Source organism: Sylvia atricapilla, chromosome 16 (assembly GCF_009819655.1).
Source record: "Sylvia atricapilla isolate bSylAtr1 chromosome 16, bSylAtr1.pri, whole genome shotgun sequence".
Lineage (NCBI taxonomy): Eukaryota > Metazoa > Chordata > Aves > Passeriformes > Sylviidae > Sylvia > Sylvia atricapilla.
The window spans coordinates 314,293-382,666 of NC_089155.1; the positions used below are offsets into that span (position 1 = coordinate 314,293).

The 68,374-nt window shown below is 53.7% G+C and overlaps 4 protein-coding genes and 1 long non-coding RNA gene across 5 annotated transcripts; 2 read left to right on the forward strand and 3 right to left on the reverse strand.

The window, feature by feature from the left end:
* Positions 1-1,846: 1,846 nt before the first annotated feature.
* On the reverse strand, positions 1,847-16,163 carry LOC136368338 (sacsin-like). Its single transcript, XM_066330469.1, has 7 exons — positions 16,102-16,163; positions 15,310-15,397; positions 15,020-15,122; positions 14,616-14,762; positions 12,906-14,238; positions 12,613-12,701; positions 1,847-12,134 (listed from the first exon to the last, which is right to left on the reverse strand). The coding sequence occupies exons 1-7, from the start codon at positions 16,122-16,124 to the stop codon at positions 2,092-2,094; spliced, it is 11,826 nt and encodes a 3,941-aa protein (XP_066186566.1). The 5' UTR covers positions 16,125-16,163; the 3' UTR covers positions 1,847-2,091.
* A 432-nt stretch (positions 16,164-16,595) lies between these two features.
* LOC136368342 (uncharacterized) lies at positions 16,596-19,387 on the forward strand. The gene is made up of 3 exons (XR_010744834.1): positions 16,596-16,747; positions 18,225-18,273; positions 19,250-19,387. It is a non-coding gene; the product is annotated as an uncharacterized lncRNA (long non-coding RNA).
* Positions 19,388-22,334: 2,947 nt separating this feature from the next.
* On the forward strand, positions 22,335-24,403 carry LOC136368341 (osteoclast-associated immunoglobulin-like receptor). The gene is made up of 5 exons (XM_066330473.1): positions 22,335-22,465; positions 22,556-22,591; positions 22,788-23,057; positions 23,302-23,583; positions 24,201-24,403. The coding sequence occupies exons 1-5, from the start codon at positions 22,435-22,437 to the stop codon at positions 24,383-24,385; spliced, it is 804 nt and encodes a 267-aa protein (XP_066186570.1). The 5' UTR covers positions 22,335-22,434; the 3' UTR covers positions 24,386-24,403.
* Positions 24,404-25,313: 910 nt separating this feature from the next.
* L3MBTL1 (L3MBTL histone methyl-lysine binding protein 1) lies at positions 25,314-59,242 on the reverse strand. The gene is made up of 23 exons (XM_066330471.1): positions 58,483-59,242; positions 46,177-46,365; positions 45,795-45,957; positions 43,524-43,747; positions 42,694-42,838; positions 42,417-42,555; positions 41,654-41,777; positions 40,966-41,053; positions 38,836-38,927; positions 38,146-38,250; positions 37,260-37,395; positions 36,720-36,811; positions 35,542-35,693; positions 35,378-35,454; positions 34,910-34,995; positions 34,249-34,359; positions 33,886-34,000; positions 33,546-33,645; positions 32,461-32,658; positions 32,127-32,173; positions 31,269-31,426; positions 30,598-30,660; positions 25,314-29,694 (listed from the first exon to the last, which is right to left on the reverse strand). Exons 3-23 carry the CDS (start codon positions 45,928-45,930, stop codon positions 29,560-29,562), a joined length of 2,523 nt encoding a protein of 840 aa, XP_066186568.1. The 5' UTR covers positions 45,931-45,957; positions 46,177-46,365; positions 58,483-59,242; the 3' UTR covers positions 25,314-29,559.
* Positions 59,243-60,204: 962 nt separating this feature from the next.
* Positions 60,205-64,067, reverse strand: SRSF6 (serine and arginine rich splicing factor 6). Its single transcript, XM_066330472.1, has 6 exons — positions 63,757-64,067; positions 63,413-63,561; positions 62,014-62,141; positions 61,640-61,848; positions 61,015-61,104; positions 60,205-60,899 (listed from the first exon to the last, which is right to left on the reverse strand). The coding sequence occupies exons 1-6, from the start codon at positions 63,861-63,863 to the stop codon at positions 60,536-60,538; spliced, it is 1,047 nt and encodes a 348-aa protein (XP_066186569.1). The 5' UTR covers positions 63,864-64,067; the 3' UTR covers positions 60,205-60,535.
* Between the last annotated feature and the right edge of the window lie 4,307 nt (positions 64,068-68,374).

The following is a 68,374-nucleotide window of genomic DNA, read 5'->3' on the forward strand; positions in this document are numbered from 1 at the left end:
CTACACTAAATTTGGCAAACAGAGATAGGTGAACGTGAAACCACTACACACAGCCAAGTCTGGGTAGCAGGGAGGACCCTCTCTGAGAAGACACCAGAAGCTGCCCCCATGTGGGGCAGTCCAGAGGTCTGGGATGGACCCACCACTGGCTAAGGCTGAGCCAACCAGTGATGCCAGGAGGGTCTCCGTGATGAGGTATTAAAAAAGGGGTAAACACTGCTGTGCAACAGCAGCTGGAAGGGAGGAGGAAGAAGATGTGAGAGCAATAGGCCTGCAGGCACCAAGGCCAGGGAAGGAGGAGGTGCTGGACCAGATTCCCCTGCAGCCCATGGTGCAGTCCATAGGCAGGAGGTTTTTAATCCATAGCCTGTGGAGGTGAGTAGAGAAGCAGATCCGCACTGCAGCACTGCACCCCATGTAAGGACCACACAGGACAGCAGTGGATGCCCTGAAGGGAGCTGCAGCCTGGGAGAAGCCCACGCTCAAGCAGGCTCCTGGCAGGGGCTATACTCTGTGGAGAGGAGTCCATGCAGGAGCATCCTAGGGTGACTTTATGGTGCTTGTATCTCCAATCGTCTGTTGTGTTTGGACTGTTCTGACTGTGTTAGATATTATGTCCTGTAGTTTTAAGACTGGTTCTGAGACCAAAGCAGGGAGAAGTGTGCAGTTTCTTTTCACAGACAGTGTTCACTCCTCTGCATTCCTGCTCCTGGACTGTTCATCTGAAGCACATCTGAAGCACAGAGAGACAGCAGGACAGAGATCTCTTTGCTTTTAGTTAGTTAAGCTGACTGAGACAGAGAAGCTCCCTGAACTGTTTGTTTGGGGTTTTTTTCCCTTTTTCTTAGAACTGTTTAAACCTGTCCTAAACTAAAAACTTCAAAAAGACACCAAGAGCTCACACCTGTGGCCCACTGGGGCCTGGACCTCAGCATTCTCCAGCACCAGAGGGACTAAGGCTGATAAAAGACTAAGAGAACCAAGCTACACCCAAGGCAAAGATTTTCCAAATCTGCCATCTCATTTCAGAATGATGAGAGCTTTTTGTGTTTCATGTTATTCATTCTTTGTGCTTGTGGGCACTTCGTTAAATAAATAGTTTTTTCCACTTTTCTCTGAAGAAATTTTCTCCCAGACTAGTTAGAAAAAGAGCCATTTAGGTTTGCTTCCCAGAGAGACCCTACTCAGAAGTTTCATCCCAAATTTGCCCTAAACCAGGACAAGGAGTCGGCAGGACACTAGAGCAGTCTGTTTCTTAAGGACTGTATCCTATGGGAAGGGACCTTGCTGGAGCAGTTCTTAAAGGGAACTTTAATGTGGGGAAAGACCCACATTGGAAAAGTTGGTGCAGGACTGTCTCCCATGGAGAGGGTGAAACTGTGATGAGAAAGGAGCAGCAGAGACAAGTGTTATGAGCTGACAGCAATCCACATTCCCCAACTCACACAGTGCTCAAGGGGAGGAGGTAAAAGAGTTGGGAGTGAAGCTGAGCCTGGGAAGAAGGGAGGGTAAGGGGAAATGTTTTCAGGTTTTTTCTTATTTTTTATTTTTCTATTCTGTTTAATTGGTTATAAAATAAATTAATTTCCCCAAGGTGAGTCTGTTTTGACAGCGATGGTAATTGATGAGTGATCTGACCCATGTGATTTTTATCACATTTTCTCCTCCTTTTCAGTCAAAGGGGGGAAGTGATAGAGTGGCTCAGTGGGCACCCAGCTAGCCAAAACTGACCCACCGCAGTTCTCCAAACTCCTTCATCACCACCTCCACCTTCCACACCTATTGCCCATGGCTTCTCTATGCCCCTAGCTCCACTGTCAGTGAAGGATCTACCAGCACTGCAGCATTTATTTTGCACTTTATTTGCTGCATACTCAAAACATGCCAATGGCACAGATTACCCTGTGATATTCATTGGTATGGGCCATCATCTGCCACCAAAACTCCCCTACCAGTGCTGGACAGTCTGGAATTGCCTGTGGCAGTTCTGTGGCAAGTCCGTGGTGAGTGCATAACAGGTCCATGGTGGGTCCCTGATGGCAGCATGGTGATCCCTTGGCCCAGGTGCTGTGCCCCACAGTAAAGACCTCCTCAGTCTCTGCCCACATGCTTCTTCAATGTCATCAGCACTTTTTGTGCCTGCTTCAGCACCGCCTCCTCATCCACACTGGGGAAGGCCTCACTGGGGATCATGGGGAAGGGATGGTAACTTGGGTACTGTGTGGCCTTGCCATCCATGCCGTGGTCACACAATGACTGCACATCCAGGACAAGGCCCCTCAGCTCTGGCTCCTCCGCCTCCAGCCTTTGGGCCATACCCATCAGCTCCCCATGGCCCTCAAAGGCTTCACCACGGCGAAGTACAGCTGCCACCAGCGCCTTCTCCAGGGCCTGGTGCACTTTGAAGAGCACCCAGTTGGGGCAGCAGTGCTGGATGTCATTGTGGGCTGCCTCCAGGTCCCTCATGGCCTGACGCAGCCAACGCAGGGCCTCGGGCATGGATGGAGTCAGGGCCATGAGCTCCTCATGGCTCAGCCAGGAGCCATGACCTCCCTGTCTGTGGTGCTGGGCAGTGCTTGCAGGTTTGTTTTGGACACCAAACTGCAGCCACACCTTTGGCTGCCTGATACCACACCTCAAGGTTGCCAGGCTGGGATCTTTCCGCGGCCCCTCTTCTGCCACAGCCTCCTCCTGAAGCATCTTTTCTAGCTCTGGTGCAGCAACCGCCAGAGCCACATTGTTCTCCTCCAGAACCAAGGCCACTTCCTGTGGCTCCTTGCAGACCAGCATCTGACGCAGCACAGACAAAGTGCGTTCCTCCAGCTGCCCACGCAGGATGTTATTGATCTCCTGTGCCAATGTCTCCACAACCCTCACCTGGTGCCGGTTCAGCATCATCTCTGTGTGCCGGATGTAGAGGAGCCGCTGGGCGCCACCAGACAGGCCCACATGGATAACCTGTGACTGGGAGCTGCCCTCAACCTTTGCCCCACCATGCACCAGCACAGTGCGGATGTCCTTGCAGCACTGCACCTTCAGCTGCTCCACTGCAAAGCCACCATCCCCCTCCACTCCTGTCATAGCCTTGGGGTTCTGCCACTGCAGCAGGGACTCCAGCCCTAGTTTAAACCACGGAGATACCAGCAGGGTCTGCAGACGCCTCTGCACAGGGCACTGGGAGCCATAGTGACATGGCTGTGGACCACCCTCCTCCAGCTGCTGCTCTGTCACCTCTGAGAGCACTCGTGGCCGCAGGTTCGGTGGCAATCTTTGCAGCAGCCACTTGACATTACAGCCAGACACCGGTAGTGCAGCCATGAACACAAAGGTCTTCTCCAGGGCCCGAGTGGTCTCTGAGGGAATGCAGTCATTGAAGCACAGTCTGTGGGACAGCTCCAGGCAGTTAGCAGTGCTCAGCAGGTACAGCTCACCCACAGGAGAGCAATCTGGGGGCTCTGGCTCCTCCTGCAGCAGCTGGAAGAAATGCCGTGTGGCCAGAAGGACTGTCTTCTTCTGGCGACTGGTAAGGGTGCCACTGCCATGGCTCTCCTGGTAGATTTGGGCCAGGACATGGCTGTAGTGACTCAGTGTGGGTTCCAGGACGACCCCAAGGTGTTGCAGGAGATCTCCAAAGGCAGCCACCTGGGGGTGAGGCGTGAGGAGGTAGGGGTAAAAGTCAGCCTTGTGTGGGAGTGATGTCACCACCTGCCGTGGCCTGGCCATGTCCCCTGACTTGGCCAGCACCACGGGCAGCTCAGCGAGGTGCTCGGCATCCAGCTCATTCAAATGGGTCTGCAGGAAGCTGTACATGCTATGGAGCACACTGGCCCGGGTGCTAATCTCCAGTTCTGTCAAGCAGGCTGCCCTGCACACATGCTCCAGGTTGGCAACCACCAGGGCAGTGGGTATCTCTACAAGGACTCCCATGGCCTTCAGAGACCTCTCCTCAAGGGCAAGGGATTTTGGCAGGATGGTGGCTGATGTCCACAGCAGCTCAGCCACATTTTCCAGGTAGGAAACACTGCCTTTTGGAGCAACGGCCTTAGTGCAGTTTGCAAAAGGAGGGTGGAGGTTCATCAAATTTGGGGAGATATCCATTGGAGGCAGGAATTGGATTGAGGCAATTTTCCTCAGGAAACCCTCTGACACAGAGTTTTCCAACAGGACAAGTTGCTGGAGCATCTCCTGCTGTCGCTTCAACAGTTCTGAAGCACGGCAGGTAGCCCGAATGGCTTCACACTCTATCTCCTCAGCCAGTGCCACAAAATCTTTTTCAGAGAGGCTGGTGCGGACACCTACGTCAATGAGGAAATCCACAGTGTTCCAGTTTGGATTTAGCTGCTTAAAGAAAGATTTAGGCACAAAGCGGTTTTGGAGCCGCAGGGTGCGGAAGGAGGGCATGTCATGGTAGAAGTAGGAGGCCAGATGCAGTGTTCCATGGGCATCTGGTATAAAGGCCACCTTCTGAAAAGCTGCCACTATGGTATTCTTGCTCTCAGCGTCCCAGAAGGATTGCAGGGCAAAGAACAAGCGTAAAGCTTCCATGAGATTTTGTCGTGTGAGCTGGGACAGCCGGGGAAGCACCACACTCATGAAGAGCTTTCGGTCATCTGTGAACGTCCACTTCAAATCCTTGGCCAGCTGTTCATGGATCGAGCTTGGTCTGAGAAGCAGCATGTCTTTGTCTAGGTTATACAGGGCTTGGGCACGCAAGGGCACTTCCAGATATTGCCTGCAGAGCAGCAGCACCTTGCTGTAGGGAGCCACAGCTACAAAGCCCCCCTCAAACTTCTGGAAGAGAGGCAAGTGCCGGAGCTGCTCCAGTGCATGTGAATCCAGCTTTCCACAGACCGAGTTCAGCAGAGCTGTCACATCCTGCTCCTCTAAATCCCCCCAGCAGAGATCAGCTTTTCTGTCTGCCAGATAGGCCACTACAGCCTTGGAATCTTTGGTCTGCAGTGCCCTTCGCTCCAGGAAACAGCGGGCAGCAAAGGGCAGCAGGGAATGCTGGAGCACAGGGATGCCCAGTTTGTGCAGCATCTTTTCCACTTCAGAGTGGCACGCAAACAGAACCCTGGAGATGGAGGACAATGGCAGTAGGTGCTTCGAGTCTCTCTCACTCCCCTGAACAGGCAGCACTGCCATATCCTGGAGATGATCCATTATTGACTCCTTGTTCACATCTGAGAGTGTGGTGGGCACAAAGAAGGTCCATAGCTCCTTGATCCACTTTTCCCCCTCTGGGGTCCACTCCAACTGACTCAATGCCTCCTGGATGAGTGGTATGGCCTCCGGGAGGCTAAGCTTCTTTACAAAGCAAGATGGTATCCATGTAGGAATACAGCTTTGAGCAAAACGGTGACTGTGCTTGGGGAAGAGGGAGGCATAGGAATTCTCAAAGACAGGGTGGTGGATGCTGAAAGCATTTAGAAACCCATCTTCTGTGGCCAGCAAGGGCAAGCCTTCCAGTTCTGTCTCGTCCCCATCCTTGTGAGCACCTTGGGAGTGCCCACTCCCTCTTAAGTATTGCAGCAGGTAGAAGCAGCTCTTTGGGGTCCTTAGGGGTGTCTCAGCCAGCTTGCAGGGCACAGGCAGAGCCAGGGCCTTGAGGAAGCACCGGAGAGAGTCTGGCTCTAAGACAACAGCATTCACCTGGGCTTCAATGAACTCCTCATGGATCTGCATGGATCTGAATGGTGGAACCAGTTTCATGTTCAGTTGCTGCAGCACTTCCTGCACTTTTGGGTCAGGCATCTCCTTGAGGAAGTACGGCTCTGTCAGCATGTCCCCTCCACCTGGAGATGCCCAGTTTATTGTCACCCTGCTGCAAGGTGACTCCTTGTGATACACAGGCACCAGGGGCAGGCGTGCATGACTGAGGTGCTTGTAGACCTCTTTTACCATGTCCTGAAAGATAGGTAGCACTCTTTTCACACTAGGGAAAAATCGGAGGAAATGGGAGTCCAGGTGGTGCTGGCAGAGTTCCAGGGATTTATACTGGAGCTTTTCCGGCTCCAAGGCTTTCCACTGCCTGGTGAGAAAGTCACAGTATAGCGGAACCACCAAGCTCTGGAGCAAGAATTCATTCCAGGTTGCCTCTGGGCAGCCTTTGTCCCAGCGGAGACTGCGCCTGGCTGCATCCACTGAGAAGTTGGCGTTGATGTGCACAGGCAGCCCAGTGATCAAGGGCAGTGGGAGGGTGCAGAAGGCTCTGCCTGTGACTCGGTTCAGAGGCTCCAGGCAGGCAGCCACAGACCCATAGGGGAGCCATTTCAACATGGGAGACTCCTCAGCCCCGCCCTGCACCCCAATTTGGGAGACCACCCTCCACACATTTCTGGTCTCAACACTGCTATTTTTGATTTTCATGGTATAGGAGAGAGAGGTGGGGCTGTTCCCATCCAGTGCTTGGCTTAATCTTGCTTGAAAATCCCGTCTCAGTTCTGCATCAGTGTCCGTGAGCTCTGTGGTCACCCGCAGCTTCTCCATCAACTCTTTCCCGCCTGGGGGGATTATGGAGAAGACCACAGTGTGGACATGCCGGAGGAAGAGCATCAAGTCCTCACCTTCCTTAGCCAGTGTTTCTTCCATGTTCTTAAGGTCTTGGTCTCGCACAACCATGTCAGACACCCTGGACTCATGAGCCCCAGCTGCAGTGCGGAGTGGTAGCCGGAAAAGGACACCCTCTTTCAGGTTGAAGAAGGATGGTAGGAAGGTGTCATAAATGTCTGGAAAATTCTCCTTGAATTCAGTGTTTACAGCAAACATGCTACCAGGCTTCTCAGTTGTGGCTGTGGGCATGTAGTAGAGATGGGGATCAGAGACACACAGGGTACTGTCTCCGGTCAGGAAGGCTGGGCAGTCAGTAAAGTGGTAGACAGTGTTGAAGCCAAGGCCATATTTGCCTGTGACATCCTGCTGGCCTTGCTTGGCACCCACCCCCAGACGCTGAATGCCGTCAATGTCCTGCTGCTGGAAGGGACGGTCATTGTAGATGCAGAGGGCAGGGCCCTGCAGGATGTTCCATTTCTCACTAAAAGTGGCCTTGGCTGGGTGCTGCCGGCGGTCCCACACAAAGTGCACAAGCCCTGCACCAGCATCGTCTGCATTCTGGAGCACCTCCTTCACCATATCAGGAGCGGATGCCGAGTACTCCTTCAAGATGTTCTTCAGCCGTGTTGGCAAATCTTCATGGGCACCAAATGGCTGCGCCCAGAGGCTAAGGTGATCAGTGATGAGTTCACTCCTCTCCAGTGCTCGGTGGCGTGTGGTGGCCACCCCACAGCGCAGGGCTGCCTCTCGGGACAGCTTTTTATGGCATAGCAGAACATTTCTGTCCAACGGCATCCACGGTGCATCATTGAAGTAGAGCTTGTCTTGTGGGTGCAAAATGCCCTCCTCATCAGGCAGAAAGAGTTTCTGAGTCTGGCAGCCATCTGGCTGGTTGCCATCTTCCATCAAGCCACAAGACACCAGCCGCAGGGCCAGATCCAGCTCTGCGGCAGGCAGCGGCTCTCCAGCATGTGTCTCTGCCAGGGTGCAGAGCACTCGGGCATAATCATCCCAGGTGAACGTGTGGCGCAGCCCCACACACTCCCAGAGCTTGCTGTAGGGCTTGTACTGCTCTGGGAGCTGGTGAAGGTATGGGACAGCCTCAAATGACAGTGTCTCAGCCATAGCTGTGACTGGCACAAAACGGGAGCCCACCAAGATGAAGAATTCCCCTTTGGCCACTGCAGAAGCCACCTCATCCCAGCTGGAACGATGCTTCTGGAGCAGCATGTCCAGGTGCTTGTAGCAACAGTTGGTGCTGTTCTGCAGTGTCTCCAAAGGGAGACTGTTGGAGCTACGACTGAGTGCCTGCAGCTGCTCAAGGACTCGAGCTGATGGTATCTGCTTGTCCAGCCCCAAGAAGGATGTTACCTCCTTGGAGAGGCTGAAGTTTTCCCCCAGCACTTTAGGAGCCAAGATAGGGCAAATGAGTCCCACTAGTGGGTCATGGAGGTGATCGTAGAGCTGGGCAGCTGGCAGCAGCACATGGTCACCAGTGGGCAATGCAGCAGGGAGGAAGGGCACAGTCTTGAAAGCAGCCTGCAGGGTATTTTCTGCTCCCTTCTTCACTGCATTCTCAAGTAACTCAAGGATGCAGGCAGCCCTCTGGCAGCCTTGGGCACGATTCTTGGTCCAGACATGCTGCACAGTCTTTGCCCTCTCCAGCAGCTCTGGCAGGTCCAGAGTGTTCTTCGCCATGCCCAGCCTCTCCAGGTGGCTTAGTCTCTCCAGGGAAAGGAAGGCATTCCCAGTGGGGAAGCGCTCATCCTCAGGGTTGTATAAAGAGGCAGCACGGCCTCTGGGATGTACCAGGCGATTAATGAGCTGCAGGTGGCCATGAGGGGTGACAGGGATGCAAGGCACTGTCTGCAGCACTTTGTCCACATCCTCATGAGATATATCCAGTGCATGCAGAACAAGCAAGTTCCGGTCAACAGCAGGGAGGTTTTTCAAGTTGGGAAGCACAAGCTCACAGAGAAAGCGGTTCCAGTCATAGGTTGCAGCATCCAGTGCCTTCCCGAGGCCCTCCTGCACCTTCCTAGGCAAGGCCACAGCCAACAGGGGAGGGGGCACGGTGGTGGAAAAGACTCGCTGCGCCACAATACCCAGCTTAGGGTGTGTCTCCACAGCCTTATGCAGGAAGCGGGCGTCCTGCAGCGAGCACCAGGAGTGGCCATCAGAAAAGAGCCTGAGGCCCCTCCTGGCTGCCACAGCCTGGTAGAAACCAGTCACAGCGTTTGTAAAGGGGTAACGGGCAGTGTTAATGTCTGGCCAGAAGAGATGATATTCATAGTTCTTCAACTCACCTGCCTCGTGCATGGCACGGAGATGGTCCAGGGCTCGGAGCCAGGCCATTGGCACAGCATTGTGGAGCAGCACCTGGTTCCACTTGCCTCGCTCTGCTGTGTCCCACAGCCCCTTGCGATTTGAGAGGATGCTAAAGGCCCCATGCAGATGGACTGGCAGCCCTGAGATGACCGGCATGGGAAGGTGACAGAAAACTTGCCCCTTCTCAGCATCCAGACGTGGCACCCACTTGCCATCTTCAGTAGGGGCAAGGGGAAGGGCCACACCAGCCATGGGAGGTGGAGGATGGAGTCCTGCCTGTGTGTTCTGGTGAAACAGTTCCAGCAACACCTCATCACCCTGACACACCAAAACCAGGTAGTGCCACGCAGTCCTGGATTCCTCCTCACAGGCTGAGAGCTGCTCGATGGCTGCCCAGCTTGGGGGATCCCCAGGGGCCCCCAAGTCTCGGATCTCCTTTCGCTGCAGTGTGGCCCGAGGCGTGGTATCCTCTGCAGAGGTGGCCGTGTCTGGCAGCATCTCCAGAGACAGCTCTCTCACGTTCTTCAGGAAGAGCAGCAGGAGCCGGTTAGAGCCAAGGAAAGCAGTCCCAAGGGACTGGATGCGCTCTGTATCAAAGGCCTCAGAGCAAATCTGCGATGTCGCAGCTTCCTCTTCAGTGCGAAAAGGCAAGCGGAAAAGGCTCCCTGGAAAGGATCCTGGCTCAGGCAGGCAGCACCCAAAGACACCATGGTAGGGCTGGAACTGCTCAGCAAAGACACGAAGGATGCGTGGTCGGCTGGAGAAGTCCAGGCGGATGCCAGGGGAGGCAGCCCTGGGGATGTGTTTGCCCAGATGGGTGCCATTGGGATCAAAAATGAGTAGTGTCTCCCCACTCAGCACTGCTGGCACATCCGTGACACGGTAGACAGAGCTGAAGCCCAGCCCAAAGCGCCCAATCCGACCTGCCTGACCCTCCTTTGTGGCAGCCCCAACCCGGGTGATGTTCTGGAGGTCATCCTCTGTGAACAGGGCGTTGTTGTAGGCCCAGAGGGCTGGGCCATGGCACGCAGCCATGCCTGGGTCTAGCAGCCCAGAAGTGGTCTTTCTGCAGCACCGCAGGTCCAGGAGGAAGCGGCACACAGTAGCGCCGGCATCCTCTGCGTTCTGAACCATCTCTGTGAAGAGGTCGCTCTCCTCGCCGTACTCCCGGAGGATGTTGCGGAGGCGGAGGGTGATGGGCTCCGAGGGGCCACAGGCTGTGAACGGCTCTGGGCCCAGTACCCGTGTACTGAGCAGCTCCGTGCCCAGGAATATGGCTGTGCTGGAAGGCACTGCCTCGTGCACCACCTCCTGAACATCCTCCTCTTCCTCCAGCTCCATGTCCAGGTACACAGCAGAGGCAGCCGGACGGAGGGCAAAGCCTGAGCCCTGCGGGATTCTCACAGGAACTGGCACAGTGCCCTGGCCCTGGTGGCCCCGTCTCTTCAGCCACTCCAGGACAGCTATAACCACCTGCAACTCTGCGGCAGTGCCTGCTCTGGAGCTGCGCCTGTCTATGTCCTGCCCCAGGCAGTGCAGGGCTGACACCACCCTCTCCTCACTCACCCCCTCTGGCACCCCCCAAGCCCTGAAGAGGCAGCTGTAGGACAGGAAGTCAGGTGGCACTCGGGGCACCAGCATCCCCAGCTCCAGCTTCTCAGGATAGCCCAACACAGCATCACATGGCAGGACAAGCCCAGACCCAGTCCAAACAACAGCATCATCCCGGGCAGTCCCAAAGATCTTCAGGTTTTCCTGCATGTGCCGGTAGATGGGCTGGAGAGCAGGACCCACCTCATCCATGTCCCTGTGTCCCGCCAGCTTTCTCAGCTGTTCCCACACTCTCTCTGGTGGTGGGGTCTGGCTCAGCCCCAGCTTCTTCTCTGCCTCTGGCACAAAGGCATCAGTCAGAGGCATGGCAAGTCCCACCAGGGATTGGTACTGTGTAGATCGCAGCTCCTTGGGGGGCAGGAAGGGCTGCCCAGGCTCTCCTGTGCACTTGGAGCAAGGCACCCACGGCAGGGCCTGGAGCTGCCTGAGCTCTGCAGTGCTGAAGCCATCCAGTGCCTTAGGGTGGTTGCAGACTGTGATCAGTGCCTCAGCCCTGGCCAGAGCTGCTGTGCCGCCCTGGCTGACTTTTGCTGCAGCTTCCAGGATGTCTGGGGGTAGCAGGCACCCCTCACCATGCCGCAAGCCCAGGGCTCTCAAGGCACGGAGAACAGATGGATTGTGGAAGGTGGCAGGAGGAAAGCGCTCGGGTCCCAGCAGTGCCTGCAAGTTGCTGTCACAGGGGTCGTAGAGGTCTCGCGGGCAAGAGGGGCCATGAGGCGTCTCCAGGAACGCCAGCTCACTGCAGGCCTGCCGGAGTGGGGGGCTCTGTGCAAAGACAATGTCTCCATGCTGCAGTACCCAGAGCAGCAGAGCCTGTGTCTCAGCTGCTCGCCTTGCATATGCGCCTTGGGCCACGGCTCTTACGGCCTTCAGCATCACATGGGCTGCACTGATGAGAGGCTTCTGGAGCCTCCCGAGTAGCTGCCGGTCAACTTCATCCCGGCACCACAACACAGCCTCTGGCAGCACCACATCTCGGGGCAGCTCCAGTTCTGGCTCCAATGCTGGGGTGGCACCAGCCGGCACCAGCTCCGTTGGCTGTGGGGTGGCCAAGCATGGCAATGGCAGAAAGAGGGGTAGAGCAGCCAGGGTGGCCATGTCCTCCTTCATCAGGGACGGGACATCTGCCAGGTAGAGCCGGAGGGTGACCACATCTGCATCAGGCAGTGAGGCCATGCGGGAGGCCAGTGCTGCAGACTCCTGCCTTCCCAGGGCCCGCAGGGCATTGAGGGGGGATGGAGGCAGGACGTAGCGGGACAGGGAGCGGTGCCATGTGCCTGGTGGCACCACAGAGCAACCCAGGAACTCCAGCACAGAGGCCACAGCAAGTGGCAGGACCTGGTCCTCCCATGCCTGGAAGATAAGACTGGACTCAGGTATCAGTGGAGCAAGACAGACACTGGGGGCATCCAGTGAGGACAGGGATATAAGAGGGAGCCCCTCCAGAGGGCCCAGATCTTCCACATGATGGTCCAGGAATTGCCACAGGGCTGAGAACCAGGAGGCTGGGGGCTGGGGAGGGCCTTGGGCCGGGCACCAGGTCGCCATGGTTGAAGGCTGGGATGTCCAGGTGGGTGGCAGAGCCAAGCGCAAGGTCTGTACAGTCATGGCTGGATCCAGCAGAACCAGGTTGGGGAAGAGACCTGTGTACAGGAGGCAGAGACTGGATTAGAAACACATGGGACCTGGGGGGGCACCCAGGATGGGGGAGACAGAACCTGCCGGGGATGGGTGGCCCCCATATGGGATATGGGAGGCCATGGGCTCTGGAGGGAGAGTGGATACCCTTAATAGGAGCACAGAGAACCCAGAAACCCCAGATGGGTGGGGATATAAGAAAGAGATGTGGGAGGTAGAAAGGTATTAGGGGGACCATTACTGAGAAGCACAGATCTCTTCAGATGCAGAACACAGAGAGACCTAGTATCTGACGGAGCACAGAAGAGACAGGGGAATGTGGCAAGAACAACAAGGACATGGATCCCCAGAGAGACAGGGAGGTATAGGGAGATACTGGTGCTGCAGAGGAACTCTAAGGTGTACAAGGCTGCCTGGGGATGTTGGGGTTTAGGAGAGGCAACCAGGAGACCTAAAGGTGGTCCAGGAATCCCCATCTCTTACCCTCCTTGGCAATGTCTCGCAGGAGGCTGTCCAAGCCCGGCTCCAGGTCTGAGGGCAGGAAGGACCCAGCCAAACCAGGCAGGAGCTCCCTGTGGGGACAAACAGAGGTGCTGGGGAACTAGAGAGGTAATGGGGAGCAGCTTTCTGGGCACCTGCCTCAGCTCCCACTTGGTGACACCAGGTGACAGAAGGAGGGAAGTGAGGAGCCCAGGTTTGGCTCCCCTTCCCAATTCAAGAGCGAGAGCTGTGACTGTGAGCACTTGGCTGTCCTGCCCACTCTGCCAGGGCCTCACCTGGGGCAGTCGGGTGTGTCCACGTAGACAATGTCTGAAGCACTTCCAAAGGCCACGAAGGTTCCGTCAGCTCGAGGCAGGAGAGGGAGGCCCCGGAGCTCAGCATGGCACCCATCCCCGGCCACGTAGCGCAGCAGGGAGAGGCGGTCAGCAGCTGGGAGCTCTGCGGCCCCGTGGTGCCGCAGCACCTCCCGCACGTGTCCTGCCGTGGCCTCCTGCAGACCCTTCGGCATCCCCAAAGTCAGCGCCCTCCACACGTGGGGTGGGACCTCGGCCACCGGCTCCCCGGCTGCCACCAGCAAGGCCTGGACCGCCCTCCGTGTGGCCACATCCCCCATGGCCTCCGGCAGCAGCACAGCCTCTGGTGCCCGCAGCCACCCCGCCGCCCCCTCTGTGGCCGGCACCAGGAGCGGGGCAGTTGCCAGCTCCTGGCACACACGGCTCACCATGCTGTGGATCCGGCCAGAGCTCGGCGTGCACCCGGGATCTGGCCACAGGCTGTAGGCATCTGCACCGGGCAGAGCCACGGCCACGGTGGCCAAGTGGCTGTAGACCCGGGGCAGGAGGTCCAACAGCAGAAGAGCATTCCAGCAGGCATCTTTCTCACCCTTCTCGCCTTCCTGGGGCCAGCGCAGGTGGCGGCGATCATCGGAGAGGGCGAAGGGAGCACTGGCATGGACGGGCAGCCCAGTGGCCGTCTCATCAGTGGCTGGCAGTGGCAGGAAGCAGCAGAGCCGCCCTTGGCAGGCTCCGCGGAGGGGGTGTGCCAGGCTCAGCTCAGGGCAGCACCCCAGCCCTGTGCCCAGAGCCATGGCTGGCCCCTCAGTGGCCCTGCCTGTGGCCACCAGCCACTCACTCCCAGCCCCCACCCCATCTCCTTGCAGGGCCACCAGGCACCATGCCAGACTCAGCCCCTCATCCCCTGATGGCACTGGGACAGGGAGAGGCTGAGGGGATGCCACAAGTGTTCCCATGAGTGTCTGGACCCCATCAGGAGCCACACGGTGCAGGGCCACGCGGCGGACATGGCGGAGGAAGAGGAGGGCAAGAGGGGCCTCTGTGAGGAAGGTCTGGATAAGGTTGCAGATGCGCTCAGGATCGGAGACCCCTGCAGCGATTTCTGAGGGTTGCCGGCGAAGTGGGAAGCGGAAGAGGGTGCCCTGGGCTGAGGCACGGTGTTGTCCCACAGCTTCCAGCCCTGCCCAGAAAGGCTCAAAAAGGCCAGGAAGGTCCTGGGCTTCAGAGATGTCCCAGCGCTTGCCAGCACCAGGCAGCACTTGGCATTCCGGGTCCAGCACCCCCAAGTATGGAGGACTCAGCACACCTGGCAGATCTGGAGACAGCAGAACCATGGAGGCCACAGAGATAACATGGATGCCACTGCCTTCCCAGATCATCCCAACCCAAGTGCCTCAAATGCCCACCCGATGGCCTCGAGTTTATCCCCACGGTGCCTCCCACAATCCAAAGCTTAATCCCAATTCACCATTCCTCCCCTGTGTCCTCGTAGCCTTGCCCTCCATTGCCAGCCAGTCTTCCCCCAGCCCCCTCCCAGCCTCCTGATGCTTCAGGTTTCCTCACTTTGGACACAGCCCTCCATTTTATACACCCTCAGTGCCCGTCAGTTCTCTCCAGCACCTGTAGTTCAGTGCCTCCAGTAAAACCCCCATCCCCAGTTCAGTCCCAGCTGAGGCTCCCAGTGCCACTCACCAGTGAGGTGGTAGACAGAGGTGAAGCCCAAGCCGAAGCGCCCCACGGTGCAGGGATCCTCCCGCTTGTGTGACGTGCCTGGGCGCTGAATGCCTGTCCAGTCCCGGGGTGACATCATGGCATCATTGTAGGCCAAGAGAGCTGGGCCTGGTGGTCAGCACCATCCATGGGTTAGGGAGGAATTGGGACATGGAGGGGGAATTTGACATCCACACTCAGTGTTCCCACAAGCTCTAGTCCCACAAAACCCCCATCAATATCACGGAGTTGTCCCAGTACCCTCAGTGTCTCCAGCACACCCCAGAACCCCTCACCAGTTCCATATCCCCCAGTCCCTCCCAGCACCAGACAGTGCCACCCCAGGGCTTCATCTGGTTTTTCTCAGTGTCCGCAGTGCCTCTCACCCTGGGTGCCCTCCAGTCCCCCTCCGGTGATGTTGAATTCCCGCTCATCAGACACAAACACGACCTCCTTAGCACCAGCATCATCCGCATTCTGCACCAGCTCCTGGAATTAGGGGTCAGTGCCCGGTTACCTGGGCCCCCCAGGCCCTGAGAAGAGCATTGACCTTCTCTCCCAGCTGGCCACCAAGGTCCTGGGGCTGGTGCTGGACAGGGACCAGCCCCACTGCCTGCGGTAACTCTGCCCCACTGGGCAGGAGATCCCGCACGGAGGGGTTCCTTGGGGGTCTGACCTTGAGGATCTGCCCTCCATCCGGGTACTTCTGCAGGATGCTGTGCAGGTAGTCAAGGAGGCTGGGTGGCCGCTGGCAGAAGGTCTCCCTGTAAAGCAGAGAGAGGGAGAAAAAGTGTGGGAGAGGCTCCATAACCAGGACAGCCGTGTCCTCCTTGGACCCCACAGGATGTGTATCTCCTTGGAGACGGTCAAAGGCCTCATCTCCTTCCAGGACCCACTGAAACAACCACCTCCAAGGATAACAACCACACTTCCCCAGACCCCCATTTCCTCCTGGGATGCTCCAGTGTCCTGGTTTTGGCTGGGATAGAGTTAATTTTCTCCCCAGGTATGTATCCAGGGCTGTGTTCAGGATTTCACATGAGAACAGTGTTGGTTGCACACTAATGTTTGAGTTGGAGCCTAGTCAAGGATTTTACAGTGCCCTATGCTCTGCCACCGAGAGCGGAACACAGCCAGGAGACCCAACCCAAACTTGCCAGAGGGATATTCTGGACCATAGAACTTCTTTCCCAGTACAGAAACTGGGAGGGGGTTGGCCAGGAGCCACTGCTGGGGAATGGGTGGGGCATCGGTCAGTGGGTGATGAGCGACTGTTGGGCATTGCTGGGAGCCCTGACCATTGGGAGCCCTGACCAGCAGACCCCGCCTCTCTCAGTCACCCTTCAGTTCTCCCCACCATCCCCTGAGCCCCTCACCCCACCAACAGCTCCCTGTGACCCCCAGAATGCCCCAGCCATGCCCTGTGTCCCCCCACAAACCCCCAGTGACACCCCCCAGACCCACTCACGTGTTTGGCTGCTTGAGGGCCATGATGGGCACTGCGGGGAGACCCCTGCCCACTGCGCGGAGCTGCTGCTGCTGCCCACTGCCCAGTGCTCAGAGCTGCTGCTGCTGCCCACTGCCCAGTGCTCAGAGCTGCTGCTGCTGCCCACTGCCCAGTGCTCAGAGCTGCTGCTGCTGTCCACTGCCCAGTGCTCAGAGCTGCTGCTGCTGCCCACTGCCCAGTGCTCAGAGCTGCTGCTGCTGTCCACTGCCCAGCGCTCAGAGCTGCTGCTGCTGTCCACTGCCCAGCGCTCAGAGCTGCTGCTGCTGTCCACTGCCCAGCGCTCAGAGCTGCTGCTGCTGTCCACTGCCCAGTGCTCAGAGCTGCTGCTGCTGCCCACTGCCCAGTGCTCAGAGCTGCTGCTGCTGCTGCAGTCGCCGCCGCTGTGCGCGTCCTCTGCCCGGCGCTCCCGTTAAAGCGCCCTGCTCCGCCCCCCGGTCCCGCCTCCCGCACCGACAGTTTCGATTCCCCGTTGCACACGCACAAACGGAGAAATGTGCTTTTTTTCTCTTACCAAAAAATAGCGGCGGGGGAGGAGCGAGGAGAACATGAAAGGGAGCAGGAACTTGGCTATGGGGCAGGGATCTGAGAATGTGGAAACGTGGATGAGGTAATGGGAATACATGGGGATATGGCTACAGGGATGTAGTGTGTGGATATGTGGGGATACTGCCTGGTGTCCTGCCTAAGACTCGCCTACAGAAACACCTGAACAGTCTTGGATGGAGGGGCTGTATCAAATGGATGATGGAACCATATGGAGATCACTGTATAGATCACATAAGACGAATTTCAGCCCCATAGACTGTTACAGACCATGTGGGGACCACAGACATCACAAGGACACCACATTGGGGCTACTTGGACTGCAGACTGCAAGCAAAAAGACCACAAAGACATGAGACCACTTGGAATGTGTGAAGAAGGAACCTGTAGGACACGGTGACTTGGGGCAAATGTAGGACAGATTTCAGGGGATGCAGTGAGACACCTCTGTAGGGAAGCTTCCTCACCTCTTTCTTCTTTCTTGCTCCTGAGAGCGATGACATGCAGGTCAGTGCTCCATGGCTTCAGCCCCTCTCCAAGCAGATTCACACTCCTCCAAGACGCTCATCCCTACTACCCTCAGAGCTGTGGTGGGAATGCAGATAGCCATAGGCCTCTGCTCCATGTTCCCCCTCTGCAGGGATGGGGATGCGTCCTGCACTGGTGCCAGGAGCACTGGCCACCCGGGGGACAGTGAGACACACAGCCGCTGCTGTGCCACAGGGTGGCATTGTGCTCACAGGGAATGCTGGGGAAGAGAAGGGGGATGTTCGGGTGATGGCATTTGTCGGTTACCGTGATGGAGCCAGGCTGTCCTGGGGATGGCTGAACCTGCCAGTGGGAAGTAGGGAATAAATCCCTTGCTTTGCTTGCATGCATAGCTTTTGCTTCCCTTACTGTGAAAAACGAGATTCACTTTTACATAGATTTTAAGAAATAGATTTTAATAAAAGATAAGACAATTAGGAGATCAGGAAAAAAAGCAAAGTACGGCCGGCCGGGTGACTTGGCATCTAGCCAAGTCCACAAATTGCTATTTCACAGGCTTTCTTTAAATACCCTTTCTGTTGTATCAGTCTGTTGAATATTCATATTTTCCCATAAACTAGTTTTCATATTCCAGGGACTGTTTTGCATGGCCCCTCCTTGGGTCCGCCTTTTTAGAGCTGTGTGTTTCTTGGCTGTGTCTTCATCATCACCTCCAGCTCAGGCCTTGGTCCGTGCTTTCTTCAGATGGGAGATGCTGATAGTTGGTGTATCAATAGCAGAGTCTTCTTTACATGTTCACTGGATGTTATCCCAGCCAAACAGACAGTTTAAGCAAGTACTATATCACTACTACCACTATGCCTAATTTTCTTTATTAACAGCAGAAATAAAAACTTATATCCTTACCACAAAGTTATTAATCATAGAGCACACATCTTGTGAAAAACCAACTTTATAATAGTCATTTATAACACTTACTAAACAACTTTATCTGAAACCACAAGGGGATTTTTTCACTCTGACCATTTGATTCTCTCTGCTGTCCCACCAAGGATGCTGTGTGAGGCTCAGTTGTTGTCTGGGATTATACCATGACAGAAGGTATGTAAAATGAGTCCTTCCCTTGATAGGTGCAATAAAACTGACCCTTCTCTTCCCTGGTTTTTTCTCATGTGGTGGGCTGAGAGATGGACAGAGCAAGCTGAGGCTCCTCCAGGGCTGTTTGGAAAAGTTTTACATGTCTGGAGCAAAGTCTTCCTTGTAGTTCTCTCTGGATGTATCTTGGCCAGGACAAGCACCAGTATTCAGAGACGAGGGACAGGGAGGGAGGGATCTAATTTGACATTTGTTCTCCAGCATCTTGGCTCTCAGAGTTAAGGCAAAATTTGAAAAATTGAAACTGAAAATGAAAGGCAAAAATAGGCAGATCATAACAAAGGGAAGTAGAACCCAAAACAAGTCTGACTCTTTTTTTTTTTTTTTTTTTTTTTTTTTTTTTTTTTCTCTCTTTTGGAAAATGCAGGTTCACTGAAAAACCAGTAAAACCTGCTTGCAAGAAAAAAATATCAGTTGGTGTTATGCTGAACTAATTTTAAACAACTCAGGTGGAAAAAATTTTTTCCTGCTGATATTTTCAAGAAGAATATTTTACTATTTTAAAATTCAATATGATGTTTTAATCACAGTATTTAATTAATACATAGTTTAAAATGTGAAAAATTAACAAAAAATAAGATAAAAATATCATTTACATAAAATCTTTTTTTAACTTTATCTTAGGAATTTCTTCTCATTTGTCTTCTTGAACAAGAATCATATCTTGATCAAATCAAATTAAAAAATCAAATCTTGAATAGCAGTATTTTTCCAAGTATTTGGCTTTTTTAACCAAAATTCTAAAATTTGTGTGACAGGTAAAAATCCATTTGTGGCTTAGCTTAATGGCTGAAATCTAAAAATGTCTCTGGCACAAATTATAGTCAACATTGCACTGTGTTGAATTTTGGGTGTACTTCAGTGAACTGTGGGTTGATGCTGCTGCTTGCCTTGGTAGCCCGAGTTTACTGCTTCTCTTCAGCAGAGGCAGGTCTGGAATGATGTGAAGTCTGCCCTGACATTTCTAAGGCCACCTTTTCTGGGAAGTCTGCTTCGGACTGGTTCTTGCTGCTTTCTGGCCTCAACACTGGAAGACACAGCTGCACGCTCAGGTGGTGGTGTGTGAACAGGCAGGTAGAGAGTTTGATGCATGCTTACCTTGTCTGAAGATGCTTCTGCATGTGTTTAGAGTTTGTGATTAAGACCTCCACCGACAGCCAGGGAGAATCGAGGCAAGAAGTGACAGCCAAGGCCTGCAGGGCTGTTGGGAGCCATGGACTCAGGTGTTCCAAACATGATGGGCCCACCAGGAGGTAGAAGCAGGTAGAAGACCATTGCCGGAGTCTGCTTGGCTGACTGGGAGCAATGCAACAGTTGCTGGATTTCAGCAGCAGGGCTGTTTTCTTGTGATATTTGCATGGTTTGGAAACAGCTTGTATTTATTTATCCTTCCCTGGTTTTTGCTAGTATGGACATTCTTCTGCTCTAGCCAGTGACCTGAGGCTGCAGAATTAAGCTGGGGAAGGTAGATGGCTGAAAGGGAAATATTATGTAACAGTGGTTTCCTTCAAGGCCAAAAAAAGAACATACTGTTTCACATAGTTGCACTGTAGCCAGGGGTTTGCCTCAACCACCCTGATGGGTCCCTTCCAAGTCAGCATATTCTGTGATTCTAAGGCGAGAAAGGGCTTAACTGGCTGGGATCAGGAATGCTGGGGACAGTGATTCCTGTCAGATGGGGACATTTCACTTGCTGCTGAGGTAAGACATACAGCAGCCTTGTCTCATAGGCAATGCAGTTGCTGAGGAGCCGCCTTTGGGCAGTAGAGGGAGGTGTAGCTGTAGCTGGGGATGAAGCTCAGATCACAGTGGAGTTCTTCAGAGCTGCTTAAGGGGATATGAAGAATTGTCTCCAGCCACATCTTTCCATACCCCCAGTAGAACCATTTATGGTGGTAGGAATCTGACAGTACATTGTTCATTGAAGCTTTTGATCTTTAAGCTCAGATGTGCTTACAGGGATACAATAAGAGGCACGTCCTGTTGATGCTGTTTGTGGGAGGCCCTGTGTGCCTTTCCAGATCGGTGGGACTGGCTGTGTCTGTGTGTGACCCTACCTGTCCTCTGTGGGCTCCACAACTGCTTGGACCTGGGCTTGGAGCTGTAGCAGCCTGCTCTCTCTCTCAGGCTGCTGGATCAGGCAACTCCTAACTCAGTGGTGATGGAGGGGAAAAGCTCTTCCCACGGTCCCATGCTCTGGATGTGCACCCAGCGGTCGGTCTCAGACTGAGGGATGTGAAAGAGGCTCTGAGGAGAGGAGCAAGGATTCCAATGGGCCCATGGATGCGCCCACGGCGGTGCCACCAACATAATCCTGGATGGTGTGAGCCTGGCCAGAGCCACAGAATGGCCAGGGCTTGTTCTCCACAGGGCACTGGTGAGCCCAGAGCAGTTTGGTGTGGCCAGTGGGGCCTGTGGGGACAAATGGGCCTGAAAGGAGGCTCTCCGAGGAGATGTTGATGCCTTCTTGGGGCTACCTAAAAACAGAGGCCAGACAAAATTAAGGGAATAATAAGCAGTTATGTTTATTGAAAGGCCTTCAGGTACATTTCAGGCAGACAAAGTCACCCCAGGGTCTACACCCAAAATGGATGATGGGTCACAGGTTTTCATACTTTTATAACTTAGAAGTTTGGTCCACTTGCATATTGGGGGTTAATCTTCCAATTACAGCTTCAGGTAAAGAAATCATTTACCCCAGGTTTGCCCTGCCCCAAATTTACTTTTGTTTACATGTCTCAGGGTCTGAGACAGTGAGGTGTCCTTGTTTCCCAGGCCTAGAGAGGAATTGTTCTGACTAAAATGGGAAAGCAGTAGCTCCAATGACACTGTATATGGAGTTTAGAGTTATACACTAAAGAATTGCAGGATTAGAAATATATGGAAAATATAAAAGCTAAAATAGTAAGGCATCAATGCCAGGAATCAGTTGAGGCTGGGGGAGGCAAAGGGTGGTTCAACAGGACTGAGGGCCAGAGGAGGTGCCCAGCACAAGGAAAAGGCCATAGAGCACCCTGCTGCCAAAACTTCTCCTTGCCCATGGAATCTCCAAGGGAGACCAAAAAGGCTGCAGGAGGAAGAAAGAAAAGCGTAGAAAAGGGTCTGGGAAAAGTCCAGCTTTGCCTTTTTCCCCCGGTTTACACTCATATAAGCCCCACCTACCCAGCCCTGAGCCTTTCCTGTTTTTTCTGCAGGGGCCAGATGTGGCAGAGGTTGCAGACACAGAGGGGGCAGGATGTGCTGCCTTGCAGCTCATAGGAGGGCAGGGAGCTAAAAATGCTGCCACCTTCAGAGCAGGACCTCTGGACAAGCTGCCACATGTCCCACACAGCCCCAGTGCCAAAATCCATCTGTTCCCTTCTCCCACATCCAGAGGGGCAAATAACTTCCCCTGTTTCATTAGCCCTTCATTACTGGCGAAGGGAGCTCTGTCTACACCACTGACTAACCCAGAGAAGGTGCAGCTGAGGTGCGCCTAGCTCCAGGTGTGGGGTGGAAGGGAGCAGCTGTCTGGAGTAAGGACCATCTCCATGCTCCAGTGTGGGACTGGTGAGGTTTGGATGGATGAGGAGTGGGACCAACCCAGTGGGGTGCACCCAGACCTACCCAGACCAGGTAGGAGGTATTACTGTCCCTTCTGCAATGACAGACAGTGTAGGCCACAAAGACACAACTGCCCCCGAGAAGGCCAAAAAGGAAGTCAAGTTCTTTCCCTCCTATTTCATTCTGTTGAGCCACCAAACTTGTGAGTTTGTGGTTGCAAAACAGCCCCCTATTTCATAAGGCAGAGAAGATGCCATTTCCCCATCAAGTAACCGGATCTAAGAAAGAGAAACAAAAAGTTCTGACAGCCTTTCCCCCAAGGTCTGCAGGATCCTAAGTTGTCACAGGGGCCCAGCCCTGGGCATGTGACTGGGACGTTGTGGTTCCAGTTCAACCATCCCAGCCCTGCAGTTGTGCTACAGGAACCCAAGCTGTGAGGCAGAAGGTGACTTGTGGCAGTGAGGAGCCACAAGAAGCCACGCAGCTGCTCAGTGCCTCTGGCCAAAGCCTTCCTCTGAAGAAGCCCTGCTTGAGCCAAATACAGAGGGAGCCAAGAGGGACGTGATGCTGCCTGTGACCCATGTGCTGGCCTTCGGTGAGTGCCAGAGGCTGTGGGGATTCCCAGAGGGCGACAGGACGTGTCCAGACACTTCACAGAGATGTTACACAGCTGCTTCTCTTGCAGGCGCTTGGCTGGTGGCACAGAGTGAGGCTACACCAAGTGAGTATCTTGAGGAGGTCACTGGGGAGGTTGGACACATTTCTGGGCCCATCCATCTCCCAGGGCTCTTCCACAGCCCCCTGGAACAAAACTCACCCTTGTGTGGAGACAAGGGCCTGGTGGTAGCCCTGGGCTCATGGCAGAGCAGCTGGTGGGGGCTCCTTGTCTGTCTGGCAGCATCTCTTTCTCTGTGCAGGTGCCCCCACAATCTCCATCTTCCAGAAGCCACCTGGGGTGATCCCACCAGGAGGCTCTACCACCATCTGCTGCACTTGCCAGCGCAGCTATGGGAGCTTCGTGCTGTACAGGGGCGGCCACCAGCTCCATATCCTGGAGCAGAGTGGCAGCAGAGCCGAGTTCTCCATCTCTAATGTCACCTACAACGACAGCGGTATCTACGTCTGCCATTACCTGGAGGGAGGCACTGTGCTGGCTCGAAGCAATGAACTGGAGGTCGTTGTGAATGGTGAGGGATGTGCTGTTTCCGTCTTGTGGGTTCACCTGCCCCAGGGGCACACTGGGATATATGGAGGCACTTGGTTTCTATGTCCACATGATGGGCAGGGTTTCTCTCTTCTTCCCTGGTTTGGAGAGGTGGGGACCATTTTCACCTCTGCCTGAGCCAGTTGGTGGCTTCACAGAAATCCTGGTGCTCCTGGCACCACGTCAAAGCCCTCTGCACCTTCTCATTCCCTCTCCTGTCCCCACAGAGCTCCGTCTGCCCAGACCCGAGCTCTCTGTCCTGCCTGGGCACAAGGTGACTGCTGGAGCTGACGTGATGTTCCGTTGCACCTCCGCACGCCCCAGCACCGGCTGTTTCCTGTACCTGGAGGGCCAGACCCGAGCCCAGCTGCTCTCAAAGGAACAAGGTGACTACAACCTCTCCCACGTGCAGAAAGGTGATAGCGGCCGCTACAGCTGCCAGTGCTACACCATGAATGCCTCGAGAGATTGGTCTGCTGTCAGCAACACCCTGGACGTGGTGGTGAGAGGTGAGACATCGCCCAGCCACATCCTCCTCTACTCTTCCTCCCTGCAATCTGTCACATCCTGGGGGCAGGAGGGGGGAGGGGCAGGCTAGAAAAGGGGATTTAAGGCAGGAAAGCAGCTGTAAGAAGGGTTCCAGCTGTGAAGCAGAGGGTTCCAGCTTCCTTCAGCTGTGTTTGAGAGCGGCCAGCTCCTCAGAGACCTTATAGGTGACCTAGAGACCCTATTGAGACAGGATTGCCGGCTGACATGTGGGGATTAGAGTCAGAGAACACCTCTCCCTGCACCTCCCAGCCCCAGAGACAGTAATTTGTCTTGTCACAGCTCAGCGTCACCATCTCAGTGGCATCTGAGGGCCAGCTGCATGTTCCTTCCCTCCTTCCCATCTTTGGTGCCACTGGGTGGGGTCACAGGTAGGGGGGTGTCCCAGGAGACAGGGATGTGGGAGGTGCAGCCGGGGGCCCCCTCGGGGCTCCCCTTTGCTCCCTATGAACTTCCCTTTGTGTCTCTTTAGCCCAGGACCTCCCTGGGGTGTCCCCTCGGATCCCCTGCTTGCCCCCATGGCAGGACTGGGGCGCGGCGGTGGGTTCCTCCCCGGTGACGGTCCCTTCTGCCCCTGCAGATTACACGCTGTGCAACGCCGTGCGCCTGGCGCTGGCGGCCGGGCTCCTGCTGCTGCTGGGGCTCCTCACGGCCGAGGCGGCGCGGAGCCGCTGCTGCTGCGGCCGGAGGAGCCGCCCGCTCCCGGCCGGCAGCGCCGCCCCGCCGGGGATATTCGCCTCCAGCAACCCGCGCTGCGAGAAATAAACCGTGCCTGTCGCTGTCCCTGGCCCGATGCCTGTCCCAGTCGCGGTCCCTGGCCCGGTCCCGGTTGCCTCGGGGGTCCCGTGGGGCGGGTGGGCGGTGGAACACCCAGGAAGACAAGGGTCACCCCGCTGCACTGAGCGCTGCACTGACCGCTGCACTCACCTCTGCACTGACCGCTGCACTCACCTCTGCACTGAGCGCTGCACTCACCTCTGCACTGAGCGCTGCACTGAGCGCTGCACTGACCGCTGCACTCACCTCTGCACTGAGCGCTGCACTCACCTCTGCACTGAGCGCTGCACTGACCGCTGCACTGACCGCTGCACTCACCTCTGCACTGAGCGCTGCACTCACCTCTGCACTGAGCGCTGCACTGAGCGCTGCACTCACCTCTGCACTGACCGCTGCACTGAGCGCTGCATTGAGCGCTGCATGGAGCGCTGCACTGACCGCTGCACTCACCTCTGCACTGACCACTGCACTCACCTCTGCACTGAGCGCTGCACTGAGCGCTGCACTGACCGCTGCACTCACCTCTGCACTGAGCACTGCACTGGCCGCTGCACTGAGCGCTGCACTGACCACTGCACTCACCTCTGCACTGAGCGCTGCACTCACCTCTGCACTGGCCGCTGCACTGAGCGCTGCACTGGTCACTGCACTGACCACTCTGCTGACCCCCCCTGCCACGCAGTGACTGCTCCAGCCGTGTTGTGCCTGCTCCTGCTGCGCACTGACCGCTCCACTGAGCTCACCCTCTGCACAGTGACCACGCTGGCCATGCAGCGACTGCTCCCATGCAGCGATGGGTGCACTGACCTCTCCCAGCACACAGTGACTGCTCCCACTGCTCTGCAGCACCGTGACTGCTCCAGCCCTGCAATGACTGCTCCCACAGTGCAGTGACCACTCCTGCTTCACAGGCCTCTGTTGCTCACATTCGTTTATTATTTTAAAACACTGACAAAACACATCACACCATCATCTATATATATAAATTTACTTTTGCACCACTATAAATTTATATATATAGAGCCTTTAAATCTCTGTACATTCAGGACACACAGTTCCAGAATAGCTGCACTGGCTAGAACAGAAGGATTTTCATTATGAAAACACAGAGAGGAGGCGCTGATATCAAAAACACGGAAAAAAAGAAATTAAGAAAGAGTGCAAAATTAATGAAAGTGCAAAAAAGCTTTTGTTATCATAACCACACTCCCTCCACAATATGGTCCCCATTCCCGCCTCCAAGGACGAGCAAGCCTCAGGCCCCAGAGGGAAGGGCTGGGATGGAAGAAAGGAACCAAGCTGCAGCCCTCCTGTCTTTTCCTTTCTGCATCGAGAGCTCTCCTGGAGGATAAGGAGTGAGGAACCCAAGTGGCAAAGTCACATCCCTCTGCTCCCTCCTCCAACACCCTTGTTGCACCCATGGGCCCAGATGTGCCCCTGCAGGCAACAGCTGCCCTAAGCCCTCAGCCCTCCTAGACCATTTGGAGGGTTCTTTTCTCTTCTGAAAGTGCTTGTGATCACCATGGAAAGCAGCAGAGGAAGATGAGGGCAGGTGGCTGTGCTCTGGTGGGGCAGGCACAGCTGCCCTCCCTGCTGAGCTCCAGGCTGGCTGCTCTCATGGAAATGGAGACCTTGGCTCGCACTGTCCCAGTGCTCCCAGTCCTCCATAAGGAGGAGGAAGCAGTTTCCCAAGAGACTCCAACTGCTGCCATGCACCCAGAGTCAGCCACAGACCAGCCCCCCCAGAAGACACGCCATCGCTGAGGCTGGAGCACATAGTGGGATTTCTCCCATGGCTCCAGCTAAGCCCTGCCAACATCAGCTGCAGGAATGGCAGAAACAGAGAATTGGGGACCTCCACTCAGAAAAACATTTGACTTGAAGAATTCTTCATTGATTTAGAAATGCTGGCTGCAGTCACATCTCTTGAAAAGTCCCCAGAGGGTAATCTGTGGGCCACACCCAGCCCACTGTCCTCTCTGGCTTCTTAGTGACGTGGCAGTGAACACCCCTGAACTGGTCAGGCAACAGGGGAAGGACAGAAAACTTTGGTGCTTCTGCCTTGGTCACAGCTGTCCTTGACAGTCCCTGAAGAGGGACTCCCACTCAGTGCTCTGTGGGGATGGAGGACCTACCAAGGCCAGGAGTGCAGCAAACCTTCCTTCTCTTGGCCTCCCTGCTGGGACCAGGGACAACTGCTCACAGAAGACACATCACACGAGACCCTGGGATGGGCGTCTGATGCCTCCACAGCCCCAGAGACCCCCACCCTAAAACAGCGACACACCAACAGCAAGGGAATGGCGTCATGGTACTCCCACAATCACCCATCCACACGTACACGATGCTTTGGGTTTGGTTTTAAAGGACACAGAAGGTTAAAAGTTTTAACAGTAAATAGCCCTTGACCACCTACAAACCCTGTAACTCCCTCACCCAGACAAATCCAGCAGCTTTGTATTCCAACATCAGCCTGAGAGGCTGAGGAAGCAATGCTCAATTCAGCAGGTATGTGACACAGCCTCCCTTCTCCCATCACCCTTCCAGGGGGACTGGTGTTCCTGACAGCTGCCCCCAGCACAGAGCTCAGACCCAGTGCGGACCTGGGCTCCAGCTCTGCAGCCAGAGCCCCCAGACAAGGAGCAGCACCCTGGCAGTCCGGTCCAGGTCACGTCTGTTTTTAAGAGGGAGGTGAGGAGAGCGTGGGGCGGGCAGTGCCATGGCTGGCACAGTGTGGGGATGCCCCTCTGCCTGTGTGCCTGGTGCCCAGGCAGGGCACGGCCTGGCTGCACCCAACAGCAGAGCAAGAGCTGGTGGTGCTGGTTGTACCCAGCCCTGGGGGGCAGCCAGGGCTTGGCTCATGGCTCCTCTTCCCCCTCAGCAGCATCTTCTGAGCTCCTTACCACCTGGCAAGGACCTGGCAGCCCTCAGACACAAGGCTCTCCCCTTTCACAGTAGTTTCAGATCTGATGCCTGGGTACAAGCTCCTCTCCCAGCACCCTGAGATGGTGCTCAATCCCTTCCCCAGCAGGAGGAATGACTTCAGATGTGGGAGTACAGCAGATAAGAACAGGATGCTTTCCTAAGATGGGTCCTTATAAGCACAAGGGCTGTGTCCAGTGTGAGGGAGCCTTTTCATTCCAGATCACACCTGGAAAAGTCTCAGCACCGTTCACAGCCTGGGCTGAAGGTCCCAGGGCTCCTCTTCACCCCCAGCACACAGTGGCCCAGAAAGAGACTCTCCATCAGCTGAAGAGACCAACCTCCACACCACTTCCTGCAGATGAACGGTGGCTCAGGGAGTGATTCTGGGACCCAGGGACTCAGCTTTTCATTCCCACTCCCTCTCTCCACAGCTGGCCACGCTGCAGTGCTTGAAGAGATGCAAGGACATAAAAAAGGAAAGGAGAAGGAAAGCTGCCTAAATCAAACCCAAGCAATGACAAAACAAAGACATTGACAAGTTGCAAGTCCTGTGGGAAGAGCAAGAGGCAGACGTTTCAAGAGCAGGTCAAACATGACCCCAAATATTCAATAACAGAGTCAAAATGCTACATTTCCATGGGAAGCCTCAAACAGGTTGACCCAGATGTGACAGCGGCTCCCAAAGCAGTGCTGCTCCAGGACAAATTGCTGGTGCACTTACTCACATCTCTGCATCCCTGTCTTTGGACACTGGGAAAGAGAGGAAATTGTTTTTCTGATATGTCATGGTTGGGAATGGGAAAGGAAGTGGACCTAGGACTAGGCCCCTGGGCAGGTGGCCGTCCTCCAGCACTGCACAGCCACCTCCTGCTCCAACAGCTCCCACATAGGGTGTGGAGAGAGAGCAGTGTGGGGACTGCCACAAGGCACAGGGGTCTATCAGAAGCTGCTGTGACTCTGCCAGGACCCCCAGGAATGTTGGCTTTTATGGCTCAGCAGCCCTTTGGTCCCTTCTCCATTACAAGGGACAGCATTACATGAGCATTCCCAATTTGCCTGTGGCCCTGTTGGAAAGGAGCTATGTTCTGAAAAGGACAAAAACAAACCAGCTAAGTGCTGGATTTCTCTTAGCTCTGCAGGTAAGGGATCCAGGGACAGCAGAAGATCCTGCTCTTCAGACAAAACCAGGGTGCCCTGTGAGGGCAAAGAGAGGGGAGAAGGCAACTTGGCAGAATTGACTCAGCCAACTCAGGAATGCCTTCAGAAGTGACTGTGGATATACCTGTTGGAGTAATGGATGCTTCTTGTCCTTGGCAGCTGTCTATAGAGAGGGCCTAATACAAGGACCAAAGAGGGCCCAACTTCCTTTGTAGGAGACTCTTTAATAGCTGCAAGGGGAACAAGCTATCCAAGCATCCTTTCTCCCAGAAAAGTGCTGGACAAAACAGTCTGAAGCACAAGGAATGGAGCCTTTGTGGCACCCAGCCAGCCCTGGCCTGGCAGGGCCTTGGGGCTGCTGCATTCCAGGAAAGAGGAATAAAGCACAGGTGCTGGTCATGGGCAGAGCAGCAGCCAAGACAGCTGCTCCTTGAAGAGGAAGAGGTGGCCACTAGTTTGCAGTGCAGTGCAGGGGCAAAGCAGTCATCAACTGGTCTTATAAAGGGGAAGTCAAAAGAATTCAGAGAAAAAGGCAAAATGAGCAGAAGCTCCTCAAGAACATCTCTTGGAAATGGTCTTAGCACAAGTACCCCCCAGAGGATCACACAGAGGGAAAACCCCCAAATCTCTCTCAGCTGCTGAGCAAAGGCGAGAGCAGCCATTAAGTGGGTGTGAGCGTGGATGCAGGCAGTCAGTCCCTTCTGCCTGGGTGACTCGAGTAGGTGTCAGCCTCCCACTGTGACACCCTCCATAGTGCTCCCCTGGCCCTCAGCACCCCCGAGCCGGGGCAGGCACAGCAGGACATGAGGGCAGCTGTGCTGCTAAGATGGGCCAGTGCCACGTCCACCCTCCTTCCTGCAACCGCCCCGGAGGCCTGGGGCCAGCCTGGGCCCAGCGCTGCAGAAGGCAGCGTGGAAGGAAGAGGATGGGAGATGGACTGGTGGGAGAGTGGGTATGTGGCATCTGGGAGGACACAAGCTGGATGTGACAAGCTGCAGTCGGCTGGGGGAATCTCTGTCCTGACCAGACAGTTTGGCAGCACCAGTGAGGAGGGAGGGTCGCGGTTGGGCCAAGAGAAGTCACTTTAAGGTGTCATCAGCGTTCTTGAACATGAGGATGGCATTGTAGATCTTGAGTGCAGGGCCCAGCTTGACACTCATGATCTTGACGATGTCAGCCTGCGTCAGCAAGAGGAATGCCTCGCCATCGATCATCTGGGGAGGAGAGCAGGACAAAGGCACTCACTGCAAACCTGGGCTGGCACTCCTGGAGACAGCCAGCACCAGCACAGCCTGAGCAGAATGCACAGATGACCTCAAACAGCAAGGCAGGGGCCACCCACAGGACTCCCACACTGCCCCAGGGAATCCCCAGCTGGCAGCTCATGTGCCCAGGAACAGGGCAGAGGGGCAAAGGAAGGGCCATCCCAGGAGCTCACACTGCAGCCACAATGGGATTCTGTGCTGGAGCCCCACAGGCACAGCACAGAGCCCCACAGCCTGCTCTGGGCAAGCAGCCATCCATTCCCTGCTCCAGGGACCAGCACCCACAGACACTGCCCCGGCTCAGCTTTGCCTGCCTGAGCATCCTTAAAGCACAGGGGCCATTCCAGGGCAGGCTGTGACAGTGGCTGTACCCAGAGTGCCCAGGATCAGCCCCAGGTGTCAGAGCCACCCCACCACATCTGCCCACAGAAGGTCCAAAACCGCCAACCGTGACAGGCAGACGTGCCACCTGACTGCTCTGCTGGTGAGGGGCAGAGGGGGAAAGTGAAAGGGTGAGGAGGAGCAGCTCCCCTCAGGAGGCAATGGTGCTCTGAAGGCTGCAGCACCATCCTCCTCCTGCCCCACCTCCCCTCAGAGGGTGCCTCCATCCCCCATGCTGGGAGAAGAGGGCAGCACAGCTCCCTGGGGGTCAGCAGCTCCCCTCCTGCCCTGCACGGGCACAGCCAGATGGCTGCACACTCCCATGCAGTGAGGCTGCAGGGCAGGGCCCCTGTCAGGTGCTGGATGTGCCCTCAGCATCCAGCAGCAAGCCACTGGCCAATTTCTCCTGGCCCTGGTGGCAAACAGCTGTTTGTCCTTGACCACCTGCTCCCATCCACCAGCCCTTCTCACCTCATCCTTGAAGAGCTTGGCTTGGTCCTCACAACCCGTCAGAGTCTGCACAAAGCTAAAAACCTTGGAATAAATGAGAGAAGCGTCAAGACAGAACAATGTTTCTGGCTGGGGACCTCCCGGAGCCCACATCCTCACATTTTAAGCCCTGCAAGGGCTCTTGGGGCAGAGGCTGCAGTTGCTTTGCTCTCCCACGCCAGAGGCCACCGCTGGTCCCGGGCACAGGCACTGGCCTGGGGGGTAATGGAGACATCAGGGGATGATTCAGATTGTCAGAGCCCTCTGAGATCATCGAGGCCAACACTGACCATCACTGCCAAGGCCACCATTCACTTAGCCATGTCCCCAGGTGCCACATGCACACACCTTTTGAACACTTCCAGGGATGGTGACTCCACCATTGCCCTGGGCAGCCTGTGCCAGCGCCCGAGAGCAGGCAGTGGCTGCTGGGGCTGGTGCCTGAGCTCCTCCACCTGCTCAGGCCTTAACAAGGGTCACCACAGCTGCCCAAGAAAGTGAACAAAGGTGACAACGTGTCCAGCACACCCCTCCTTGTTCGCCCAAGGGATGTGGGCTGCTGAAGTGCCTGGTGCGTGTGCCACGGTGCTGCACGGCCAGGCAGGGCACTCCCAGCCACGCCAGCACATCAGGAGCCATCCAAAGCACCTCACCTCATCAATGGTCCACTTGGCCACCGTGGCTGCCGTGATGCCAGCCACCCCTGGCAGCAGCTTGCAGTGCTGCTCCCAGCACAGGGACAGGGAGCGGTCGGGGTGGGCGGACAGGGCAGACATGAAGAGTGACTGGTGCATATTGTCTGAAGAAATAGCTGGGGATAAAGCACAACATGTGATACCAGGTGAAGGACGGGAACATCCCATGTAGGTATCAAGACATAATGGTTGTCCCTTGAGCCCACAGGGTGTCACTGTATCCAAGTGTTCACTTAGGTGGAGTTGGGGATGCTAGGGAAAGCAGTTGAGACAAGCTTGGCTTTGCCTTGTTCTCATGACCTTTAATCATTCATTTTCCACTCACCCCCAGTGGTGGGGTAGGGGGCAGGACAGCCCATGGTACAAGGGATGCTGGGTGGAATACACATCAGGCATCTGCTTCTGTCAGGCATCAGAACTAAATGCCAAGCCAGGTGTCCAGCCTCAGTTTCTGTGTGGCAGCAGTAATTTGGCACTTCACAACCACACTGAAATTTTGGGGCACAAATGCCCACTATCCCTGTCTGAAGAGGACAAAGCGCCACAGAAAACACACTGCCACAGAAAGGATCCTAATCCCACGCCCTAAAGCTCTCAAAGATTCCCAGCCGTAGCCCCAGAGCCAAACTGAGGGAGCTCTGTGAGCCCTGGCACAAGGCTGGGACATCCCTTATCAGTCAGTTCTGGCAGCTACCACAAGCCCCTCACTGGGGCAGACCTGTGTGAGCCAAGGGAGACCTGCCCCCAGCACCTCCACCCAGCCCAGCTCCTCCAGCCTTGCCCTGCAATGACACCATGGCAGAGGATGGCACTTACTCTGGAAGTCTTCCTGCTGGATCTTCCGGTACTTTGGAGGTCTCCCTCTAAAGAGACAGGAAGACTGATGTCCAGCTGGGCTGGGACTGGCCCCAGGGCTCTCCTCCCCAGTGCCCAGAGCAACACCTCGGCAGTGGGAGCAGGGACCCCTTGGACCCTGACCCAAAGGGTTGACAGCCAAAGCCAGAAACCGTGGGGAAGAAAAAGTGAGAGGTGCCTGGCAGAGCTGGCAGGACCCAGGGCAAGGAGCCTCTGCAGCCTGATGACCCCTGCCAGGGTGGGCAGTGGTGGCACAGGGCCCTCCCCGCACAGGGCCCCCTGGCTGTGCCCCTACCTCCCGTGGTGCCGAGATTTCTTTCTCTGAGGGAAACCCATCGGGCTCCTCTTGCGAGTTGAGGCCTCGGTGTCAGACAAGTCGGCCTTCAGCCTGCCCTGGTTCTTCTCTGCCAGGGGGCACCCTGAGAGGCAGTAATGGGCTGTGAACCTCCCCGTCACATGGCCTGACCCATCGCAGCCCGGTGTGGGGCACTTCCTAGAGAACAGAGGGGACACAAGCGTTGGGCCCAGCTTGGAGCAGCACCGGGGGACGAGCCAGCAGGGCCACTCTTCTGCCCCCGAGCACGGGTAGCCATTGCCCTGCCCATGGAAGGCAGAGGAAAGATGGGCTGAGCGAATTCCCGAGGCCAGGTGGCTGGGAGCAGGGCACAGCCGGTCCCTCCAGGTACAAACCTTGGTCCTCCGGCATCTCTGCAACCCTGGGCAGGGCACCAGTGTGCTGATAAAGCAGCTCATCAGGGCTCCCAGAGTCTCCATCTTCCCTCGCCCCCACAGGCACCCAGCCCAGCCTCAAAGCGAGCAGTGAGTGTGTGCCAGGAGCATGGCCAGCAGAGAAGGCAGACCTGCCCTCCCCATCCTTATGGGCACTCCACCATACTGGCTCCTCCTGACACCAGCCTAGTGCTAGGCTTGGCACTAGACCCAGCCTGGTTTCCCCTTGAACAGGTCCCTCAAGTGGCTGCCTGAGCTGGAACCATGCACTGCTCCTTCTTGGGACTTCCCAGCTCAAAGCCTGACAGGGAAAGGCATCCAAGAGGGGTAGGGAGAACTGTGTCCTCACAGCTGGTATCTGTGAACAGCATCTTCACTGTCCTCTCTGGAGCCCACAGGTGCCCATGGTAGGTGGACACACAGGACACCTTCAGGGGCTCTGGGGCTGCAGGAGGGGCTCACAGGGGTTACTCCAGCTGGGATCCTGGTGCTGCCCCAGGGCCTGGTCTGGGGGAGCAGAGCCAGGTGTGGGGCGAGTGCAGGGAAAGGCTGGAAGCTGGTGGGGGCAGCAGGTGAGGGGGAGCAAAGCAGAGCTGGCCCAGCCCAGCAGGGAAGAAGCTGTGCTCCTCCAGGCCATGCCAGGGAGCTCACCTGTGGTGAAAGCTGTACTTGGAGCTCTTGGAGTGAGGGATGCTCTTGCAGCCCAGGCTTGGGCAGCCCCCATGGGCAGAGGAGGCTTGTTCCTTTGGCCCTGCAGCCGGAGGAGAGGAACAGGAGAAAGGCTGTCAAGGCTGCAAGCCCTGGGCTCCCTGCCTGCAGCAAACAGGGAAGGCTTTTCCAACTGACCAATCCATGGAGTGGCCCCTCCTCCCTGCCGATTCTCAGCCAGAACCTGCCCTCCCATTTCTGTGCCACGGGCAGGTGGCAGTGACTGAGGTGTCTGCCGTGCTCGTGCCCTGTAGGGAGGAGCTGACACTGGTGCAGCACTTACTTAGAGGAGGCTGCAATGGGTGTCCCGTTTTTGAGCACCAGCCCATGGGATGGATGTCTGGATGATCCGCATCAATCCAGAAATCATACACGTGGCTCCAGCCGTCAAAATGGACCTGGGGAAGCAAGTAAAGGAGTCACCCTTCAAATGCCAGCACACCTCTCTGAGGAGCTCTGGAGCCCTCCGAGTTGAGAGCAAGCAGCAGGGTAGAGGTGAAGGTGAGCACAAGGCTGGAGCCAGGCGCTGGGACCTGCCCACCTGTGGACACTGTGCTTCTGCAGCTCCCAGAGTGAGCTGGGAAGGGCAAGAGTGAGCAAGTACAGTGCCTGGACACGGGCTCAGCACTGATGCTTCAGCACCCACCTTTATCCTGTGATCTTCCACGTCCTCCACACTGGCAACTCGGATGAAGGAAGGAGTCCTCCTGTCCACTGCCTCCAGCTTCATGTTGACCAGGAAGCCGTGGGGCGGACGCTGGAAGAGCCCAGTCAGGGGGAGCAGGGCCCTGCTGCAGGCTCCTGCCCCATCAGCAGCTTTCCCAGCACTGAGTCCTCCTCAAGCCCAGCTCCCAGCCCTGGTCTGGCCAGGGAAGAGCCATCCCAGCTCACAGCAGCAACAGGAGAAAGCAGGAACAGGCTCCCTGCATTTGATCTGTCTTTAACAAGATGTGCCCCAGGGAAGGAGGTCTATAAGAGACATATTTTGGGGATCTGTGTTGCAACCACGCTTGGCTGGGCACGGCTGCTGGTGGTGCAATTTGAGACAAAAACAAATCAAAACCCCTAAATTATTTCCCATCACTCAGTTCCTGTTTAGCTGAGGGCACAGTCATACTCCTCTTTTTTCCCAATTTTGAATTATTTGCCCAGGATAGCCTTCTGAACCCTGAGTGTAGATCCAAAGCCTAGACCTGTGGCAGGAGAATACAGAACATCACTGGACTTGTCACAAAAGCAAAGACCTGACAATGAAGAAAACCCAAATTCCTGCCCAGGTGGGGTGGAGCAAATGATGTGACACTCACCACTTTGAAGGCCCAAGCTGGGACAGCAGATGCTCCAGTTTCTTTCAAGTACTTTTCCCAGGTGAAGTTGTCAGGATCAGGATAATCTGGAAGGGGGAAGATGCAGAAGGTGAGACATGCCTGCAGGAAGTCAGAAAGTACCCTGGAATGCCCCACTGCCAAGGGAAAATCAAGTCTGTGCCAGGCACACAGAAACCCGAGAGACACCAAGAAGTGCTGCTATTTTCTCGTGGACCATGAAACCCACAGTAAAAGGAAGCAGAAACAGCTGGGTGTGCACAGACAGCTGGGATCCTTCTCATATCTCTGAGTGGAGACTTGGCCCAACACAAGCACCATGCTGCACCTGAACATGTGTACAGGAGCCTTGGCAGGAGGTTTGTGCCCCCAGAACCCCCCTGCCACCCTGGGAAGCCCGTTTCCAAGGGGATGCAATCCCAGGTTTCACCTGACTGATCACTGACCAACCTTGAGGAGGTGTGAGGGGTTTGCCGTGCTCATGACACCATCCAACTGGGTGGATGTATGGACTGCTGGGATCGCACCTAGAAAACATACCCAAGCTCTTACACAGGGCCCTCTGTGGGTGTCTCCCCACCTCTGGTCCCCCCCAAGAGCCTCTGTCCACTTACCAGTAGTCATAAGTGTCATCCCAGTTGTCGAAGTGCACCAGAAAGCGATTGTCCACCACGTCAGTCACTGTGGCAACACAGATCAGGGAAGGGTTCATGCGGTCCACAGCTTCCAGCTTCATGCCCACCTTGAAGCCTGGGGAAGCCTCCTGCTGGCAGGAGAGAGGGGCAGGGCTTTTTGTGAGCTGCAGCCCCAGCTCCCTCCTCAACACTTCCTATGCCTGCTGCAAGGAGGCACCTGCCCAAACCCTCCCCAAACCAGACCCACTCTGGCCTCCAGACAGGCATAGGATCACTCAGACTCTCAGATGGGCAGTGTGCTGCTGTACAAGGAAAGAGGAAGGAAGCAAGTAACTCAGCTGGGCCACACAAAGAAAGAGGAAAAGTGATATTCAGATCCTCAGGATCTTCTATAAGCAGCAAATTCCAAGAGAAAAAAAAAACCCTCCAACTGACACTAGTTCGGATTTTGTCCCAAAACACTTGTTTGTGGTCACAGCCAGCAGCAAACAATGCCTCAGGTATGGCAGGAGAAGCTGGGATGGGGCCCTTCTCACTTCCTTGCCTTTATTTCTTGGATCCGGATTCTGTGCAAGACACTGCATCACACACACTGGTGGGGTTGTTGCAGCAATGAACAGCAGGGTTTAGACACAATAAATAACTTGGAGAGGTTGCTTTGCCAGCAGGATGAGTTTCCTCTGCAGCTGACAAAGGAACAATCAGCATTTTCATTCTCCTATATTCCTACTTTCCTTACCCAAGCTTCCATGTGAAAAAAATAGGCAGACACAGAAACAACAAAGACACAAAACAGAAATGAAGGAATTGTACTTATGAAACATTAAGTGATGTATTTTTAGCCAAATAATAGTTGAGAATAGTAGTTACTTCTCTTCACCAGTACTCCTCTAACAGATTTAATTGTCCATGAGATCAACATGGATGAAACAGAATCAGACCTGCACCAATTCTGGGCATATCAAATGAGTGTCCACGCTACAGATCCTGAGCAGCAAAGTGTGCCATACACTCCTGGCTCTTGAACACTGTGGGCTTGAGGGGTGTGGGATGGACAAAGCAAAGCCCAGTACTGGTGGAAGCATTTTGCTCAGCTGGAGGGGAAGAGTCACACCTGAACCTGTAGGCTCTGGCAGGAAGGAGATGCTGGTACTCACAGTGTTTCGGACCATGAAGAGGTGCTTAGGAGCTGCCTGAGCCTTTGTTAACTTCAGGTAGTTTGTCCAGCTGAATTCTTCTTCCTTATAACCTACAACCCCTCAGGAAGAGAAATGAGAGCTGTGAGGGTGAGCCTGGCCATCCCTGGCCCACTGTCATCCTGCCAGCATATCCTGCTGCAGGCAGACAGGATCTACAGCAGCCCTGAGATGCCCAAAACCCATGGCTGAGGGTCGTTTTGAGGGGACATTGGGAAACAGTGGAGTGGAAATCCAGAGCACACCTCCTCCTCCAGTCCTGCCTGCTCTGGGGCACAGCTGGTGGCACTGTGAGATCCAGAGCAAAAGAACTTTGCCCAAAAATGTGAGCAGGCAGAGATGTGAGCCTGAAATATTGTCCTGTGGAACTCTCCCAGTACAGCAGCATCCCTCCCTGGCCCCACGGAGCCACCCTGTCCCCACATCAAGCTCTACATTTGGCCCACTCTTCATCTCTCTCCTTCAGCAGGACCCACTACCTGAGATGAATTAACTTCTTACCTTTGGGGGGCTGGAGTTTGTGCCCTGTCTCCTCAAACCAGCCAGCAGGGTGGATGTCAGGGGAGTCAGCATTCAGCCAGAAGTCATGGCACTCGGAGTAGCCATCGAAGTGGAGACGCATCCGGTAACCACACACCTGCCAGCAGGGAGGGAGGAGAAGGAAAGGGCCATGGAGACCTGCTGCTGTCCCTGCCTGAGCATCACATGCCCTCCCCCACCACACACCAGCTCAGCATGGATTACTTTGGGAAGCCAAAAGTCAGCCACAGGCCAGTGTCCAAACTGGGAGGCATAACCAGTCTCAAAGGGAGTCTAGCATGGAACAAGGTCAGTGCAAAGCCACTACAAGCCAGCCCAAAGAAAGGATGTTCAGGCCAGTGCATTAAATGATGGGGGATCTTGCTGGATCCAGCAAGTGCAAAGACTTCCTTTTCTGCAGCTGAGAAAGATGCTGGTGCAGTGATTTTGGCTAAATGCCACACTGGCTGCCTGGGGAGCTCTGTGAGGCAAGGCTGGTTTGGCTGACCAGAAAGTGGATCTGCACGGACACAAGGAAGAGCAGTGGGATGCCTCCACACCCTCCATCTGAAAGGCTCAGACCTGTCTTAGGGACATAAGCTGTTGCCATCACCACAATCTCTCCCCTCGTGCTGTGTCAGGGTGATGGAGAGACCAACACAGCTCCACCGTGCTGTGTCCAGCCCCTTCAATCTACCAGGGAACTCCCTGCTTGTTTGCCTGAAGTGCTGGAGCAGCAGCTCCTCTCCTGCAGTGACAGGCCCTGTCTCCTCCAGAGGCCAGCTGACAGCACCTCCCCTGCCCCAGAGCCTTTGGCTGAGTGGGAGCCAGGAGGAACCAAGGAACAGGGGCACTGGAGGCTCCTTACCTCAGCCACTGTCAGGATGAAGTACATAGATGGGTGCTGTGGGTCAATCCCCTCCAGCTTCATCCCCACTTTAAAGCCATTCTTGTGCTGGGAAGCTACTTGGTACTGGAAACAAAAATGAAACTACAATGCAAAACCAACACAGGTAGTTGGATCTAGAACCCACCAGGGGAACAACCACCAGGGAGCTGCTGGGACCAAGAGGCTGTGGGCCAGAGGTTATGTTGTCATCCAAATTTTAATTTTTTCCCATAGAAAAAACCCAGTGTTTCACCTCCTTATGGATTTACATCTCTTGCTATTGGCAAGGCAAGGTGTCCCTGGAGTAAAAGCTGCAGCTGGGGGAGTGGGGCACAGGCCTGACTTGTTTTCAGCACAGCCTCAGGAGAGCTCACCCGGCTTCCAGGCAGGGCTGGAAAGGCTCCACCACCCTGCCAGAGTCACAGCAGTGTCCTAGGCAAAGGTGGGGTGTTTGGGATGGAGGCCAGCTCCCTGCTGGGGAGTGGGACTCTGGGCAAATCAAAACTGGAGGCTGCCCAGTCACTCCCAGCTGACAACGAGCTTGGCTGTTGCTCACAGTCCCGCAAAACAGGGAAGCAAGGAAGAGAGGAGAAGGAGGAGGGGTGGGAAAAAAAAGGGAAAGAAAAGAGAAGATGAAAGAGGGAAAAAGACAGGAAAATCCCAACTCACATCCTGGAAGAGATCTAAAGGGGCAGCGACAGCTTTCTGCTCCTCCAAGTAGGATGCCCAGGACCAGCCTTCTTTCTTCTCCTCACTGGCACCTGAGCGCAGCACAAACGCACACAAACGCTGCTGAGGGGCCGCTCCAGCCCCACCCCGCTCTCACACAGGGTCCTGCAGCCCTGCAAAGCCAGCACCATCCTACCAGAGCCCTTCCTCCAGAAAACCTGGCCAGCTGCACAACGAGGGGCAGAGCCAGGAGCCTCCACGACCCAAATGTCCGGAGCCACGTCCTAGTAAGGCACCTGGGCCAGTGGAAGGTGTCCCTGCCCATGACAGGGAGTGGAACCAGATGGGTTTTAAGGTTCCTTCCAACCAGTCTGGGATTCCAGGGAGTGTGAGGGACATGCCATCAGGACACCTCTGCAACCAGACCCTCCTCCAGTCAGAACATCTGCTATGTCCACACAGGATGGATTTAGTGCAGCCAGCAGGATCCATGCAGAGGTCTAGGAATCATTCCCAGCTGCAAGGGGCTCCTAGACAGTCAAAGCAGGAGCGGGTTCACATCCCAGCTCTGCCATCCTCTGCTCTGAGACAGCCACCTGAGCTGCCGTGGCACAGCAAAGCCACTCTGATGCCCTAGAGATATATTTGCCCATATGACAAAGAAGACAGCATTGTTTCTTTATAGGCAGGGAGGTGACCCTTCATGCCTTTGAGAAGGCCACAAAGGCCTTGCCCAAGATCTATGAGACACAACCTATCTCTTGCTCTCCAGCTTCTTTGTCTCCCTAATTTGCAGCAGCTGAAGGGACTCCAGGGGTGCCGTGCCTATTCCACTGCTGAGGAATTCCTAGCTACAAGTCAGCCATGTCAGGCAGCCTCAGGTAGGACAGGCCACAAATGCAGGGGAAAAACAGACCAACTCCTTCCTCATTTGGGCTTAGGGGAAGAGGAGATGGAAAAAGCCAGAAACTTAGGGAAGAAATTAATGCTGATTTCAGTGAGCAAGGTGACTAACCTTGCTGTGTTGATACTTCAGAGTGAAGAACACTTTTACTGTTCATTAGGACATAGAAAAAGTGTGCAGGCATGGCTGGGGAATCTGTGAGTACAAGTTCTGCACTTCTGGGGCAAATACACCAAGAGTCAGAGCTGCACTGACTGCTGCACTGAGGCATCCAGGTGTGTATTTTATTTGCTGAAGTACTTCTAAAACAAGAGAAAATAAAATGCTGAAGTAACAAAGCTCATCACTGCTTACTTGTATGCAGCAGGGAAGGTTACATGCTCAGGGCTCAGTGAGAAGCAGATATGAGATCTGAGATTCCTTTTTAACGGTGGTTAACTCAGTGTAAAATCATGGGTTAATGACACCTGGCCCCTGGCACTGTCCCTGCACTTGGCTATGGAGAGGAGTATGAAGTTGGAACAGTTTAATTTTAAAATTATTTTGAGTATGACCTTCAATACTCAAAGACAAAAGGTTTCCCATAAATGTTTATTTTCCGTCTTTCCCAAAATCTTCCTTGACACTGCACGGAAAAAACCAACCAAGCCAACACTGCATCCCACAGCTTGTCTCCTTTCCCTCCATGTCAACAGCTCTGCTTTTGAGATCTCTGATACAGTCTCGGAATAGATCCCCACGGCATGAGACAACTCCAAATCATGTGGCTTCAGTGGCACTGCACCTACAGGAACAGCTCCCAAACCTGTAAGCTCCTGATGCCACAAGGGAAGCTCCCCATGAGCCCATCCCAAGGGAGGGCAAAGCCACACGTGGTGCAGTCCTGTTCTTGCTCAGGACAGTGTCCCCGGGAGCAAACCCAGTGTCCATGAGCCAGTAACACACTGAGCTCCCGAGGGGAGGGACAGGAAGCTCTGCCCAGCACGGGCCAGTGCCGTGTCTGTAGGGGCGCCCCCTTCCCATGGAGAGAAAGAGAGGAAAGGAGAGAAATGGAAAGAGACAGAGAGAGCAGGATCAAGCAAGCAGAGGAGCTCACAAGCCTTCAGGACCACGTGCCACTGCATTGTAGTGAGTGTTTAACCCTGCAGGGGCACAAAAAGGGCCCAGCCCTGCAGTGGGAGCCCCCAAGCCCAGCAGGAGGGCTCACCCCACCCCACCCTCCGTACCGTGCTGGCTCCCGTTCCACGCCTCAGCCTCCAGATTGCTCATGGCGGAGTCTTCCACAGAGCTTTTCCTGTCTTCCTGCTTTTCCTCCTAGACATGAGAGCAGACAAAACAGAACCCAGGTGCACACAGAGGTTTTTGGCTGTGTGTTGTACCCTTACACCAGTGTCCAGGGCCAAAGTGCACCTCCACGAGGTCCATGGTTTAACAAATGCCTGGCCCAGAAATGAGCTGCCAGAGAATCTGATGATGGAGCTTGCAGGGACTTGGTATCAATCACACCTAGACTGGACCTGCTACAGCCAGGGCTGGCAAGCAGAGCTTCCTTGCCTGGTCAGTCTCTCCCTTCCCCAGAACATGCAGCACACAGACAGACACGCCCCTACTTCAACCCTTACTCTGGTGGCCCAGACTCAAGACAGCAGAGTCTTGACAAACTGAGAGTGCTCAGTTCTATAGCCCAGTCTGGTACTACCCAGCCCTCAGTGCTCCACATGCCAAACAACCATCCCAGAGCTAAGAGCTTTCATCTCCATACATTCAAGTCTTTTTGGCATTTTGGCCAACCCGTTTCTTGTTTGACCTGCAGCTGACAGAGCCCTGAGCAGCACGATGAGAGCTGTGCACCTAGGGCAGGCCCCCAGCCCCGTGACACTGGCTGCACACATCCTCTCCCTGTCTTTGACCTACCATTTGCTCAGATTCATATTCTTCCTCCGAGGGGCTCTGATAGTCCTTCCTCTTTCGTTTCTTCACAGGCTTGAGGATTTCAGTGGCATTGGTGCTGCTGGCAGAGTTTTCCACAATGACAGACCTGCACAGAGGGAGGGAGGGCCAAGCACTCCAGCCAGTGCAGCACGGTGACACTGCCTGGGGTGACAGTAAGGGAGTGCCTGCTGGACAATCACTGTCCCCCCATTTCCTACTCACACATGCCTCCACCACTCCTGATGGTTGTATGCACACAAGTTGCCAAGAGTTAGAGCCAGAGACAGGCCAGAATCCCCCTCACACACTTGGGTGTCAGAGACCTGAACCCAGGGATGGATCAAAAGAGATCTAGTCTAGTAGCAGACCTCTAAGCTGCACCAGAGATGCTGGAAAACAAGTCCTGAGAGTCACACACTGGTCAGAAGTAGGGCTGGAAACGCCCCTGTGACCTGTGGTCTTTCACTGCTGGTCAGCCTGGATGCCCCCACTGCAACCTCCTGCTCCAGCAGATACGTGTTTATGAGGCCACAAATTGGGCAGGAGCTCCCGTGCTTCCTGCTGTTCCCTTGGGAAGTTTTCCTTCCCCCAGCCTCCTCCAGAAAGAAGCGGCACACACGGGAGCCCCAGCACCAGCCAGAGGCAGCTGCGCTCACATCCCTCGCTGGAGCACGTGGAGCAGGACAGGGAGGGAGGGCAGAGGGATGGATCCGGCTCTGCAGGGCACAGAGCCCCCTTCCTTTACCTCTCTTTGAACTGCTGGTGGCAGTGCTCGCTGCAGAAGCCCCTGCCTTCCCGGGCCCCGTCCCACACGTGTCTGCGGCCGCAGGTATCGCAGTGGCACAGCCCTTCTGCTGCCGGCAGCGTGGGCTGCTCCTGCACGTCTGCGGCAGAGAGGAGGGGCAGTGAGGCACAAGGAAGGACAGCAGACACAGGAGACATTTGCCTCGCCCACGGAGACACCAGACAGCATCTGCTGGATGGTGCTACCCACCCCACAAGCGCCATCAGGGTGCCCTTACCCTGAGCCACAGTAGGATTGTCTCTGCTGGGGGGTGCCCCCTCGGAGTCCCCATCTTCCTCTGTGTGACCCTCCTTCACAGCTTCCACAGGAGGCACCTTATCGGCACTCACCACCTTCAGCGTGCCGTACTCATTTATCCGGAACTGCGTCATTGAACAAAAAACAAGGAAAGAGTTAAACAGGACAGACATGGAACTGGGTGGTTGGTCTGCAAGTGAGGGACATGATTTGGTCATCAGTGTGTCTGACAAGAGGACAATTCTGAGGACAAAGGTGAGCACAGCACTCCAGCCCTGAGAAGGTGCCCTGCCTGCAGCCTGTGCTGGGCACTCAGGTGACACCAGCACCACCTGCAGCTGGCAGGTGGGTGGCTGGAGGATGAGATGTCCTGAGGCTGAGCAGCAGCTGAGAAATGGGTGCATTTTCTGCAAGCTGTCATGCACCGAGGGTACCCCGAGGCTGCCAGATGAGCACAAGCAGTGTCCCAGGGTGAGGGCAGGAGCTTGGGCAGAGCCAAGTCCACAGCAGTTTGGAAGGGAAGATGTCCTTCACAGCACGTAGCACCCCTGTGCCTCCTTGTGCAGGGCAGAGCTGCTGCAGCCCCCCAGGCACCTCTGTGTGCTCTGTGTTAAGCTCCCCCGATGGCAGGGTGATAGGGATGGGGTGAGAAAAGTGCTGGAGCAGCTGAGGGATCCTTCAGCTGGGGTGCAGAGAGGCCAGGGCACATCCTGGTGCTCCCTGCTCGGCACAGGCTGAGGCATTTACAAGCACAGGCAGCTGTGGGGAGAGGCAGAGGGGTCAAACCCAGTGGCCCAGGGCTACACTTACCCGCAGGTTACTCCCAGGCAAAGTTGCCACCCCATCTTTCCACTCCAGCACGCGGACTGTGCTGCAGGTCTGCACCCCACTGATCTGGGGAATGACAGCAGCTGTGATGGGCTCATTCCCTGCTCCCCTCTCTGGCCTCTCAGCCCCTGTGCTCCTCTGGGGCTCCCGGGGGAATCGCTGGATTTCTAAGGTGCTCGTGGGAAGGTTGATGGCAGTGGCGTTTGCTTGAGAAGGGAAGAAAGGAGACAAACAAGCAGAGGCATACACAGAACACTTCACTGATGCAAACAAGGCTCAAAGGCAGCCCAGAATCCCAGAGGACATGGTCTCTCAGGTGAGGGCTCCACTGTGGGCCAAAGTACAGTGATGCAAAAATCTGCAGCCAGTAATGGCTCATGCTAAGGGGGTGACACCAACATTATCCACATTCAAGGGCTCCTACTTCAGCCTGATCTCAGACTGTTTCTGTGCCCAGGGTGCCCTGGTGTGACAGGAGTTTGCAACTTCCAGTTTAGTTACATTGTCCAACCGAGAGCCTCTCTGCAGTGAGAATTGAGGCACCAGGAAAAATTGGGAGATCTGCTTCTAGAGAACACTCCTGTTCTCACCTAACACAACCATGTCCAAACACCTCCTAAATGACACCAGTCACCTGTACTCAAAATTGCCCCAGTTTTCAAGAAGAGTAAGAAGGACAGCTCTGATAATTACAGGCCTCTCAGTGCTCGGTAAAATTATGGAAAAGGTTATTCTGGGAGTTAATGAAAAACACTGGAGAGACAAAACAGTCGCTGGTCACAGCCAAAACAGGTTTGTTCACAAGGGGAAGTCCTGGTTAACCAAGTGAATTTCTCTTTATGGAGAGGTCACCCCACTTAGCTGACCAAGCAAAGCCAATAGATGTGGGTTTTTAGAATTTCAGCAAAGCCTTGATACTGCTTCTCACAGTCTCCTTCTGGACAAAGTGTCCAGTTCAGAGCTCATCCAGCCCATTGTCCATTAGGTGAACAACTGGATGACGGGTCTCCTACAGTTGGGCTCAAAGCCTTATAGGAACTGCGGGCACATCAGGCTGGTGGCCATCACCAGTGGGGTTCCCCAGGGTTTAGGGCCAGTGCTCCTAAATTTTTCATAAATTATCTGGATGAAGGAATTGAATGTACATTAAGTAAGTTTATCAATGTCATTTAATTAAGAGGAGCTGTGGACACCCTTGAGGGTAGAGAGGCCTTACACAGAGATCTGGCAGACCAGAGAGCTGGGCAATCCAATCACCATGTGCATGAAGCAAGAGTAAGACCTGGATTCTGCACCTAGGAGGGGATAATCCTGAAGAATTGTATGACTTGGGGAACAAGACTGGGGAGCTGTCCTGAGGAAGGGGGTCAGGGTTTTGGCCTGAGGGCAAGTGGAACAGGAGCCAGCAGTGCCTTGGCAGCCCCAAGGGCCAGCCCTGCCCCAGGGGACATGAGGACGGCGACCGTCCTGCACTGGGGCAGCCTCACCTCCAGTGCTGGGGACAGTTTGGGCACACAAAGGACATCTGAGGGCTGTAACTGTGCCCAGAGGAGGGGACCAGGATGGGGAAAGGTCCTGAGGGAAGGACTTGGCAGGAGCAGCTGAAGCCACTTGGCCAGTTCAGCTGGGAAGAGAGAAGGCTGAGGGGTGACCCCATTGCTCTCTGCACCTTCCTCCTGGGGGGCAGGTGCTGATCTCCCCCTGCTGGGACCAGCAGTGGGACCCGGGGAGATGGAACAAAGCTGCCTCAGGGGAAGCTCAGATGGGACATTGGGAAAAAGCTCCTCACCCAGAGGCTGCTCAGTGCCTGAACAGGCTCCCCAGGGAAGTGGTCACAGCACCAAGTTCAGGGAGTGTCTGGACAATACTCAGTCCCTATGGTTTAATTTTAGGTGGTCCTGCCAGGAGCAGGGTTTTGGACTCAATGGTCCTTATGGATCCCCTCCAGCTTGAGCTATTCTGGGATTCCATGCTAATGCAGCAGCCCATAGCCCATAGCCCTGCAGAGCAGGCACCCAGCACACTGTGCTGCTCTGGCTCAGGGCCCCTCACGTCAGGGCTTCAGTTTAAAGCTCAGGAAGATTTGATTGACCACAAACAGTCCAAGTGACGTGGAATAGCCCCAGAGAAACCTCCAAGATGGCAACAGCAGCTTGGCTTTGCCTCCCAAGATTTGGGAGGAGCACAGCTACACAAGGAGTGTGGGCTATCAAGGCTGGGGAGGCAGCAGTGGGAGGGGACTGCCCCACATACCTGGTATGATGAAGGCAGTGGTGGGCAGGTGGGTGCTCTGCACAGTGCTCTCGGTGGTGACCACGTGGACACTGACCTCCCCAGCAGCACTGCCCTTGGTGCTCCTCACCACCTCCATCTCCCCCCTGCTGTCCATCGCCTTGCCTGGGCACACAGCGAGGCCCTGCAGGGCAGCAGGGAAGAAATCAAGTTGGGTACTAGAACAAACACAACAGAGGAGCGAGAAAGTGACTGCACAGGATGGTTTCTCCCAGCAGAAACCCCTGTAAGATATATTAGAGGTTCACTGAAACCACATGAAGGTCACATCAACATGACCCATGAAAGCCCCTGTTGTGAGGTCCCAGCTCAGAGCCTGCAAATGCTGAGGGTTTTTTCTCACCTGGCACCACCATAAGATGGTACGAGCACGACAGATCCTCCACAAGCTGCTCCTGGCTCCCACAGGGCCCTACAGTGCTCCAACAGACTGTGACTGAGGGGTGCAAATCCCACCCTGGAGCAGGCAGAGCTCCTTGCAGGTCCCCTTCCAGTTCTTCCGTTGGAGTGTCACCCTTGATCTTCTAACTGGCTGTAAGAGAGAATTTCACAAGTGACAGGAGTTACTGGGGGTGTGAGTGGGGGGAACTCGATGTCCCCTGGACCCCACCTGAGTTTCCCATGGGACTGGTGATGCTCAACCTGTCAAGCCACGCATCTCAAGGAGGAAGCAGAGTCAGGGCCCCCAGAGCGCAACTGGCCTCACTGGCTGTGACCAGCCCCCTGCCCGTGGGCCCAGGGGCTTCCCTTGCAGCAGCATCCTCTCCAAAGCACCTGCTGCCAGGATGGAGGCAGGGCTACGGAGAGGACCACGGTCCTATCTTGGCTCCTTCTGATGCAATTTGAATTTGAAAGGGGAGACATCCATGTGGAAAACAGGATACTCATGTCGGTGAAGCAGGTTAGCTAAGAATTGGGCTACAAAGGACAGTCTGGAATCTTAAAACCTGTGACATTCAGATAAAGGTGTTACATTGATATAGCACAGAGTGGGATGGTGGTCACATTGAGGGGAAGATCTACTTCTCCCAGTTCTGGCAGGTTTGTGACCAGAAACACCTGATGCTCAACTGGCAAACAGCACAGAGCTTTCAGGCTCTCCAGGTGCAAAAGCAATGTTAAGTGTCAGGACAACTGAAGGAACTGAAAAACTAATCTGGACACCAGACTCCAAGTGAAAGCCAAAATGAATTTAGCAGCCAACCTCCTTCAGTGCTTCCTAATACCCAGTAGGAATCTATCTGGTTTTTTTGGCACTTAAATCCAGTCAATTTTTGATTCATCATTGGGTCAAATATTTCAGTATTTCAAGGACAATTCCTCACTTTGTGGCAACTTTAGCCTTTTTTAAAAAATCCAACAGAACCTGGGACTGGAAATGCCTAGAAAGGAAGAGAAATAGCTAGATCCAATGCTCAGGTTCGTGATGCTCCACCCGAATTTCTCATAGTCTCTGATGTAAACGCAAAAGCAAATATTTGCACAGGAAATGCCAAGCAGTAGTCCACATTATGGTTTAATTTGGATGCCAGGAGCAGGGAATTGGACTTGATGGTCCTTATGTGTCCCTTCCAGCTTGAGATACTCTGTGATTGTGGTTCACTCTCCAAATCCTTGTGGGGCTAGGCTGATCTGCAGACACTGGTTCTCCTGTGAGTTCAGGGTGAACAGAATGAATTTGGATTACAGACTGTCGTGCTGGTCTTTAAATTTGAAAGGCTAAACCACTGAGATTTAGGCCTTAACCTCCAGACAACGCCTCCTTCAGCACCCTCCTGGGAAAGGCCCCACTGCAGCCAAGGGCATGTCCCAGCCCTGGGATAGCCAAGCTCAGAGGGTTGGGAGCGCTCCAAGAGGCAGAGGAGCCCATCCAGCTCACAGCCCTGCCCTACTGTTGGACTCAGTGATCTTACAGGTTCTCTGCAACCTCAACAGTGCCATCATTCTACCACAAACTGTGCCTCCTGTTCCCCACCCATCACAAGTGTGAATGCTTTCCCCAGCACCTCTGGCTGGAGCAACTTCTGTCTTGCTGGTGGAAACCTTTCCCTAACTCCTCGTCCCAACCCCTGCCCTTTGAGCACACATGGAGCTTGTACAAATTCTGTTCCAAGCCCAAAACTATTCCAAGGCCACATATGAGCAGCAAGAACACTGTTGGTGTGAACTTGTAAGCACACTCTTGCCACAGCTGAAACTCAGCAGCTCCCAGGGCTCTCCCACCTCTTGTCAGGGGCTTCCATGGTGTCAGACAATAATTTACCAGCAACACTGCTCACATCAACCATAGCACACACTGTTAAACTTTTAACTTAGGATTCCTGGGATAACCCCACAGCCCCTGGACCACAGCCCCACAGGTGTGGGCATGACAATACCTGGGCTGCAAAGCTCCATCTCCACCTGGAGGACTGAGAATCAGGATTGGAGATGTTGTTTGCAGCTCACAGTTTTTAAAATCCTGGTATAAAACCCCCAGGAAAACCTATATAAAACCTGCTGTGAAGTATCTCAGGTCTGGATTCCACACGAGGAAAAGGGGCTCAGCCACAGCTGTGACCTGCCCTAGCACCACTGTCACAGCAGCAGAAAGGCACTTTGGATAACCCTCCCTGGGAGCAGAAAAGATGTCATGGAGGGGATGCCCACAGCTCAGAGAACTCTGGTGGCATCAGTCCCTGGAGCCAGAGCCCAGGCAGGTACCACTGCCCAGAGATCTCTTCAGGGCATCTCCTGCAAGCCCTGGAGTCAGCCATATTATCACAGGATAATCCAGGACCCTCAGGAGGCCTGTAATTCACCCTTCCACTCCCAGCAGGTTGGGATCACACCAGGTTGCTCAGGGCTTTACCCAGCCTGGTCTTTATCCAGCCTGGTCTTTATCTCACCTACCAGGATGAAAACTTGCAAATTAGCACAACAATTAGCAAGCCAAAGTCACACTTTTCCTCGGATGTTTGGAAAAGGTTTTAACCCCAGAGGGTGGTCAGGCATTGAACAGGCTCCCCAGGACTTGGAGAGCTCCAGGGGCATTTGGACAATGCTCTCAGGCACGGGGTGGGATTGCTGGCATGTCTGCGCAGGGTCAGGAGTTGGACTAGGATCCTTATGCTTGGGATATTCTATGATTTGTTCTGCTGATTACCCTAGATATATAGAATAAAAGCTTTATTTACCTTTTTTTTAATGTTGTTTAGCTTTTGGCCTACATGTCCCAATGACATCTGATAAAACTCTGACCGCCCATAGCAGAATCAGGCTTTTCAAAGAGCAACAGTGGAGCTGCAGCTGTTTCAGCCTTAACAGTGAAGCCTTGAGTTCTCCATTTTGAGTTCTCTATTTTTCTTGGTATTGGGTGTAATTCCACATCTTACAGAGGGTGCAGGTGAGCCCCACTCCTCAGCCAGCAGCCCGTCCATTCCACAAGGACTCCGCACACCCACTCTTTACTTTTGCTTTCTGCCGAGGGACAGCCAAGGATCCCTGTCTGGAAAAGCCAGGAAGGAGGAAAGCCACCCCAAGAAACCCTGGCTGCACACATATACACGTGGTCCCTCCAGAGAACACCACAATGTGCAGGATGGAAGGTGGGATTTTTCCAGACAATTCCCATCTGGTAGTGCTCTGCTCCCTCCAGCTTTGCTCCTGGAATCCTGTGCTGTGTACGGGTAGGGCTGTGCACATGGAGTCTGACTGCAGCCAGCCCCCACCAGCCTACTCCAACCAGTGCTGACAGCAAGATCAGTGTCTCTGTCAGGGACAAACCTTCAGGTTCAGGAAACAAAGCACCAAGACAGAGAAGAGGTCCCTGCATGGGCCCTCATCCAGCTCAGAGCACAGCCCGATCACCCTGAGCACCTGAGAGCTGGGACAGCAGTGCCCACACTGGCCACAAAACACACGCTTAAAGGCAATCAGGATCACTGGCTCTGCTGCTCACAGAGGTTTAGCTCAGCCAGCAGGGATCACTGGGTGTTGGCACAGCCACATTCCGGAGCAGTGTCACTGGGGCTTGCAGAGCATCTCTAGGGCTGCCTAGAGACACAGGAGCCTCCAGCTCTGCCACAGCCTCACACACACCCTCTCACCAAAGCACAGCAGAGGCAGGGAATGATCCACTCCTTGGGAAGAGGAGGGACATGCTGCATGCAACAGGCCAGAGGACCATGGAAAAAAGCAGCTCCCAGCATGGAGCCACTGCACAGTCTCGATAGTGTTTTACAAGGCAAGATCTGCTAGAAAGAGATGTTTATGTTCATCACCAAATTGGCTTAAAGTAGCCTAATTCAAACAATATTAATGGGTATTCACTTTGTGACTTCTCAGAATTTTAAATATTCCTAAAACTTGCACTGGTGTATGCTGAGGGCCACCCAGCTGGGAGGAAAGGTCCTGCTGGACACCAGGATGCCCATGAGCCAGCAATGTGCTCCTTAAACAACGCAGAACAGTGTCCTGGGCTGCTCTGGGAGCTGAGACACAGCTGGTGAAAGGAGGAGATCCTTCCCCTCTGCTCCTCACCAGTGAGGCAAGCCCTGGAGTGCTGGGCCCAGAGCTGGGCTGCCCAGTACAGGAGACAGGGACAGACTGGACAGAGCCAAGCACAGAGCCATGAAGGTGATGGAGGGACTGGAGCATCTCTGCCATGAGAGAGGCTGAGAGAGCTGGGCCTGCCCAGCCTGGAGCAGAGCAGGCTCAGGGCATCTCATCCCTGGGGATAAATACCCAGGGGGAGGCTGCAGAGGAGACAGGGCCAGCCCCAGGGGCCACGGGCACAAAGTGACACACAGGAGGGGTCCTCTGAGCTCAGGAGACACTTCTGCACTGGGAGGGCGCCTGAGCACTGGTGCAGGTGCCCAGGAGTTGGTGGAGTCTCCATCCCTGGAAGGGAATCAAAACCACCTGGACACATCCTGGGCAGCTGGCTCTGGGTGGCTCTGATGGAGCAGGGGCTGGGCAAGGTGACCTCCAGAGGTGCCTCCAGCCTCACCCAACCTGAGATTCTACAAGTTTTTTTTTCAGGAATTTTCTCGGCCATAACAGAGAACTTCCCCATCCTTGCCATCAGCTAAGATATGAACTTTTAATTAATCTCAGTGGCAAAATTGAGCCTTTAGAAGACCACCAGCTGGGATCATGCTAACTGATCTGGCACACCAGAGCACTACAGAGACCTGCAGAGCTGAGAGCTGCTCCCTTGGATCTTCCCCTGTCTTCTGGCATTGCCCAGGGCAGGTGTTTAGGAGACTAATGGCACTGCAGAAAATACCTGCTTTGTATACACACAGGAACACTCAGGAACACCCTTGGCGTGGGCAGGTGGCCCAGTGGAGAAACACAATCACACACTTCTTCCCTTCCAGATCTGACTGATGCTCCTAAGCCAGGAGTAAATGCCTCCTGTCGAACAAACGGGGGCCACAAAGTTCTGCTCCTGGGTTCTTGTGCAGCATGGTAAGGTTTGGAGTGGGCCACAGTATTTATCAGCATTCTAAAACCAGATGAAATGTCCTTCTGTGCAGTAAGAGGCTGTTCATGTTACACATTTCAAACGAGCAAATAGATTCTGTGAAAATGGAGATCAGAGGGAGAAAGGCAATAAAGCAGCAAGCCGCCTTCAGCTTTAGGTTCAGACACAGATAACAAAGCACAGACACTCAGGCTGTCACCTGCTGTCCCCAGGAGTTTCACTGTCACCAGAAGCAGATTTTAGGCTTGTGGATGGGCTTAGACCCACAGGTGGGGAGGACGAGCACTTGCCAGCGATCCCATGTGCCACCCCAAAGGGATCAAGGCGACCCCATGCAAGCTGAGCACCAAGGCCAGCAGGCAGCCTGAATCCCAGGCACTTCTGAGGGGCACGACACCCACCTCCCACTGCCCCCTGAGAGCTCCAGTCCTGCTCACCAGCCAGACCTGCACCGTTCCCATATTTTTCCACACTTACAAGCAGATGGAAACATCTAAACAGGATGGATACCTGACCTCAAAACACTTCTAACCGTTCAATGTTTTATTTTCTTTTATAACTAGTAAAGAAATCAATCCCGGACCATGTGGAACGCCCTGTACGCAGCCTGTCTGCGCACCGCACGCTGCAGGGCCGCGTCCAGGCTGCGGCGGGGTCACCGCAGGCTCCGGGACGGCACCCGCTCACCCGCCGGGTGAGAAACACCCGAAGAGACAGGGCCGAGCGCCCCCCGTGCGCGGCTCGGCGGGGGCCGGCGGCCCAGCAGCGCGGTCGGTGCGGACGGGCAGGGGCAGCGCCTCGCAGCTGGCGGCGCCGTGGGGACGCGAGCCCGGCCCGGGCCAGCCCGCCGCGACGTCGAGGGGCGGCGCGGGCGCGGCGGCCCCGGCACAGGCAGCGAGCGGCCCCCGCTGTCCCGGGCCCGCCGCCCGCGGGCGGCCCCGGCCCCGGGCTCGGCCCCGCCGCGGGCACGGGGGATGTCGGCGCTCTTCCCCCGCCGGCGCCGGGCCCAGCCCCGCTCGCCCGGCCGGGGCCTCGCCCGTGCGGGCACCGGGACGCGGCGATGCCGGGCGGGGACGCGGCGAGCCCGGGCCGGCGCCGCCCGGCCGAGCTCCTTACCTGCACCCGGGCGGGCGCTGCTCCGAGCCCCGGCGGCGCTGCCCGGCCCGGCCCGGCCCGGGGTGCGGGGGGCGCGGAGCGGGAGGGGCGCGGGGCCGGTCCGAGTGTGCGCGGGGAGCGCGGGGAGGGGGCGGCTCAGCCGCGCCGTCGCCGTGGAAACGCGCGGGGCCGCATCCGCAGGGCCGCGCTCAGCCCCGCCGCAGCTTTTCGGGGGGATGCGGGGAAAGGGGGCGTCGTCATGGCAACGCCGGGAGCCCCCCGGACCGGCCGGGCATCCCTGGGCGGCGGGGCCGGGGTTAGACGGGACGGGGCAGCGCAGAGCCGCAGCGTGCTGCTTCGCTAAGGCACGGGTGCTGCGGATGGCCCGGAGCCCCTCTGCCCTGGGGCCAGCCTGGGAGAGCTGGGGGTGCTCAGCCGGACAAGAGACGGCTCCAGGGAGAGCTCAGAGCACCTGCCAGTGCCTAAAGGGGCTCCAGGAGAGCTGGACAGGGACTTGAGACAAGGGATGGACACAGGGAATGGCTTCCCACTGCCAGAGGGCAGGCATGGATGGGAGATTGGGAAGGAATTGTTCCCTGTGAGGGTGGACAGACCCTGGCACAGGGTGCTCAGAGAAGCTGTGGCTGTCCCTGGATCCCTCTAAGTGTCCAAGGCCAGGCTGGACAGGGCTTGGAGCAGCCTGGGATAACGGAAGGTGTCCCTGCCCATGGCACGGGGTGGAATGAGATGAGCCTTTATGGTCCCTCAATCAAACCATTCTAAGACTGTGTGATTAACCAAACACCCCTCTGAGAGGAATCAGACAACACCAATGGGGATGTGTCCTCCACAGCAGCCAAGGCGCCCCAGAGACCATATCATCTCCCCAGGCCTGGTCTGGCTTTGGTACCTCCCCAGCACGCCAACCTCAGGCCTAAAGAGGGACCAGAGACATCCCCAAGATCCCTGGGAAGTGAAAGGATCACTCTGACTGGTCCTGTAGTGCACATGCAGGATGGACACACGGCTCTGGTCAAACTCAGGGCTGCTCTCCTGCCCACCCTTCCGTATTCTGTGACCAGACGAGAAGTGTCTATAGACATATACACTAGGTCTATCCCACTAACCTGCAGAAAGTGGGAGTGGAAGGAACCAAGGCTGAAAGCACAAGGGCCAAATGTACGAAAAGCTTCTGAGAAGAGCCCTCAATGTGTTTTGGATGGGCTGAGGAGAGGTGACTGCCTGCTCACCCTGACAGCCAGCTCTGGCAGCTCTGAACACAGGTCACGGAGTGTTCCTGCTCACTTTGAAGACTGTAGGAACAACCTCACAGTTAGAGTGTATCTGCAAGTTCCTTGTCACCTTGAGTTTTGTACTCCAAAAGTTTTACCACATTGAAAATATTAAGTCAGACTCTGATGAAGCAACAGATCCTGCAAATCAGGGGGGAAGTAACAATATATGTCCTCTGCTACTACTGCCTTCTTCCCCATTTTCAAATAAAATTCCAGTGTAGAAAAAGATTTTCTCATATCAATCCTTTTATGCTGCAGAGTGAAGGTCAAACGTATTTGAATGAGGAGCAGAGTGAAATTCAGTCACTTGAAAAGCAGCCCATCAGTTCTCTGTTCCTCTCTGAGCTTGCTGTATAAAAACAATCAGGAATTCAGAATTACGAATTCCTGGGGAACAGCTACATTAGATTAAAAAAAAAGAGGAAACAGTCCTGGCTTCCCAGTGAACGCTCTGGCTGATTAACATCAGACCATTCCCCTCTCTGTGCCTCAAATTCCATCTCTGTTGGGAAGGATCTGAACTTACACCTCGGGGGTTGGAGAGCTGTCCTGAGGAAGGACAGCTCAGGTTTTGGCCTGAGGGCAAGTGGAACAGGAGCCAGCAGTGCCTTGGCAGCCCCAAGGGCCAGCCCTGCCCCAGGGGACATGAGGACGGCGACCGTCCTGCACTGGGGCAGCCTCACCTCCAGTGCTGGGGACAGTTTGGGCACACAAAGGACATCTGAGGGCTGTAACTGTGCCCAGAGGAGGGGACCAGGATGGGGAAAGGTCCTGAGGGAAGGACTTGGCAGGCGCAGCTGAAGCCACTTGGCCAGTTCAGCTGGGAAGAGAGAAGGCTGAGGGGTGACCCCATTGCTCTCTGCACCTTCCTCCTGGGGGGCAGGTGCTGATCTCCCCCTGCTGGGACCAGCAGTGGGACCCGGGGAGATGGAACAAAGCTGCCTCAGGGGAAGCTCAGATGGGACATTGGGAAAAAGCTCCTCACCCAGAGGCTGCTCAGTGCCTGAACAGGCTCCCCAGGGAAGTGGTCACAGCACCAAGTTCAGGGAGTGTCTGGACAATACTCAGTCCCTATGGTTTAATTTTAGGTGGTCCTGCCAGGAGCAGGGTTTTGGACTCAATGGTCCTTATGGATCCCCTCCAGCTTGAGCTATTCTGGGATTCTATGAACTTTTGTTTACTTAAGCTTAGCTCTTTGTAATACTTTTATGATTTAATTTATTCTGTAATGGATTTTTCAACTCTGCTGGGCCATTAGCCCTGTGAACCCAATGTGTACAGGGCTGTGCTGCCCTTGGACTTGCTTGGCTGGGATTCATCCACAAAACATCCTGCTATTCACAGGATAGCACACATGCTAGTGCCTGTCACTCCTGTCCTCACCCACAATCACGTCCCAAAAGCCTGACAGAGACCTCATAACACATGAAGCAACAGGAAGCTGCTGCCATCCGCAGTGGGAAGGTCACTGCAATGCTGTGTATCAGTTTCATGCTTTCTAGGAGGATGTGTGTGGAGAACTACAGAACAGTTCTGGTCTGGGCTGCCACATGTATGCAGCTGACACCTGAATGATGACAAGTGGTGGATTACACTTTCAGTGTCACAGAGCAACTGGTTTTAATTGTCAGCAAATAGACCCAGAAAAGGTAATTGGAGAGGCTCTTTCAGAAATAATTTTCTTGTGTCTCCCATTACTGTCAGCACTTGTTCCATGCTTGAACTAGAGCTGAGCAGAACAGGAGCACCTGTGTCACCCCCCAGGTGAATTATACAGCATCCCTGTGACCACTGTGATAACAAGAGACTGTGCTGTGTAATTTTCCCCTTGTACTGATGCTGAGCAGAACAGGGAGCACAAGAGCTGTGCAGGGGAAAGCATCTTGCACTTTATCCCATTCTGCTCCCAGCAGCTCACCTGGGTGCAGTTGTCCACTGTGGTCACAACAGGCCCATGAACTGTGATCCATTGAACACCTGCTGGCTTAACAGCACTAACTTCTTATTCCCATTTACAGGATAATCCTGTTCCAGGAGCTGCACACACCAGTAATAAATCTACAACCCCCCCACTCCATCCACACGCCAGCACAGACTGTCATATCCAACCCTGGTGTCACCTGCAGCCTTCCCTCCACTGTTTTTGGTACTTGGGACTGAGATCACTGTACTCAGTTCCTAGCCAGAGGAAAAACACTGGAGCAAGACTTAAGTGTCTGCTTCTAAAATGAATAAAAACAGTGTTTAAGGTTTTCTAAATTAGACAACCCTGAAAAATTCACTTTCTGTGAACAAGAGGATGTTGCCCTTGAGTCAATCACCCAGAATCATGGCCAAAACTTGAGTCCTAGTAAAAGGACTGAGTCATGCATTCTAGCTGCAGACATCTTCCTGTGGTCAGCACTTCTTCCACGGTGTGGATCATACCAAATGCTCTGCCATTCCTTCTCCCACAGGAACACACTTACGTGCTTCCAACACAGCCTGCTAAAGACAGATGTTTCTAAAAGGCTGGAAGCTTATGAGCCACTTCGGAGCAGTTTGTTTATTGCAAATTTTTTACTGGATTATGAAACAGCTGAAACTTCCCCTCTGACACCTACACACACATTTAGCAAACTAATAATGTGTGAGGGAGCTGTGAGAGTTGAGTGCACATTCTGCTATTTCAATCCTTTTCACCTAACTGCAAAAAAAGAGGGGTGGAAAGAGCTGATCACGGTGTAAAAACAACCATTATGATCCTAAGGACACATAGATCAAATTTCCAAACTGCTGCCACTACACAGAGCAATATTTGTATTAGTTGTGCTTCCCATCTTTTAAAGTAACATGTTCCTCTTTGCTTTAAACAGCCCTGACAAAGCCAGGGCACAGCAAAAGGTTACTGAGGGTGTTGCATGAACTTTATCACCAACTGCATCCAAGTGATGCATCTTTCAAAAGATCGCAGAGTCTGCATCACCTCTCAAAGACATTCCCAGCACCACAGATACTTGTTGGAATTTCCAGGCTCCTCAGCCAAGTTCCTATTTTCACAGCTTTTGCTCTTTGACATATGAAATTGTTCTGTGGATGTTAGGGTGCCAACCTAAACTAGACTTCAGCAAGAATTGGAAATAGCCCAAGTTATTCCATGTGTGAAGAAGAAATCCAAGAATTGTTTTAAATGTCTCTCCCCATTGCTCATCTAACCTTGGCTACAATCAGGATTGGGACAGAGTAATCTCTTAATTGTAAACATAGTTTGAAACCATGGAATTTAGAGGTAGAAATGTTATAGTAGAAAAAAGGAGGGTCACTAACCTGAGCCCCTCAGCTCTGCTCCAAGCAGTGATATTGCAAGGTGAGAGACTTATTTTAGTGTACATCAGACACAGAAGTTGTGCCCTTCCTCACAGCAACACAATCCTTCCTGACGTAGGATCAAATAAAAAGGGAATCAAACAGAGGTTGTGGCTGCCCCATCCCTGGAAGTATCCAAGGGCAGGCTGGAGGAGGTTTGGAGCAGCCTGCTCTGGTGGCAGGTGACTCTGCCCATGGCAGTGGGTGGGACTGGGTGGTCTTTAAGGTCCCTCCAACCAAACCAGCCTGTGATTCTATGATTTAAGGACAAAACTTGCATTTATGTCAAAAGCTAAAACACATAGAGGGATGTGTTTTCAAATATATGAAAGGGCCAGGACCAGGCTGCAAATAGAGTCCCAGGTTCTAAATTTCACTTCTAATGATAGTGGCGATTTATCTTTCACAATTTGCTACAGGGCACTTAGATTTTGTCAATCCTGCATGCCACATTTGATGAGAAGGCAAGTTTCAAATTTCTCTTTTGTCTTTAAAAAGACAAATTTATATTGATTATACCAAATGCAAAAAAAACCCAAAAAAACCCAAAAAAAAACCCCAAAAAAACCCAAAAAAAAAACCCCCAAAAAAACCAAACCCACAAAAAAAAAAAAAAAGTCATGTAGCTCAATTCTGAAGCACATTTCCAAAAGGTTGTTTTTAGAGTTAGGTTAAAAACTGAGTTATGACAATGCCTGGTGGTTTTCCCATCAAACTATTGCTGCTACTGCAGGCAAAGCAAAGCACATGCAGCCAGCATGCAGGTCCTGTAGCCTTTCACTCTTGTATGGAGATTTATCCAATCCCTTTCATCACACCCAGAAGAGATCTCAGGAATAATCACACTTGTGACAACCAACACACACCAGCCTCAGTGTTCCACTCCCACAGAAAGTGCTGCTGACAGAGCTGGAACACTGAGGGTGTTTGAGTTTTGCTGATTCCTTACAGCATCATCACAAGCCTATGCACTTCACTGCCTGGCTCAGGATCTGGCACTACTAAAATCCTCCTGGCTTTCCAGAGGAAACTCATCCACAAGGATGAGTCATGCAAAGGAATCCCTGCTTCATTTGCACAGTGAAGGACAGCAGCCAAAGCAGACAGGCAATGTGGCTTCAGTAACACAGAAAGGAATCTGGATATTTAAAGGAGTTTCAGGTAAATTGGTTAAATGCCATCAGGCCTTACCCTGTAATTCACGAATAAGAACTCAAAACATAAGCACTGTCACAGCAATCTCGGCTCAGGAAGCTGAGTGTAGCTGGTTAAGACCCATCACTCTGCATTGCTGCCCATTGCTGGGTGCCCACAGCCTGAGTGACCAGGACATCCTTGGGCTGGCACTGGGGTCACTTTTAGAAATTAGGGATTGTATTTACAAAAAAGTAATGGTCAAAATCTTGCTATCACACAGACACATACTGGGAATATACGCATGTACCTTTCAACCTGCTGAGCTCCAAGCCAAATCCTTCTCTTGAGGAGTGTGATGTGTAATTTACCAGAGTTCTCTGCGAAGTTTACAGAAGAACAGTTCCCTCTGAAGTCTGACCTTACTCCATGATCCCAAGTATAACCAAAGCAGCTTAACTCAAGTATGTCAAGTGTATCTTAGGCTGCAAACATGAACATTACTGTTTCTTGCCTAGTTTGAATTCTGTAGGGAGCACCCAGTACTTCCCTCCCCTCTGAGATCTTGCAATAAACAAGTGTGAAACCATTTTCCTACTCATGCTAAAATACACCACCCTCAGCAAAAAGCTCCAGTTTAACCCAAACACTCCTTATCATAACTTACCACCAGGGTCAGGTAGAGATAACACTGCAGCACTCAGGCTGACAACCTGATCTTATGGCAACACCAGGCATGGAACTACTCCAGTTCAGGTTCCAGGAACATGAGCTTGGAACTGACCACTCTTCCTAGGACCCCCTATGCCACCAGCATGGATATTCACCTGCTACAGACAAAGTGCAGCTTTTCAGAGATGATCAGGCAATGGTGAGAAACTGGATTTCAGAAGACTTATAGCATAAAGAAATTTCAGTACAGACAAATTTGCATCAAGTCACATTTCACACGTGCCCTATGCTGACCCAATTCTTATGGGCAGGTGTGTAACTTGGGACCAGAGGTGCAGCTGTCACACCCAGCCGCACCTGCAGGAAGGACAAGGTGACACACTGGGACACAAAGAGCTTGTGCTGGTCTCAAGCACACTACATGAGCCTGTCAAGAGCTACCAAGTCTTTCGCTAAACCAAGGTTTTCTCCATAAAAGCAGAGTAAGTTGTGATTTCCCCAGCACAAGGCAGAGCAAGAATCCCATTTCACTGCAAGGAACACAAGAGTTTGAGTCACCAATTTAATTTTATACAAGTCAAACTACATGTTGTATAAAGAGTACAAGGCAGTTCTAATGTTTGCTACTGCATGTTACAAAAATCAATTGAACTATAAAGGGGAATTTTTGGGACGAGTCCTATTCCACAATTTAAGTGAATTGGCAACTGTGGTTCAGCAAAGCCTTAGTTAAAACTAGAACTCTAGCTCCAAGAGATTACATTTCCAGTAAAGTTCGGACCTACACACAAGAGGATTATAGTTCTTCTAATCTGAAGCAAAACGTTAACATAAGTGAGTCAAAGGGGAGGGAAGACAGATTTCTTTACCTGGGTTTCATATCCAATGGGGATTCAAAGGCTGACAAACCAAACAGGATACTAATGACTTGGACCACAGCCAAGAGACACCTTCGTGTCTGACAACAGTGACACTTGAGATTCAAGCAAGAAACGTCAAAAAGCTTTTATTCTTTCAAGTCTGGAACAAAGGGGTTTTCAGCAATACTGTAGAATACAGGTTCCAGAGTACCTGTTATCTTTAATACAGTCTCAGTATGGGGGGGAATGTTTTTTTGGCAAGTCAAGGTACAACATTAGTCCTCCAACTTGAGTTTATTGCTGGTCTAAAATCTTTCTAGTACTGTTACTGGTTTATACAGTTTGCCACGTGCTTCCAAAATCAAGATAAACTATGTGATCTGCCCAGCAAGGCAATCCTGCCTTTGGCAGCAAGCTGAAACTTATGAAACTAATGACATCCATAGTTCTAATGCCATGAGAAAAAAAAGGAAAGAAAAGATACTTTCAAAAAGCCCATATTTAAGCCTGTTTATATTCAGTTTATTTTTAATATAAAAACCACTTTGCATTTAAGAGTAGTTAAGTTACTCCTGCAGAAATGCTATAAAATCAAACTTTCAGCTCAATTTCTACAAAAGGGGGACTCTTCCTGCTTTGTACCACCATCCCACCCAGTATTGCCAAATCTGGGATACAAACGAAACCTTTATGCCTTATGACGTAGTTCTTAGGCCATTCACTCCTGCAAGAGAAAAAAACCAACTTCTGAAGTACTAACATAACACTAATGGCCTGACAGGTAGGAAAATGTTCCGTAATAGTGTGCAAGGTGTGAGGAGAGTTCTAGTCCTAATCTCTTGAACTGGATCTCGATCGGGAGCGGGACTTTGAGCGAGACCTGGAGCGGGACCTGGAGGCGGCTCTTTTGGGTGGTGACTCGGAGCGAGCCTTGGCAGACGGCTGCTGCTGCGGAGAGTTGGAGCGAGACCTGCTCCTGGACCTGGACTTAGACTTAACATCCCCTTTACCATTTTCTTTGGGAGATCGAGACCTGGACCTGGATCTGGATCGGGACTTCTCAGACTTCTCCTTGGATCTGCTGTGCGAGCGTGAACCCCTGTCAGACTTGGGTTTGGATTTGCTCTTTGATCTGGACTTCCTGCTTTTGGATCGGGAACGGGAGCGGTCTTTGCTTCGTGACCTGGATTTAGATCTTTCAAAGAGAGAGACAGTTCATTCTGCATGACCTGCAGTGCAATTCCAGCAGCTGTAAACATCTATCAGCAAGGGAATTCCTGCATTGGCTGAATCAACTCTGGGGCACTTACCGGGAACGGCTTTTGGAGACACTACGAGACCTGCTGCGGCTGCTCCGACTTCTCCGACTTCTGCTTCTAGACCGTCTCCTGGATCGTGACCTGCAGATATTTAAACCATCATTCCCTGTCTCTTTGCCTGGTTGTGCCCTCCCTCATCAAGTATAGGATGGAAGGGATCTAAAGATCACCTTGTTCCACCCCACGACATGGGCATGGAACATCTTCCACTAGCCCAGGTTGCTCCAAGCCCCATCCTTGGACACTTCCAAAGATGGGGCAGGCACAGATTCTCTGAGAAATTCATCCTCACAGGGAAGAATCTTCCTGAATGCATCTAATACATTGTGCTATCTAATACCATAATCTAACAGAGAAAAGCTGCTACAGAACTTCTCAAGAGCAAGGGTTGTACCACCAGGATGGGTTCAACAGACTGTCAGTGAAAAACATCTGAGGTTTCACATGTGAAAAACTGCTCAAACCTGGCTTTGCTGTACAATGTAAAAATACTTCCTTCTACACTGAGGCCTCCTCCTATTCCTAAACCATCAGCTGAAGGTAACTGCTGCAGGTAGGGTACCCATCCTCACGTAACCAGTTTCTGCTGCAGTGACCAGCTTGTCCCCCGAGTTACCTGGACCTGCTGCCAGAGTAGGATCTCCTGTGGCTGGAGCGTGGCTTGTCCTCCACCAGCCTGATCTTCCTGCCGTTTATCTCTGTGCCATCCAGCTTGTCCAGGGCACGCTTCATGTCCGAGTATGACCGGAACTCGATCACTCCTTCGTTTGTACGTTCTTTGTGGGCATCTGCATAGGTCACCTCCCCAGCCTGCCTCATGAAATCCTGCAGGGAGCACGGCAGTTACAGAACAGGGGGCTCTGCCAGCAGCACTCAATGCACACAAACACTTCTTAATTATTCTACTGCCACAAAATCAACATTGCTATTAAAGGAAGCTATTGCTTCCTGATATTCACAACAGGCTCCACACAGAACATCAATACCTACTTTTAAATCCTGCCAACTACAGCGACTGGAAAGGTTCTCAACAATCAGCCTGAACTCTGTACGAACGGGCGGTCCGTATTTATCTCGTCCCGATTGTCTCCGACTGCTATATCCGCCACCACCCCCACCTTGATTGTACAAAGAAACAAAGTTAGGTCGTCTCCTAGCACGAAGGAAGCTCAATGTTCTGAAAAGTTAGTTTAACAGTCATATTTACTGGAGTAGGACTTTATTTCGCTAAGCCTCCAATAAACTTTGCAATTTTGCCATGATCTATATTAATGGCAAATCAAACAGACTAAAATCCTACAAGTCTGTGCTCCTAAGATCTGTTAGAGAGTGACTGCTCCTTATTAGATTCACCTTGCTAAGTTTTATTTTACAGAACATTGTAAAATATAAAACTTAACTGATTACATGCATTTCTACATTTTACAAAAACGTTTACTAGTTACACTAAGTACTTACATCACAGTATGAGGTTTTTGGTGGTGGTTTGGCCACAAAACACGCAAGGTAACAGTCACCTAGTTCAGTTTAACCAGTTTTGTCTAACCCTTGGAATCCTCACCATCACCCTGCGTCTAATGGCAAAAGGCTGCTGTCGTCATGGCTTCCGGTAAGGTCAGCCAAAGGGTCATAGGGCAAGGGTCACACAATGTATGGAAAAGCCATGGCCAGGAAAGGCAGTCATCTTAGCCTCAGTGGACACAGCCTCAGCCCCACTGGTCACTTTTAAATTGAAACATCAAGGACTTGTTAAAAAGTTTGAATTGAACATGCAACAATTTTAAAACAACATACATTTGATTTTTTTAAAAAGACAGAAACCCACCCCCCAACACCACGTTTCCAAACACCACCGAAAAATCAACCTTCGTACTTTTAATTACAGTACTAGGTCGTTCAAGCTCTACACAGCTCAGCTCAAGAAGCTACAAGAGTGAGCTGAGCACAGAAATATTAACAATATCCCCCCTTCAGCACAACAAATTCCTGCTCCATAACCTCCCCCCGCCCCTCCCATATATCCAACTGAATTAATCACATGAACGTTCACAGCTCAGCGATCCTCCCCCAGTTACACAACGATATTTATACACTAACATAACTGATGCAACATCGCTGTCACATCTAAACGCTCCCAAGAATACTGGAGCCGTTAATGAGAAGAGCAAACCCTTTCTAGAAGGCCACGATTTGGCAGCCAGAACCGCTCCGGGATACCCGAGGGCGCCGCTAGTGCGGGGGAAAACGCTGCTGCGCCAGCGGTGCACCGGGTATCCCCCGCTACCGAAACCCCCCGGCCCCAGGGCTCCGTGCCAGCCGAGCCCTGCCCGCCCCCGGCCCTGCCCGACGCCGCCCCGAGCCCCGCGGGGAGGGACGGGCCCGGACTCACTGCGGCTGCTGTAGCTGTAGCCGTCCCTGTCGCGGCGGGGGCCGCGGGCGTGCTCCACGATAACCCGCTCCCCGCACAGGTCCTTCCCGTTCAGCTCGTACACGGCATCGTCGGCGTCGCGGGAGTCCTCGAACTCCACGAAGCCGTAGCTGGGCAGAGCAGAGGGGCGCGGTCAGGCAGCGGCGGGGCACAGTGTCACGGCCCGCGGTCCTTGTCGCGCTCCCGGCTCCGCTCCCCCCACGGCCGCCATCTTGCGCCGGCGCCACGCGGCAGCGGCCGCGACATGGACGGGCCCGGCCGAGCCCGGGGCTCTCGGAAGGGGCGGACGGACGAACGGCGCTCACCCGTTTTTGAGATCGACCTCGAGCAGGCGGCCGTAGCCGCTGAAGAAGCGCTGGATGTCCTTCTCCCGGACGTGGTAGCTCAGACGGCCGATATAGACGCGCGGCATGTCCGCGGCGGGGGGAAGGGAGGAGGGGAGGAAGAGGAAAGGAGAGGAGAGGAAGGGGAAGGAAGAGAAAAAAGAAAGAGGGAGGGAGAGAGACAGAGAAAAAGCGAGAGCGCTAGCGGCGCGAGGGGCGGAGGCGCTGCGGGCCCGCTCCGAACGGCCGGGCCTGGCGCACCACAATGGCGCCCGCCACTCGCCGCCGCTTTTATACCAGGAGGCGGGGCCCGCCAACGTCATCGCGCCGCCGCGCGCGCTCGGGGGAGGGGCGGTGGTTGGGCGCCGCGCGCACGCGGAGGGACGCGGGATCTGCGCATGCGCCGGCAGCGCGCCGTGTGTCACGTGCTCAGCCCCACAGAGCCCCGGGCGGAGCCCTCAGAGCGCCGGGATCGGCCGTGCGGGAGGGCCGCGGGGGCAGTCTGAGGGAGCTACATCTCTCAAGTCTCAGTTTTTTCTTTAATTAGAGCTTGATTTGCGTAGTGCGACAGGCAGTGGTTGTTCCACAGATCTTTGCACCTGTTACGGTGGGAAGGGCTTGGATCATTTCACAAATTCGTGAAGTGTTTTCTGTGTGCAGTTACAGCAACTAATTTACAAGTTGCTGTATTATATTTTTCCTATGATGTACAGCTATATTTTGACTTGAAGGTAAATTTTGCCATTACGCATCTCTGTGTAGAAAATTCAAAAAGCCTTTTTTGAGTCTCGAGTAGCCCAACACAGAGAGGAACAACAATACAAAAGATATATCTTGCCCCTGAGCCTACTAAAATAAAAGCTCTCCTGGAAGTGTTGGGATGTAGCTCACACTCAGGATTTTCCATGTTTAGCTGTTCTGTTGGAGAATAAACTCTGAAGCACCAGAGGCTTCTCAGAATCTGGTAGGTGGGAAAACTGTTCATTAGTAATGTGTCTGAGCCTCTCCTCTGGGCAGCAACACCATTGCACTGAGTGGGGCTTACACAGAACTAAAGGATGAATTCTACCAGATACTTGAAATGTAAAAAACCCCATTATTTAAGTAATTTGTGTCTCCTTTGGGATAACTGCAGCTTGTAGTGCCTCATCCCAAGGATCCTCTCCCCACCATGGCTGAGTTCTGTTGTTTACCCGCTCTTGTTCTCCCCAGGAAATTACTCCCTGGCACAAATTTAAAAACCCTTGATAGGGGCATTCACTAGAATTGTCTGCGGCGCTGCCTGTAAGACACACTGGAAACAGCCAGTGAAGGCAGTGCCCGGTGAAGGCAGTGTGAAGGCCTGGACTAAAGTTCAAGGATAAGGAGGAAAACAGCCTGTTTTTAAGGACTTCCCTGCAGGTGGATGCTCTTCAGGACCAGAGCCCTGAGAACTGCCTTTTTCCAAATATTTGCCCTTCAGTGCTGTTTTCACAGCCCATAAAAGCTGTTCCAACAGGGAAAAATAAATTCTTGGCAAAAGTGCTATCCATGCAAGCTCTGAGCTCTGAGCCCTCAGCTGATGTCTGCATCAGGACTTTTTCTGGGGAGAATCATCCCTGTGCTGTGCCATTCCCTGGAGGTGGATGGAATGCAGCCTGTTCAGCTCAGGGATGTACAGAATGGGAATAATCACAGGCCTTGTGCTTCCCAGATGGTTTTTGTGCATGCAGAGAACTGAGTTTTGGCCCTGCCCACGCTGGGACCACACGTGGTGGCAAACAAAAGTACATGAGGGAATTGGTTCTCCTGTAATGAGACAACCTGACAAACTCTTCCAAAAGCAAAGTCAAGTTAAAAAAATCCCCAAACCAATGGGCAACAAAGCAAGACTGAAGTGAGACAGATCAGGAAAAAGACAAACAGCACTAGGAATGCATTTGCTGCATCAGGAAGTGTCTAGATGTGAAAAGGAGACACAATTCCTTGCTTCCGGCTGGTGTGTGAGCAGATCCAGCAGGATCTCGGCACAGGCACCTCCCTGAGGCTGGGCCAGCACAGCTCCCAGAGCAGCTCCACAGGTGAGCCAGGGCCTCCACAGCCAGAGCCCCTTACTCCAAAGCATCAGTGCCTGGGCCCGTGTGCTCTTTGGAATATACGGAGGATGTGACACACGGGATGAGGAGTCCGTGTCCCACGGGTTGTTGTGTCTTTCAGCCTTCAAGGGCCCTGATAATGTGAGGGCTGTCTCTGGCTGTCTGAAGGCCCTTGGCAGGTGGCTACAGAGTGAGATTTGCTGAGGCCACAAAGGAGAAAGGATTCATTTTAAGATCTCATCCTTTTGTTTTGTTTTTCCATTTCTCTTCTTGAGAAGGAATCAAGAGTCTTCAAGGTGCCTCCTCACTTGGTACCACATCTTCCTCTAGTGCCCTCTGAAGCCATTTGCAAATTTTTCCTTCTCACATCCTCTGCCATTTTTTCAGTTTTTGTCCCCCACAATCAGTGATGTGATTTTCGCATTGTTTGTTCTTCCTCTAGCCTTCTCCCACCTTGGTCTTGGATTAGGACCAGCCTGGGGCCCAGGTGAATGGCAAAACCTCCCTCTATTCCAAGGCCATTTAGGGAGCTCTCCAGCCAGCCTTGCCTGTAATTAGGATGGCCTTATCCTTGTGTTGTTTTATTCCTCTTCTTTTGGTCTCTTGGAAGTCCTGGAAGACAAGAACTGGTTGTAAAATAGCGACACAGTGACCAGAGGTGAACCTCATCTCTCCCACAGTCCAGGCAGGCTAGAAAAGATTTCTCAAAGCAGATGCAGATAAGAGCCAATTATCTTCTCCATCCTTCCGGATCAGTGCCTGACCTCTCTCTGTTGTGCCTTGTCATTTTTACACCCTTGATTGGCAGTCCTGTTCCTGATGCCCACAAGCACACAGCAGGCTCAGCCCTGAATCCAGAGGGATGTGTGCTCCTGGGATTCAGGATAAACCCCCAAACCTGTGAGTTTTATGGTTTGATTGACCAAATCAATTGATTGACACAATCAAATTGTGCAGCTGGAGCTGCACGACTGCAACTCTGTAGTTCAAGCCTTTGTTCTTTTTCCCTGGGCACTTTAAGAGAAATGAAGACAGACGAGTATTGTGGTGCTTCTGTGCCACAGTGGAAGAAGGGGAGGAGTGTCAGAAGAAAAAACATTCATCTTTTTCCCTCTTAAGAGCAAAAGGCTCTGATCTCTCAGTACAAGGGTTCAAATCTGTAATTAATCATAATCTGTGACATGAAGCAGAGTTCTTGTAACCTTCTACAGGCCTTTTATTGTTAGTCCAATATAAATATCAAGGTAATTTCTCTTGTTGGGACCTAATATTTGGCTTCTGATTATTTCCTATAATCTGTTGTCAGAGGAGCCCTCAGTGTGAAATTCATGTCCTTTCTCCAGCCATGCCAGCAGCAGGTGTGGCCATATGTGAGTGGCTCATGAAAAGAGTCTAAAGTATGCAAATTATGAATTTATTATCCACCAGCTGTGTGTTGCAAAACTGGTGTCTCAGGATGCTGCTGTCAAATGTCTGAGTGTTTCTGTTGCTCTTCCCTCTCCCCATTCTTGTAACACTTCTCTGATGGGGAACTCAGTTCTGAATCTGGGGCCTGCTCCAGAGGCAAAATGGGCAGGTTTACTCCCAGGTAGCTCCTCTTGGGGAGCCGATAGACACTGACACCAGAAGGATTCCCCTGCAAAACGGCCCAACTCAGTTCAGGTGTTCCTGGGAGCTGGGTGCTTCACTATTGGGGTCATTCCCAGCATCCCTGGCTGTCTCACCTTCACCTTCTTTGTGTTTGTGGGGGATGGAGGGAGAGCAGAAGGCAGGAGGTCTCCCTGTGGCACCTGAAAGTGTGGCCCTGCCTACAAGGGTCCCTTCTTCTTGCACATGGGTTTTTCTGTCCAAAACTGAGGATCGGAGCATTGCAGGGGACAATGTTCTCTTCCATAGGATGGAGACAAGAAAGCAAAGGGACAAAGAAGTGATGTCTCAGAGACAGGCCACGGCAAATCAGTGAGTTTCAAATGAGTGATTTCCTATGGATTTTTAGTTCTCCAGCTGCAATTCCTAAGGATTTTAAGTCCTCTGCCCTGTTAAAACATGAAAAGCTATTGGTATCCAGTCATGGCACAAACTAAAACTGCCTCTCAGTTGGGCGGGGCATGGGTGATGTTATCAACTCCCAGGAGCTGATCAAGCAGTTCATCCATCTGCTGTGCCTTAGCACCTCCTTTAGAAGCCATCCCAGCCACTGACTCCTGGGTTATGATCAAAATGGGACCCCCTGACATATAAAAAGAACTGCTGAACCGACTGTGGCTGTTTCTGTGCAGCACTGCTGGAATGAGATTTTTTCCCACTGTTTCCTTTGCAAAATGTGAGGGAATGTCCTCATATGCCTTGTGGGTCCCCTCTGGGCTTGGTCTTTGAAGTGGCCAGTGCAGGAGAGCAGCCAAGCACAGATGCACATGGACTGTGCTGGCTCTCCTGCTCTCTCTTCTGCCAATGGAAGCTCCCCCATGGTCCCTCCACGTGAGCAGGGGCTCCCAGCATGGCTCAGAGTGGGTGTTGGTACAGAT

Excerpts from the sequence above, each read along its gene's own strand:
- SRSF6 (XM_066330472.1), bottom strand. The coding sequence starts at position 63,863 with ATGCCGCGCGTCTATATCGGCCGTCTGAGCTACCACGTCCGGGAGAAG. Across the intron at positions 63,562-63,756 it reads GAGGTCGATCTCAAAAACGG|CTACGGCTTCGTGGAGTTCG; the intron begins GTGAGCGCCGTT and ends TGCTCTGCCCAG. Across the intron at positions 62,142-63,412 it reads CTACAGCTACAGCAGCCGCA|GTGGGGGTGGTGGCGGATAT; the intron begins GTGAGTCCGGGC and ends TGTACAATCAAG.
- LOC136368338 (XM_066330469.1), bottom strand. The coding sequence starts at position 16,124 with ATGGCCCTCAAGCAGCCAAACAC. Across the intron at positions 12,702-12,905 it reads GACACACCCGACTGCCCCAG|GGAGCTCCTGCCTGGTTTGG; the intron begins GTGAGGCCCTGG and ends TTGTCCCCACAG. Across the intron at positions 12,135-12,612 it reads GCGAGACATTGCCAAGGAGG|GTCTCTTCCCCAACCTGGTT; the intron begins GTAAGAGATGGG and ends TCCTGTACACAG.
- L3MBTL1 (XM_066330471.1), bottom strand. The coding sequence starts at position 45,930 with ATGGACAGCAGGGGGGAGATGGAGGTGGTGAGGAGCACCAAGGGCAGT. Across the intron at positions 37,396-38,145 it reads TCATCCTGACAGTGGCTGAG|GTGTGTGGTTACCGGATGCG; the intron begins GTAAGGAGCCTC and ends CCCTGCTGGCAG. Across the intron at positions 35,694-36,719 it reads TCTTCATGGTCCGAAACACT|CAGGAGGCTTCCCCAGGCTT; the intron begins GTGAGTACCAGC and ends CTCTCCTGCCAG.
- LOC136368341 (XM_066330473.1), top strand. The coding sequence starts at position 22,435 with ATGCTGCCTGTGACCCATGTGCTGGCCTTCG. Across the intron at positions 22,592-22,787 it reads ACAGAGTGAGGCTACACCAA|GTGCCCCCACAATCTCCATC; the intron begins GTGAGTATCTTG and ends TTCTCTGTGCAG. Across the intron at positions 23,584-24,200 it reads CCTGGACGTGGTGGTGAGAG|ATTACACGCTGTGCAACGCC; the intron begins GTGAGACATCGC and ends CTGCCCCTGCAG.